The sequence below is a fragment of the Cibotium barometz genome, chromosome 21, assembly GCF_041138505.1.
Source record: "Cibotium barometz isolate CiBa-2024 chromosome 21, ASM4113850v1, whole genome shotgun sequence".
In the NCBI taxonomy this organism is placed as follows: domain Eukaryota; kingdom Viridiplantae; phylum Streptophyta; class Polypodiopsida; order Cyatheales; family Cibotiaceae; genus Cibotium; species Cibotium barometz.
In genome coordinates, this window is record NC_141066.1 from 51,792,755 (window position 1) to 51,864,843 (window position 72,089).

The following is a 72,089-nucleotide window of genomic DNA, read 5'->3' on the forward strand; positions in this document are numbered from 1 at the left end:
GACTCCTCTTTGGAAGCAGGGCAATAATTGATCAAAGTTAGCCTTTCCCTCAATTTTCATCTTGAGATTAAGTGTTTGAGCCGAGAAACATAATCTCACATGGACTCATTTTCTTTTTGCTTGATGTTGTGGAGCTGTGCCATGGGACTCCATCTATCACCACTTCAAGCAAAGCTCAGTATGAACACATTCTTAAGCCGAGTAAAATTGACTTTATCCTCAGGCTTTAGGGTTTGATACCATTGGTGGGCCTTCCCTTCTAGGGTTAGAGAAAAATCATGTATCATGGTTACATCGCTTACCGGCCCACATGTTTCACAGGGTGACTCAAAGATCACTATGTGCTGGATTGGTTCCCCATCTCCTGAGAACTTTTGCACAAGCTTCGAAATGATGTGTGGCTTCATCTGAGATGGTATGGATTCAAGGGCAGTGCCTAGTTCCCTAACCATGCCTCTACCCATTTTTGCAACCATATTCAACAGATCCATCCTTGTGACCACATTTAGATCTGTGTGGGATCCACCATTGGCCTCCGAGGAGCTACCCCCCCTACGTAGACCTTGTCCTCTCCTTGCATAGGTTCTTCTATTCAATTTGGGTTTATGGCTAGGTCCAAGCACATCCTCATCACCTCTGGCTTGGCTGCCTCAGCCCTCCTTTGTTGAATTAGGAGTTCCATGCTCTGCAAGAATGTGTGATCATTGATCATTTCATGTATATCCTCTCTCATGTAGAGCCAATCCTCTTGTCCCTGCAGATACCCTAGGTAGATTATCCACTTCTTCTTGTGTTTCGAGGACTTCCTCAGCCTTGAGTTTCTCGTTTATTGGATCTAAGGCTAGTTTTCCTCCTTCTATCATTCCCATCCACATGTTATCAGTGGCATTTCTAGATGTTTTTGGTTCTTTTTTGCCATTGACAACCCCGGATTTTGGTGCCAATTTTGGTGCATTATGGTGATGTTTGGAGGTTCTTCATCGACAAAAGTCACACTTTCATGGAATTCATGCCTAAGTTGTACTTATCTTTTGTACTCCTTTTTAATGTAAATGCTTGGCAATTTAGCGGGTCCGCATTTGTAAAGCCACAGCATGAAAACTCTCTCTTAGTATTTTGTAAGGTCCAAGCCATGTATTCACAAAATGAAGCAAGCCTAAAGTTCAAACATTATGTACTTTTGAATATTTGGAATCAAATAAAGAAAAGGGGAAAAGAAGGGTCGTGGGATGTGGGTGGTTGAGGAAGTTAGAGTCTCTCTCTTCCTTTATCAACCTCTTTCACGTTCCTTTCTAACTCTCTTGGTTTGAGCACAACTCTTGCCTCTCTCTTGTCTCTTCCTTGTTCTTGAATATTTCCTAGCTATGGAGGAAGGAGAAGAGGATGGTGAGGATGATTGTCTTGTCTATCTTCTGTGTGCTCTACACTAGGTAGCTTTTCATTGTGTGGGTATATGGCTATGGTGTTTTCCTAGAGACAGAGATGAGAGAATAGATGGTGTGTGTGAATATGGGTGTTTCTTGAGAGCTTCTTGCAGTTTTATGGCTAGGAGCAAAGCTCCATGCATATATTTTGCGTGCTTGAGCCCGAATCTGCTGTCTTTTTGTGTGCTTGGAAGGCTACATTCAGCCATGTGGTTGAAACATTTTCAAATGATCAATTTCCCTTTGTTCTGCCATCGTTCTTTGCGTATAGAGCTCTTAACTTTTTAAGCTTAGTTTTTGTAATTGTGGCTTTGCTTCAGCCATCTTCAAGTCCATTTCCACTTCCTCAGATGTTGGTGGGAAGAAGATTTGACCTATCTTGGCAGTATTTTCCTTGTCCCTCCTAACCCTAGGGTTCATTCCACTAATCCTAATTGTGTTAGTATTCCTAGGGTCAAACGTTTGGGTTGGTAAATCCTATCTTAGACCGTGTCATCCTATGCTTATTGGACAGGCCTGTCCTTCTGTGCTATGTTGGAGACCAAAAAATCCCCTGGCCATATCAAAGATTCTGTTAGACTTCGCAGGAGAAGAGGGTTTTTCTTCCTCTCCAAAGCCAGAGAATCTTAGCCTTTCTTCCATGGATTCTTCACTGGTTTCTATGGTGGTCAGATTTCTCGAAAGCTGCAACACTCAATTGAGTGCTTGCTAAGAGCCATGAACCAACACTTCTTTGGTAGGAAGAACCTAGGTGATTTGATGCACTGTCATTAGGGGCAAGGTAATCTCCAATGAGTTTCCCTGACCTCAAGTGCATGAGAATGTGTTTCAACAACTTAAATCACTACTCCAACCATTACGATTGGTTTTTTGTCAAGTTGACTCTTCTCGTCTCATGAAACAATAGATTTCCATGAAACAACAGACTACAGTTCACGTCGTGAAGTAGCAGATTGTGTCTCACGTCATGAACTAGAATGTGTTTCACGTCATGAACTAGAATGTGCTTCACATCGTGAACTATTTCGTTGCACTTTCATGAGATAAGGTTTTTCCATTTCTTTGTGTCAGATGTGTTAGGATAAGGCGCCTTAACATTAGTAAGGCAATCCTGAAGTTTCTAGCTTGCAGAAAGTGTTTCACGTTGTGAAGTAGTAGACTATGGTTCACACTGTGAATTATTTTCTACAGTTTCACGTGTTAATAGCCGAGTCAACAGAATGATGTTTAGAGTGCGATTTCCCTATCCAGAAGATCCAAAAAGGTTGTGCCAAGAAATTGGAATGCAATGCAAGTCACCAACACAACCAATGGCTCCTTGTTTTTGTAATTTTCATGATTTTTTTAAAAAACAAAACAAATCGCCTCACTAACTGCTAGCTCTCACAGTTGTGTGAAATTAGTGATGAAAATAACTGCTAGATTACGATTGCAAAATTGGTGACCAAAACAACAAAATTGAAAGAAAAACAAAGTGCAGCTTGTTGGTATACACTCAATGCCCATCTCTCAGTACGTATCTCACTTTGATGTATAATGCACATTTATTAGACTCCCATTATGAGGAGTAGGCATGGTGTATATGTCTTTAGTGGGAACCCTAGCTTAGACATCGATGGGGTCATTATTGTGACCATTGATGATGGTTAGGAGATGGTCAGGGGTACGAGCATTAGCTGGGTGCTAGCCCCATTGCCGGAGGTTCGGGGGTGAGAGCCCTTGAGGTGACGGTATGAGAAATATTCCCTCAAATACCAGGTCCATCATTAGTGGGCAGTGGTCGGTGGTCGATGGGCTGTGTTCTTGATACATGGGCGGTGACTGTGTCTATGCAGTGTAACCGCCCTTGTTGTATACACGTCTACCACACCGCTTACAATACTATATATTGACATGGTTGCCATGAGCTAAGGCATCCAATACTCTCATGAGAGTATCCACCCCCTTATACACTTAGTACATCCTCCATGAAGAGTCTGTCTAGATTTCCATCTAAGCTCTACTTGAGAGCACACAAGTGGACAACACCATCACTTGTACCTCTTTGGTATAATCAGAATTTTTAATTCTCTCCATTGTGTATCTATTCTATTGTCTATTGTGCTTTGTCTTGCTATCTCTCTTTCCCACTATGCCATATTCTTATATAGCTTTCCTCTAAGCAATACCAAGTACTCGCCCACGCTTCCAAGCACATGATTTTCCACAACTACTCTAATTTCTTCTCTTCCACACAAACCTTATCTACATAGTTTTTCACGATGCACCTTCAAATGCAAAGGTGATAGTGAATCTTACATAATAGGAGCTGGAGCTCTTAAAGCATGGAAGAAACAATGGTGTTTCCTCGGCAACAGTGCAAAAAATGTTATTGATTCATACACATTTCTTTGTGTAAGGTTGTTCTAAGCAAAAACATGATGTATGCTGCTAGGTAGCTAGCTGAACCCTAGGCCAGTGTGTATGACGCCCCCAGGTGAGTCTCTCTTCCCAATATGTGGACAAGATATTACCAGGTGAGTCTCTCTTCCCAATACGTGGACAAGATATTACCATGCCTTGGAAAGATGTGTATATAAGGGGGTCCCCACAAAAAATAACTCTACTTCCGTATCTCATCCAAGACTAGTTTGTTCCTCGACAACGGTGCCATTTATTCACGTCAAGACACTTCTTACTCTCTCTAGCAGTACCACACCTCCTAAGAGGGAACTCCACACATCCATAGTTGGAAGAAGCAATAGACAATAACTATCATTGGGTACTTACTAATGCTTCAAGCTCACATCCCTTGAGGCTCTCTAAGCTCACTTTTGGAAGCTCCACTCCTCCAATCTCCACCTCCACATTGTCACCATGGAGTCGCTCACACCACAATGCAAGGCAATCTTCCTCTCACTCTCCAATACACATGCATAGAAGAGGAACATGCACTAGAGTACACACTCTCTCTCTCACACACACACACACATAAGACAAAGCAAGAGCTCTCATAGCACAAAGCAAGAGCTCTCATAGCACAAAGGGGATTGTGTGTTTTCATTATGAGAAATTACCTTTTATACATCTGGCCCTTATTCACACTTGGGCACCCAAAACTTACTAGCTAAAGCCTTGGCTAGCCAGTATCTCATAATGTATAACCTTTGTAGTGCCTTTACATAACACTTATTAATGTCCTTAATTGGAGGAGCATCTTTGTTAATCCAAATTGGGATTAACACGGTAGCTTTGATGACGTTGCAAGACCAATAGTAGAGTAAGCTGACGATTGCGTTGTTGCAAAGAGGGAAGCATGGGGCATGCATGGAGCAAACGCTGGCAGGGCGCATGTATGCATGGAGTTGCAACTAGCGATGGCTGTTAATCCCACTTTGGATTAACAAAGATGCTTCTCCATTTAAGGACATTAATAAGTGTTATGTAATAGCACTATAAAGGTCGTACATTATGAGATACTAGCCAGCCAAGGATTTAGTTAGTACATTTTGGGCACCCAAGTGTGAATAAGGGCCAATTGTATATAAGGCAATTTCTCATAATGGAAAGACACAATCCCGAGAGAGAGAGAGAGAGAGAGAGAGAGAGAGATGTTGATATATGCAAGTGAATGGGTGTGTGTGCGGGAACAAGCCCTTAGAGCTAGAGACTATAAAAGGGAACAAGCCCTTAGAGCTTGAAATATGCAAGTGAATGGGTGTGTGTGCGGGAACAAGCCCTTAGAGCTAGAGACTATAAAAGGGAGTCCATAATTGAGTTGGTAGAAATGAAAAGGTGAGAAGAATCTACTGAATGAGATAATCAAGGGTAGCATTAGTGAATCTAGGGGTGTGGAAAGATTTTAGGAAAAGGTGTCCCCAAATGTAGGGTAGGTGGCACAAATCAAGGAGAAATCGGTGGGATTAGAGGCTTGGCACCTTGTGGATGTAAAAGCTATAAATTGAGACATTGGCCTAATGAGAATTTGTTGGTTTTTGAGTATCCATGCCTACATTATACTATTAGATTAATTGTGCACTAATCTTATATTAATCACTTTCTAATTACTTGTTGAATGATGTTGATTCTTGCATTTGATCCACCATAGCTCATCACATTACTGCAAATTTAACATGGTATCAGAGCCAAGCTTAGGATTCAGCTTATTTTTAAGCCTAATCACCCTACTAATCATAAATTAGGAGTTAATCCTTTTTAGTCTTTTCAACTAGCCTTCTGCACCCCTAGTTGGTGGAGGGGCTTGATCTCCTCCAGCCTTTAAATTAGGCAAAAATCTCTTAGCCACATTTAGGCAGCATCCCCATGCTTCAGCCTACCACATCAATTTGTCAAATCGCCGAGAGATGCTACCGTTTTTTGCTGATATTTGGAGGCACCTTTTTTCTGGAGCAAATCCTAGATCTACTCTCCCACAAGTGGAAATAATCTAATTCCTCTTAGCCCCAGGGGTTTTCAAGGGTGCTCTACACGCCTATGATCTCAGATTTTAGAAATTCATCAAGGAGAAGTGGCATCAAGCTCTGGATCAAATCTGCAAGTGACTTTGATAAAATAGAGATTAAGCATTCAATATTTGGTGAAATCTTATGTTTTTGGGCTTAATCCTCTACTATACTAATTACTATTGATGCCTTTGAAATGATTTGAGCTCATTTGAACTCTAAGGCACCAGATCTGGCCTCCCCATATAGTCTATTTTTTACACACAAAATAGGAAATTAATCTCACTAATTAGTGATTAATTAGCACTAATCACTATATTTTGGTACAATTGATGGTTCAAACTTACCAGTGGGTATTTGATACAGACCTCTATCACTTTAGATTGCAATTTGAAGTTGGTTTGATGCCCCAACCATCTAGTACAAAACCAAGTATCATTGGCTTTATGCAATTTTTGGTGTATTTATGCTTGTAAACCTATTGTAATAATCATTTAACATCAAATTGGAGTTGTGAAATGGTAGACACTTTAATCTTGAATTGGATCAAGAGGTAAGACCCCCCTTCACATCATCATGGGGAGCAATTCCATACATGGCAAATAATAACCATGTATTTGCTCATGAGGTAAGACCCCCCTTCACATGGGGAGCAATTCCATACATGGCAAACAATAACCATGTATTTGCTCATGAGGAAGAGTCTATGGGGGCTAGTTGAGGGAAGAGACGAATGTCTAGTGGAGGATGGGGAGAATGAGTGGAAGAGCAAAAATGAGAAAGCATTATGACTCATTGCACTTAGCTTAAATGATAAAATCATTCACCACATTGCAGGGATACAACAAGCTAAAGATGCATGGGATGAACTTAACAAATTATTTGGCACTCAAGAAAAGAATTCAAAGATAAATCTACTAATGCAATTCTACAAACTTGACATGAAGGAAAGTGAACCTCTAACCACACACTTGAACAAATACAAAAGCATCAAGCAACAACTTGCAGCCATTGGGAAGAAAGTAGAAGATGACAAGACACTTGCAATGCTTCTAAAGAGTGTGGACAAGGGAGAATATGAGAACATTGTGGCAACCTTAAAGATTGTACCAGATTTGAAGTTGCATGAGATAGAAGGAGCTTTACTAGAGCAACATAACAAGGTCAAAGAGAATAAAAGATTGGACCCAACAACTGGAGAGGAGAAAGAACTCTACACCTGAGGAGGCCTCGCACGAGGACGAGGAAGAGGCAGGGAAGAAGGATCACCATTGGAAAGCTTCATGGGGAATCCTAAGGTAGAGGAGTCATAATATCTTCTCTGAGAGAGGAAGAGAGAAACCCCACAACCCAATGTAACCTGCCCCAATAGAGTAAAACCACCTCTGAGCCACTGATGATGTAGGCCATGTGGTAGATGTATGTGTGAGCACTTTAGTCAAAGTTATGGGCACTTGTAGTAGCCTTGGACACATAGAGAGAGAGTTTCAAGGACTATGAGTTAGGGACTTGAGGCATTGGTCGCGGGCTATCAAGTAAGAGGGAAACTTGGTATAGGATCCAGGTGTGCTAGAATTATTCACTTGAGGGGAGGTGTTGATGAAATATGCAAGTGAATGGGTGTGTGAGGGAACAAGCCCTTAGCTAGAGACTGTAAAAGGGAGTCCGTAATTGATTGGGTAGTAGTGAAAAGGTGAGAAGAATCTATTGAATGAGAGAATCAAGGGTAGCATGAGTGAATATAGGGGTGTGGAAAGATTCTAGGAAAAGGTGCCCCAGGGGAGGTGGCATAAATCAAGGAGAAATCAGTGGGATTAGATGCTTGGCACCTTGTGGATGTAAAAGCTATAAATTGAGGCATTACCCTAATGAGAATTTGCTAGTTTTTGAGTATCCATGACTATATTATACTATTAGATTAATTATGCACTAATCTTATCTTAATCACTTTCTAATTACTTGCTAATGATGTTGATTCTTGCATTTGATCCACCATAGCTCATCACATTACTGCAAATTTAACAAGAGAGAGAGAGAGAGAGTACTCTAGTGCATGTGCCTCTTCTATGCTTGTGTGTGGGAGAGTGAGAGGACGATTTCCTTGCATTATGGTGGGTGACAAAGTGGAGGTGGAGATTGGAGGATTGGTGCTTCTACAAGCGAGCTTGGAGAGCCTCAAGGCACATGAGCTCGAAGCATTGGCTGGAGACTGGAGAATAGGCCAAGAGGAGTGTTCTTGGGTTCTCAATGTAATTTCTCTGTTAAATACATAGCCCAGTTCAATTTCTTCTCCGATAATAACTATTGAAGATGGAGCCCTAAAGTACTGTTGGGGTTCACTTGAGGAGAACCTTTGAGTTTTCTTTGTGTTTTCTTCCTATATTGGTGCCCACGTCCCAGGGCTATTGGGAAATTGTTGTTTAATCTATCTAAAGAAATCAGTAAGTTTCATTGTATGAGCTGTGTATAGATATAAAGTCTTTTGTTTTGATGTTCTAGCTATGGATAGTGTGTTGTTTGATTGAGTTCTTGGTGGTAGATCACATGTGTGTCAGTCAGATGACTGGTAAACTAGTTCTACTTCAGCTCTATGAGTTAGCTAAATATCAGAACAGACAGTTGAAGGAGTAGAGGGTTGGCTTTCGCTTGTCTGAGCTTGATGTAAGAGGCTTTGACTTAGGTCTGACAGTCAGAGAGCTCTCAGCTTCTATCAATAGTCAGTCAGAAGAGCTGTCATGTCAGTAGGTGGTGTAGGTGGTGTAGTAGTAGAGGCCATCACCTAGCCACACCACACATTATTTTTTGATTCCCTCCCAAACTCTAGCATCTTCCTCCGTGCAGCTTCATACCCGTCCACAAAATTTGAGACCTCTTCACTCTCTCCTTGGGTCAGCCTAGTTAGCTCTCTCCACATGCCCTCTAGAGTTTCATCTTCCCATACTTCCTCTTTATTTAGGGCTTCTCTAAACCCATCCTAGCTTCCTCTTTTAGCATCAGTGGTGGCCTCATACTCAAACCAATACATGGCTACATCCTCAAGCAATAGGCTCACCATCTTCAACTTATAGGAACCCTCATCTCTGTTGTTCCTCAAGGCTACCAATTCAACACTCCTCAAATCAGAAGCTGAGCAACATCTTCACCTTTTTGACCTCTAAACACTTCATATCCTAAACAAGACAATCAACAAGTGGCCTTCCAACTTGTTGACCCCAAAGCCCTAATTAAAAGCTTTCTAATCCTTAGTGGGGGCACCAAAACAATGTGTGGTGACTAGGTGATGGCCTCTACTACACCACCGATAGGCAGACAAGAAGAAGACAGAACAACATCGGAACAACTGAGGGGGGGGACACCAAAATCCTAGCTCCAAGGGCACCAATCAACCTGGCAACTGTCCTCTACCCTTTAGTTGACTCAATGGGACACCTCAACACCCCCCCAGCCTTCCTATCTTATGCAACTGCCTCCTCCAATTGTCCTCCCACACTGAGATCATCTCTCACCTCCAACACCTCTGATCTTTCACCTAAAAGCCTCTCCTGACTTCAGCTGACCAAATTAGCTCTTTACAGAATAGACTGATTCTACCTTTGAAATCCTCCACTTGTTCCCCAGTCTCAGAAACCTTTCATCCAAGCTCCTAGAATGTCCTCCACCATCAGCTGGCCTTTAACTTTGCTTCATAAGCTCTTTGTACCAGTTCGTTGCCCTCTCTGCTCTGATTGCACCATCTGAGATAGACCCAACTGTCTGAAATAAAGTAAATTGACCTTTGTGCCATACTTCCTCTCCTTTCTGTCCCGCTGAATCAGGAAACTCAATCCAAGCATACATCTAACCTCATTGACATCTATCTGACATCAGCTGACATACAGCTGATGCAGAAACCAATCGTTGCCCTCTCTGCTTGCAGAATCAGGAAACTCAATCCAAGCATACATCTAACCTCATTGACATCTATCTGACATCAGCTGACATACAGCTGATGCAGAAACCAATCGTTGCCCTCTCTGCTTGCTGACACTTATCTGACTGCACCATCTGAGATAGACCCAACTGTTTGAAATAAAGTAAATTGACCTTTGTGCCATACTTCCTCTCCTTTCTGTCCCGCTGAATCAGGAAACTCAATCCAAGCATACATCTAACCTCATTGACATCTATCTGACATCAGCTGACATATAGCTGATGCAGAAACCAATCAGACCTTGGATCCTTCTGACTACTAACTACTAATAGCCCCCAGACTATCAGACCAGACTCGCAAGCATGTCCCATCCACTCAAGGTCCCTACACCTCCAGTTGATGATTCTGATGTTCTGCTGACACAGAATTGACCTGATCACCTCTCAACAAAAGTTAATTAAAAATTGACTCAGAAACGGCTTCCCAATCATCAGGCTGACACCCTCAGGGCCTATATATCACGTTGGGAAAGGGTTAGGGATTCATCTCACAACATGAACAGGTTGAGTTCATGGATTGAAGAATTGTCAGATCAGGGGCAAGAGAGAGACATAAGTGCACTATAGTAATCTCCCCAACTCATGTTATTGTAAATCTAGCTTGAAATTGCAAGGTGTGAAACACAAGTTATTCACGATGTGAAATACATTCCCGTGAAAAAGCAGGGTAAGCATTTCACGATGTGAAATGCATTTGCGTTTCACGACGTGAGACACAGTTCACGACGTGAAACTTTAGTCCGACAAAAAATCAAGCATAACGGTTGGAGTAGTGAATTGGCCTGCTGAATTGTATTCTCATGCACTTGAGGTCAGGAAAACTTATTGGAGACAACTCTATCACACTGGCGAACAGTGCATCCAATTACCTAGGATCTTTCTACCAAAAAAGTGTTGGTTTAGGCTGCTCGGCAAGCACTCAATTGAGTGTTGCAGCTTGGAGAAATTTAACCATTGTAGAAACCAATAGCGAAGAATCCATGGAAGAAGGACTAAGGTTCTCCAGACTTGGACGACAGGAAGGGAATCCCGCTTCTCCTGTGAAGTCTAGTGGAATCTTTGATATGGCCAGGGGATTCTTTGGTCTCCAACCTGACATAGATGATGAAGCTCAGGGCGGGCAAGGTCCAACGAGCGTGGGACACGGTCCAAAACCAGATTTACCAACACCTACAGCCCTAACATATGGCCCCAGGAATACTAACACCTTGAGACTTAGTGGAATGAATCCTAGGGTTAGGCGAGACAAGGAGAATGTTATCAAATCAGGTCAAAACGTCTGCCCCACATCATCTGAGGAAGTGGAGGTTGACATTAAGATGGTTGAAGTAAAGCGTCAATTATGGCTTCTGAGCTTAAAAAGGAAAGTGCTCAATACATGTAGAATGGAGGGAAATTGATAATTTATTTCTGTTACATGGTAAGGAAATAGAAACATCTAGGGATACCACGAATAACATGGGGATGGGACTGACAAAGGAGGGATACCAACCCTAGAACCCATAAATGAGGAACCCAAGGATGAGGAAGACCTCAAAATGCAAGAAGAAGTGGATGATCTACCTGGGGCATCTACAAGAGAAGAGGATCTGCTCTACACAAGGGAGGAGATACATGAAATGATCAATAATCCCACATTCTTAAAGAGCATGGAACTCTTAATTCAACAAACGCGGGCGGAGGCCGCCAATGATGAGCTAGGTGATGAGGAATTGCCCGGACCCAGCCATAGACCCGGATTGGATAGAAGGACCTATACAGGTAGAGGACGTGGTCTAGGTAGGGGGGAGATAGCTCCTTTAAGTCTAATAGTGGATTCCCACATAGATCTAAATATGGCCACAAGGGTGGATTTGTTGAATATGGCCGCGAAAATGGGCAGAGGTATGGTTAGGGAACTGGGCATTCCCTAGAATCCAACCATCTCAGATGAAGCCACACATCATTTTGAAGCTCGTGCAAAGTTTCTCAGGAGATGGGGATCCAATCCAACACCTAGAGATCTTTGAGTCAACATGTGAAACTTGTGGGATGGTAAACTATGTGACCATGATACATTCCTTTTCTCTAACTCTAGAAGGGAAGGTCCATGAGTGGTATCAAATCTTAAAGCCTGAGGATAAAGATAATTTCACTCGGCTTAAGAATGTGTTCATACCAAGCTTCGCTCGAAGTGGTGATATGGAGTTATGTGGCTCAGCTCCATAGCATCAAGCAAAAAGAAAATGAATCCATGAGGGATTATGTTTCTTGACTCAAGCACTTAAACTCACGATGCAAATTGAGGGAAAGGCTAAGTTATGATCAGTTATTGCCCTCTTTCCAAATATGAGTACGAGATCATAAGATGCATGATTATTTGGTGCTAGCCCGTTGGTGCTAGCCCGGCTGACTACTTTGGATACTTGTTGTAAGTTGGCTATCGAGTATGAAGATAACATGCTTAAGTTGCCGCAACCAGACAATGCCAAGGAAGCTTCAGTAGTAGTAGCATCACGAGTCTCTAATCATCAAGACGCAGGACACAAGAACAAGCAAGGTGGCAACATAATAGTTGAAGAACTCAGTAATGCCATATTGGAGAAGCTAAAAACAAGGGATGGGGGGGAAGCATCAGGGAATGCCCATCTCTACCCATGGAGAGAGGCAATTCGGTGCTCAATCTGTAGACAGAATCATACGAGCACTGAATTTCCTCACCTTAGACCAAGGCAGTTACTATATTGTGATCATTCCAAAGACTAGGGAACCACAATACTATCATGTGCAGATACCCAAGGATCCAACCTTTAGTACAATTGCAAGCACCCAGAGTGCCATTAGCTTTACTAAGCCAAATGCATTCTATTTACCAAGAGGAATGTTTAGGATGTAGGATATGATGCCATTACCACCTCCTGTTCTACCACCATAGCCACCACATGCTAAGATCAACCAGGTGTTGATTGAAGAACCCTTCGAAGATGGGAAAGCTATGCGCAAAGAATTAGTGAATAACGACTACGAGGAACCTATTGAGATTACACCAAAGTATTATATCCCATAAAATAGCACGTAAGTACTAGAGTTTCAAACCATGGTACAATGGAAGGGAAAAGATATAAACTTGACTATGAGAAGGGGGACCCGTACAGTGTTTTCATTGTAATGGACCTCATTGAGTAGCGGAGTTTCCCCTGAAAAATGTAGCTAATACTAGTAAACCTCAGCCGATAGCCACGCAGACCAACACCATGCCAACTCTTTCCTGTGTTAAGTGTTGTGTTGATCATCTGATCAAGGACTTCCCTTATCACACCAATGGCACTGCTTCTACATCTAACCATGCCACCATCAGGACCATAAGTGTGCAGCCCAGAAATATCACACCAGTGAATGTCTTGACATGCGCACAAGCAAAATAGGTGGACAAAGGGAAAAACCCATGAGTTATTACAAGTTCTAAGACTGGGAGAATGAGAAGAGCAAAAATGTTGGGAAAGGGTGACACCTTGGTCGTAATTCAGGATGGATCTGAGGAAGATACCATTGACATCGGGTCCCACCCAGTCAGAGGAGAGAGGCGATCAAGTGCTGAGGCCAGATGAGCAAGCCCAAGAAACCGCAAGGGAGAGACCAACGACCCCCAAGGGTGTTGGCGAATGTGGAAGAGGAAATAAGAAAGCTTGAAAATCCTAAGGCCATTGTAGAGGAATGTCAACGTAATCATGAAGCCAAATTGAGGGCTAACAAGACTAGGCATAAATTGTATCCATGAAATGAGTTGCCAAGAGAAAGAAAGTTGGAGGTACCTACTCCAATATTCCGGAAGAGTCCAAGGAAGGGACTCATAGTGATCAGACAACAAGAATGTTTGTAGAGGTAGAGCAAGAACTACTCAACTCATTCATTCCCTAGGATGAAGTATAAGACAAATACATGGAAGGAGCCTTCACTCACCAAGGAGCCCAGAGATATAGGAAGTCTCAGAAATATTGTCGAAAACTATCAAAATGCTACTTGGACCATTGCTATGCAACCCACCACCTATCCACTCAGGGGGGGCCTTTTCGATAATTCCTAGCTCATAGTAACCGGCAATATATTCACATATCAAAAATGGAATCTCCGTTGAAGATCAGCAAGATCAGCAAGATCAACCAATGGATCCATATAAAAGAGCCATGGACTCATCTGTTGAGAACCAACAAGGTCAATCAACCAGATCTATGCCCAAATTCAGAAAACAACTCTTACTCCTTGTTCCAATCTCTTCCACAACGCACGTGTGGGTATCGTCGGTGACCCAGAGCCCGAGCACCGTATGGTCAGCACCTCTAGGATTCTTTGCAGGTGACCTAGTGCTTCACTCATAGGCCGCTTCCTTGGTCCCTCATCCACCGTACCGGAAGCTTACCATTTTAATCGAACCAAGAGTGGTCAAGACCTCGGCCGCGACCTTGCTATGCGAGACGTCCTCCAATGACTCTCCGTCAGCTATTGCAACTTTATTAGATTAGGTCTCCACGACCTCATTCACAAGATGGTCAAAATGCTACTCCAACATTCTTGACATAAAATAGTCATTTAAAAACAGTTCAAAAATACAATTTCTATAACGAACTCTCGTCTTTCCACATTGCTCCACATCAAACCACATTAATTAATAGGAAGATGATGACATGAATGTTTTTCTTGTTGAGATTCAAGATCTCAAGGAACAGTTGATTTCTGCGGATGAGATTGTTCCTGATCATTCTCTTGTGCAGACTGTTCTTGATGCTTTACCTGAGTCATATCAGACTTTTGCTTCCACGTGGAGACTTGTTTTACTGAGGACAGACTTGATGTTGTCAAGTATGATACTTTAGTCAACAAGCTCTTGCAAGAAGCGCAGTCCAGGCAAAATAGGGCTAGGCAGCATGCAGTTGATTAGGCATTTGTTGCTGCCCAACAGAGAAAAAGTGGTAAGGCAGTCCCTTCCACTATTTCTTCTCCTATTAGTAGGTCTACAATTTCTTCTCCTTCCCCACAGGTAGTAACAATAGGTCTAAGAAGGCTCTTGATAAAGGCAAGAAAAAAATGAGGTGCAACTATTGTAAGGCAACTGATCATGTCATTAAGAATTGCCCTAAGCTAAAGGCTAAAGAGGCAAAGAAGAAAGAGTCAAATGCAGCCACAATAGCGGATGCTTCTACAAATGCAGATTCTGCAAATGTTGTGCAGGATACAGAATGGGCGTTTAGCGTGTATTGCCAGTATGATCCATCTGTACATGATGCATGTTTGGCAGTTTCTGTTGACTCTCATGTATGGTATTTTGACAGTGGTGCTACAAAGCACATTACCTCGCATCGTGATATGTTCACTTGTCTTGAGGCTGTCCCTAATGGGAATACTGTCACATGTGCCAATAATGCTTCTTACCCAGTGAAGGGCATTGGTAAAACTATGCTTACTGCTGCAAATGGCAGCGCTTTCACACTTTCAGATGCTTTGTATGTGCCAGGGATAAAGAAGAATCTATTGTCTGTCTCTCCGCTTGCTAGACTTGGACTTGTAGTCAAATTTGTGGATGACAGCTGTACTGTTCATGATTTGACTTCTGGTGATACGATTATTGTATCTGGCACCTTGTTTCATGGGCTGTATAGGCTCAATTCTTATGACAAGTGTGTGGAAGATTGAGCAAATGGAGTTTCTGATGAAAAGGCAGTTTCAAATGCAAAACTATGGCATGCTCATTTTGGTCATCTGAACTTTGCTATTCTGTTGCGTTTGCAGAAATTTGATATGGTTACTTCATTGCCCCCTCTTGAGGCACCATTGAAACATGTTTGTGAAGGCTGTATTTTGGGCAAAATGCAGTGTTCTGCGTTTCCAAAGGATGGTTCTGTGCGGGCCAGTCGCAAATTGCAACTTGTACATAGTGATGTATGTGGGCCTATGCAAACTCCATCATTTGGTAAACACTTGTACTTCCTGACTTTCATTGATGATTACTCAAGGCATGCATGGGTATATCCACTGAAGGCAAAGTCCGAAGTGTTTTTGTGCTTCAAACAGCTTTTACTTATGGTTGAAAATGTATCCAATTGTACTGTGGACACCCTCCGTTCTGATCGTCGAGGGGGGGAGTACCCTCCATTCTGATTGTCGAGGGGGGGAGTACATGTCTAAAGAGTTTGATGCATTTCTGGTGGCTAGTCGTGGGATAAAACACCAATGTACAGTGCCGTATACCCCTTAGCAAAATGGTGTTACTGAGAGGAAAAATAGGTCACTTATGGAGATGGCACAATGTATGGTCAAGAGCCCCAAGCTTTGCCACATGCGTTTTGGCTTGAGGCTGTCATGTGTGCTGCATATGTACTCAACAGGTGTCCCACTAAGGCCTTGCAGTCTGTTACTTCATACGAAGCTTGGCATGGCAGGAAGCCTTCTATTGGTCACTTGCGTGTCTTTGGTTGCTTGGCCTATGCTTTAGTGCCTGTGCAACAACGTAGAAAATTGGATGATAAGGCTGTTAAATGCATTTTTGTTGGTTACAATGCTGAGAGCAAGGGTTACAGATTGTATCATCGGTAGTCAAAGCGTATCTTGATTAGTCGAGATGTTGTTTTTGTAGTGCAGCCTTTGTTATCATGTACTAAAGAGACAGGTGTGAGCTCACGGGATGTATTTGATACGTTGTTGTCTCTGTTTACAGGTGGGAATTCAAATGTAAGTCCTAATGAGGTAAATATTCAGCCTATGCAGATTTCAAACGATATCATAGATCAGCCTATTTCTGATGCAGATTTACAGGATGTAATTTATGAGGATAGGGCTGAAAATGAGCAGGCTAGAGGTATGCCTAAATAGTTGGTGCAAACCTTGCATGATAGTAAAATTGATGCACCTATGTCTAGTTGTACTTGTTCAGGTTTTCATTAGCATGCCTCTTATGCATAAGTTTGTTATGCTTTGGCTGTGTCTAGTATGTGTGAAGAGGAAGAACCTCTTTCATTTGATGAGGCACAAAAATCAAAAAATTGGTTGGCTGCAATGCAAAGTGAATATGATGCTATTAGGAAGAATGGTACATGGTCTTTGTGTGATTTGCCTATTGGAAAAAAGGTCATTGGATGTAAGTGGGTTTTTAAGTTGAAACAAAAGCCAGATGGCAGTGTTGATCGCTATAAGGCTAGACTTGTTGCAAAGGGTTATGCTCAAGAAAAGGGCATTGATTTTGATGAGACCTTTGCTCCCACTTGTCGTATGACTACCATTCGTAGCATTTGTGCATTGGCAGCTCATAATGGTTGGAATGTACATCAGTTGGACATAAAGATTGCGTTCTTGAATGGAGATTTGCATGAGGAGGTGTATGTATCGCAGCCTCGTGGTTTTGTTCAAAGAGGGCAGGAAAACAAAGTGTGCAGGTTGAAAAAGGCTTTATATGGTTTAAAGCAAGCTCCACGAGCTTGGTATGAAAAGATACATGCATATTTGACTACACATGGTTTTCAGAATAGTCCAACAGAAAGCACTTTGTATGTTAAAAACGTGTGGATGATGTACATCTAATCGTCGCTCTCTATGTCGATGACATGCTGCTCACACAGGACCAAATGAGAGTCATATTGCTGATTTTAAGGCTGATTTGAATGCCTCTTTTGAGATGTCAGATTTGGGGCATTTGCATCATTATTTGGGGATACAATTTAAGCAGTGTGATGGAGGTATTGCTTTGTGTCAGACAAAGTATGTGGCCAAAGAAATCATTGACTACAATGCAGCCTTGGAGGGCCAGGCCGTTCCCTTGTAGGTGACAACAACCATGGATGCCAAATCAGGACTAGATACCATCAGCTTCACCAAGCAGTTACCTATGGGGACAAGGGAACCAGCTATTCCTAAATCTATAATACAACCCCCCTCGTCTAGCCCAGTAGCCTTGGTCTTCAAAAACCTTTCGCCTCTCCATGATACAATTCTTCCAAATCTACCACCATCCTCTGAGAAGGGAGATCTACCACCATCCTCTGGCATAGGATCTCCTCAAGCAACTAAACACAGGCCCAAGTAAACACCCATAGCATTGCAAGAGAAGAAGAAAAGAGAAGGTACATAGAGCTCACAGTTGCTTGAGATACAAGTGAAGCTGTCATTTCCATGCTATTCAACAACAAAAACCAAAGGATACAGGAATTGGAGCAATAGCTCACTCTCAAGGAAAGGCCTCAAAGAAGTGAGCAGACAGACGAGTTACACCAACTTATCAAGTGTGCCTCAGAGATAGGCTCCTTGTTGTCAGTGACTCCTTGGGCCCCTCCTCAAACTCACTTTGTTTTTGTCTACACTAACCCTCTCACTACTTCAATATGAGATTAACCTAACAGAAGACCTCAATTTAGGCGATCTAATACTAATAAATTAAAATACGGAAGGAGATGCAGATCCCACCTTAGTAATGGGTATCCTTAGAGGAGATGTGGTACTACCTAATCCTGTTGACATTTTCTTTTTCCAACTACATCCCATAGTGCTCAATCTTCAGAATTGTTGTCGGGTGTTGCAAAATAGGCCATCCTAGATGATAGTGTCGATAAACTCAACCTGTTCATGCCAGATGACATGCCATCCACACCGGCCAACTATGAGGTTGTTGCTCGCAGCTACCAGTGGGTAATTAGCCATGGGTGGGTTGAGGTTTATGATACCCTTCAATATCTAAATCTATCTGAATCTACATTATATCATCCTTTGGGTATCATAAAACTATATAGAAAGATACATAAATATTTAGAGGCAATGCTCACTAATGTCGTTTATGATTTTGATTGTGAACATATTGAATATCCAAATATAGCCCTAGAAGAGATCACAGACCTTCATGAATTTATAAAGATTGTGAAACCTCCCCAACCTCCACCCAATTCAGGGGAAGGGCAAAAGGAAACTCCATTATCCTCAACCTTTGTAACTTACCCCGTGTTTACATCCATCTCAAGTAAGCTACTAAATCCTTATCCTAGTGTATCTCCTACTAACAAAACTAAGGTAGACTATATCTTCTATTGTTACTCTTTTCCCCCTATTGAATTTCCCACTAACACTTTCGACCCCGAGGAGTTGCCGAAAACAAACGTATCTCCACCCAAGCCACTCGATGAGGTGCATACTCTACCCTCCCAAATGACATAATGTCATTCATTGATCAAAATGTCTTGGAATCATTATCAACTGATGTGTAGAGTACAAAGACCTAATTCGAATAGGGAACCCGCTCTTGAAGCCAAAATTGATGTTCCAAGTTCTCATGCAGATCACCTCGTTTGAGGTAACACACCAAATCCTACCAGAAGCCTACTCCACAATAGGGTTGAGGCGGCAATAGAGTGTTCCTTACCCTCTCCAAGCCCTAATGCAAGACATGGAAGAATTGTTGCCGATGGGCGAGGAAGGAACCTTGTGGGAAAATGTGGCACGACACACAAAGCTAGCAAACCCACACCTAGCCGGGCGGTCTGCTGGAAATTTGGGTGGTCACATTTATGATAAGTTATTGTTTTTGCAGGTGGTGAAAGCTACATCCGGTGCATACACGGGGTGGATATTATGCAATAAAACTGATGGTGACAATCCCCGCCCTGGAAGACTTTAAAGTACAGCCTAACTGGCGCAAGGCGTACCTTTGAATACGAGAATTCAGTTGGGAATACAAAATCTCCACACCAAAAAAAAAAGAGTCCACCCACTATACATGCCTATCAAGAGAAGACTCATGCCATTCGAGCTCAAAGAAGCACAGAAGCGGGACTCCCATGTATGCTGCAACCTTCCAAAGTTTTCACCCTCACAGTTTCGAGATATATCCAGTCAAAGGAAACAAATGCTCATGGATTCTATCATGGTGAAGAATTCCACATCCAAACATAGTGGCTGCGGTTCGATTTCTAAAATTAATTGTGGTTCTCATCGACCAACCAAAAGAAAGGTATGATGGGCATAATGCAAAAAACCTTTGCTTCAACATGAACAGAGGCCCAAAGAAATGAGGGATGATGCTATACTAACATCGCGTTAGGTGTCTACCAGGATACATGCATATCACATTCAAAGATATGATAGACACCGGGTTCTAGACTTCTCACTCAGCATTCAGAAGAACCCTCAAAAAGCTTCAATCATGCCAAAACTTCTACAAACATGAGTTCGGCGACTAGGTCTTTCAACCTAGGTAAAAGGTTCTAAGGATTAACAAAGATGCTCCTCCATTTGAGGACATTAATAAGTGTTATGTAATGGCACTATAAAGGTTGTGCATTATGAGATATTGGCCAGCCAAGGCTTTAGTTAGTAGGTTTTGGACGTCCAAGTGTGAATAAGGGCTAGTTGTATATAAGGCAATTTCTCATAATGCAAAGACAAAATCCCCCTTTGTGTTATGAGAGCTCTTGTCTTGTCTTGTGAATGAGAGAGAGAGAGAGAGAGAGAGAGAGAGATTTAGTACATGTGCCTCTTATATGTTGGTAAGTGGGAGAGTGTGTACTCTAGTGCATGTGCCTCTTCTATGCTAGAGTGAGAGGACGATTGCCTTGCATTTTTTTGTGAGCATCTCCACGGTGATAGAGTGGAGGTGGAGATTAGAGGATTGGATCTTCTACAAGCGAGCTTGGAGAGCCTCAAGGGATGTGAGCTCAGAGCATTGGTGAGCACCCTACGACGATTGTGGTCTATTGCTTATTCCATTGATGAATGTGTGGAGTTCTCTTGGGAGGTGAAGTAGGCCATAACAATGGTAGAAGCTAGTTGGCGGCGAGCAGGGGATGGCAGGAGATATCTTGTATGCTTGCCGATGGGCGGGGTCCATGCACGCGTGGAGCAGTAGTTAGCGGTTGGCATAGAACCGTCCCCTGGTAGTGAGCGACTCTCTTCTCAAAGATGACTGTTTACATGTGCACATGTTTAAAATGGAATTGGTTGATTTGATTGTGATGATGCAGGGTTGTCAGCTGCATGTGTTGTCTGTGAACCCATGCTTCGTGATGGTGTAGAGGCAGTCGAGTCCAAGGGAGAGCACCGGCTTCTCTTTCGTGCAGTGCACGGTGGGAGGCTCTGGTGTTGAGATGTCAAGCTCAACATGAGCTGAGACTCACAAGGCACTTGCATGACCATTCGACATTTACATCACTGGCGGGTTTGGTAGCTGGCAACACCAACATATCTTTGCCATGGATTCTACAAGTGGACTACACAGACTAGTCCACACCTACCCACTCCACTTAGCGTACTCACATTATGGACCGCCTTTATATACTCTATTATGTGTGTTAGTCACTTTATCTTCTTTGTAGACCTCTTTTGTTGTGTGAAGAAGAAGAAAAATTTTCAGCCTCTCACCTTGTGTGTTCTCTTTGAGGGTTTGTGTGAGTGTGTGTGTGTGTGCTTGCAAGAGCCCAAGATCTCTCCTCCCCTACATCTTTTCATGGTATCAAAGCCTAGTTCATGCTAAGGACTGAGCAGCAAGCAAGAGAAGCATAGGAAGCGGTACGAGGGTGAGATCTTCATCTACTCTTCCCCCTTTGTGTTGGCTACTACAACCTTGTGGGGAGCTCTTCGGGAGGCATCAGCAAATGAACTCCGATTGAGGAGATTTCTTCGCAAGAAGAGCTACAAGGCAACTATATTGTTTCTGTTGATGATGATGATAAGGTGGAAGTGTGTCTACGTGGTCTCGGGGTGACAATACAAGAGGTTCAAGACGTCTATTCAGACTCGAGAGACCATTCCCAACTTCAGAGATTTGGTGTCAATGCTGATCATTGAAGAGAAGAACTTGGGTGAAGATCAACAGTCTTCACAAAACAAAAACAGTTCAGAGAAGCAGGCCTTCTACACAAGTGCAAGTAGAAGATGAGGTAGAGGTTGTGGAGGTGGCCAAGGTGGTGGCCGAACAGGTAATCAAAATTATGGTTAGCAGTAGCAACCATCCTAGGATTCACAACAACAACACACAAGTGAAACATGCCAGTTTAGAGGCAGGGGAGTCAAAGAGGTTGTGGTAATTGGAAAAGCGGTTGCAAAAGGTAATAGAATGGGCAGAATGTTTACATTGAATGTAAATATGCCTGAAGTGAGTGCTGCAATGTTTGTAAATGGTTCAAAAGTTGTTGCAGATACAGACATTTGGCATAAGAGAATTGGGCATGTAAATGTGCAAAGAATGAAGTCTATGCAAACTAAAGAAATTGTGACAGGGCTGCCTACTAAGTTTAAAGTTGAAGGTATGCAGAAAGTTTGTGAAGCATGCTAATTTGGAAAGCAAACAAAACATGTATTTCCACATGCCAAAAATGTGAGTAAGAATGTACTAGATGTTATGCATTCAGATGTATGGGGTCCTGCGAGAAGACTATGTCTATAGGTGGCTGTAGGTACTACATAACATTCATTGACCACACGAGGAAAGTGTGGGTTTACTTCATGGAGAAGAGTGAAGTGTTTACTCATTTTCAGAATTTCAGAGTGATGCTGAAAAACAGACAGGAAAGCATGTGAAGTGCTTAAGGTCAGATGGAGGGGGGAGAGAATACTTCTCCAATGAGTTCTCTAAATTCTTGCAAAAAAATGAAATTGAGAGACAATTTACATGTAGATACACTCCGCAGTAGCAAAATGGAGTTGTTGAGCAAAAAAACAGGCACATTGTAGAGATAGCACGAGCATTAATGGCAGAGAAGAATATGCCGCTGGGTTGAGGCTATATCTACAGCAGTTTATATCATAAACATACATGATGTAAAGCCCAGAGGAGAAGTTTACTGGCAAGAAACCTGATTTGTCTCACTTGAAAGTTTTTGGATGTATTGCGTATGTGCATGTGTCAGATGAGTTGCATACTAAGCTGGATCCAAAAGTAAAAAAATGTGTGTTTATTGGGAATTCTCTTAAGCAAAAGGGATATAGATGCTATAATATTGCTACACGTGAATTGAGGGTAAGCAGGGATGTTATATTTGATGAGATGAGTAGCTGGTATGCTACTGAAAAAGATGCGGTTTTTTTGGGACTAATGTAAGTGGAAACGTGGTTGCACAGAATGCAAGTTAAATCACAGTCATTGAGTAGACCAGGAGAGTCCTCATCTAGCGGTTCTATTGATAGACCATGGAGTGCCAAGCTACGTCATAATACTAGTCCTAAAAATATAGTTGGTACATGTTATATGTACATTATGTGTGCTATGTTATATGCACATTATGTGTGCATATACTAGGAGGCTAACCCACATTAGGCTTGTGAGCATGGGAGCATGGGAACAAGCTCTAGTGGAGCATGGGTTAGGACTAACCTTAAGGATTAAGGTTAGGGTCAGGCATCCAAGGGTCACATGGAATGCGTGTTACTTCAATTCAATGGACGAATCGACATTGCGGGGGAATTCCGTGAGTTTAATGCTATTTTTTATGGTTTAAAATAAGCATTAATGGAATTTTTACAAAAATACCACATATTTTATGGTGGATATTTTTGGTAGAATGGATTTCCTAAATTTCTAAAATTTTTAGGAATTTTTTCTTAAATTTTTCAAGAATTTTTTGAGCATTTTTGTAATTAAAAATATATTTTTAATACATTTTTAATACATTTTTCCGCGAGTTTGCGATCAAATTTCTGTCGATTTTCTACTAAAATTCAGTTAGGGGACAGCATGTTGATGCATGAAATGCTCTCCCGTGTGCGTGGGGTCCTCTCCGCCTCTCAAATCTGATTTTTTCTTCTTTTTTTCGTGAGAAATTCTCTTAAAAATAATTTTTAAAACATTAATCATAAGATTATGATTAATGTTAATTATGATTAAGTATTGTTTAATTAAAAACTTTAATCAAAGATTAAAGATAATCCCCTCTTACGAGAGAGAGAGAGAGAGAGAGAGAGAGAGAGAGAGAGAGAGAGAGGGGGAGGAAAGAGAATGGAAGGGAGAAGAAGGAGAGGAAAGAGGGGAGAAGAAGGAGAGGAGGGAGTTTTTTTTTTAACTCCCTCCCTCCTTCCTTGCGCGCAAACGGCGGGGGTGGGGGCCTGCACAGCTGGCGGAAAAAAAAACGCCCCCCCTTAAAAAAATCAAAAGGTTACAAAGCTAATTAAAGCTTATTTAATTTTTTTTAAATTTTTTTAAAAAAATAAGTTTTTTATTATTTAAAAAAAGCTTTTGAAATCTTTTTCAAAAAAAGCTTGGAAAAAAGCCAGAAAAATGTGAAATTTGAGAAAAAAAATTCTTTGGAAAATTTCTGAAAATTTTTTCTTGAAACTTTTTGGCTTTTCATCTTCCGGAAAACCATTGGCTTTTTGTTTTCTCGAAACCTTTTGGCTTTCCGAATTCCGAAAAAACTTTTGACCTTCCGTATTCCGGAAACCTTTGACCTTTCACATTCCGATTTTTTTTGTCTTTTCATTTTCCCAAAACTTTTGGCTTTCTGTATTCCGAGAAAACCGTTGGAATTCCAAAATTTTTTGACCGTTCGTATTTTAAATGCGTTCGGGGTAATTTAAAAATTTCAAAAAATTCCTAAAAATTAGTGGAAAATTAGACAAAGGTTATTTTAAATTTTGGAAAAAGGTGGGGTTGGTGTTTGGCATGTGGTGTGTCCATTCGGGCACCCGTTACCATTCAAATTCTTTTAAAAATATATTTTTTGACCCAAAAAATTAGAAAAATCCATTAAAATTGTAAATTTTCATTGGATTTGAGAACGGGCGGAATTGGAAATTTTGTGAACGATGGGATGCTCAGGAAAAATTAGGAATATTCTAGATATTATTTTTAAAAATCCTAAAAAATTATATTTTTAAAATATCAATGGTATTTTGACAAAATTAATTGCTAAAAATTTTCTGGAAAAATATAGGTTTGGAATGCCATAAGATAGGTTTGGTGGAATTCAAAATTATCATATTTTGAGGCCCTAAAAAATTAAGAAAAATTAGAAAAAAATCATGATAATTCTTTTTCTCGAGAATTTAATATTTTCAAGGGTTATTTAATGTTGAAGTACGTTTTCTCGTGCTGACATTAGATAGATACGGGTTATTCACATATTATTAGTACGATTATATCTCGTATTAATGGATATTTATGTTTGGATTAATTGTAAACGATGTATTCATAATTTTTTACCATTGTTTAGTCATTCTTTTTGGACATGTTCCTTAATGTCTTTTGATGGCTATAATTTGCATTCAAAGTGTGTTTCACCTTTTCCATTATGACTTATTTTGTACTTGTTTAAGTGTGGTTTGTGCTTAATTTCTTAAGCCTAAGATAAATTCTATCATGGGTTAGTGATCGGTTTGTTTTAGTGGATTTTTATTGGATATTTTCCAAGTTTTATATGAACTCATCAGGTTCTGCCTAGATCACTTGTGTCTAGGGGTTTTTTATTAAGTACTACACACATGTGTTTCACTTGTTTACTTTGGAGTTTTGCTTGAACAACACAATGTTCATATACTCCGGATTGATGAGTTGGCCACCAATTTTAATGCTTCTTTTGGCATGATTAATATGGTATGCATTGATTTTTATGATCAACTATGGTTTTCATGGATTTAAGGAGCTTCTATGCTTTTATCCATGGTTTTATAAGGATCTTTTAATCTTTTGAATAATTACATGTGCTTTGAAGGTAGCATTTGCCTTCGTTTTTTGCACGTAATTTTGGAGTATATTTCTTGTACTCTTGTACATATTCCAACTCGGATACCTAGTTGCTTATATATCTAAGTGAGTTATTTTTCTATCCTAACTTTATTGTGTTTTGGGTAGTTATCATTAGAAAGGCGCCAATAATTCAATTTCTTTTCTAATGATGTACTCAGAAGGAGTTATTCATTGATGTAGTCTCAAGTATATAGAGACAGGTTTAGTATGTGAAAGTCTGGATAAGGCCATCTTATTCCTTTTATACAGGATTTTATTCATATTTCCTAGACGGCATACTAGGGAGTTTCAAATTGTTAAGGTATGTATGGGTGGTATCATGGTGGTATGGGACGCTAGTGATCCCTCACATATATTATCTTATGGGATAATTTGGGCTCAAGATTGTTGCTTTGCTTACATCACTTAGCATGTTATCCTCAACATTCAAAGACAATCTCAACATGTTATCCTCAACATTCAAAGACAATCTCAACATGTTAGCATGTTATCCTCAACATTCAAAGACAATCTCATTTTCTAAATTCACTAGAAGTTATATTGTGGGAATTCTCTAGATAAATTTTTTTTATGTATAGCCTACATGTTTTGATGAGGGTAATCTCATCGGCATTTTCACTTATTGAAATCTCTTTCTTTAGAGTTCAAACAAGTTTATCTTGTTGTATTCGGATAAGGAATTCTTCCTTTGTTGGCATTTCTTTCTCTAGTTTTGTACTTTAGGTGATTTATATAGTCAACCTGATTGTTCACGGATGGACATATGTGACTCATCGAGACGCTGATGACTCTCTATGTTGATATGGGTAACTCGGGACGTCGATTATTCCATATGGAGATGTGGGTATGTCGGGGCGCCAATGAATCCCTGGTTTCTGCTGTTATAATGTCAAGTTTTCCTACTTTATTTCGAATGGTTTACAACGAGGAAGTTACTTGGAATGTGATTTGCTCTGATCATCCGCAGTCTGATGGACAAACAGAGCGTATGAATCAGATTATAGTGTATATGCTTCCTGCATATGTCTCTAGAAAATCATCATATTGAAAAAAATATCTTCCAATGATGGAATTTGCCTATAAAAGTTTTAAATTTACGGCTATTGGTTTTTAGTCCGTGTATACTTATGTATGGGTATCAACCTAGGGCACCTATTGATGTCAGTCTAAGGACATCGAGCTTGATGCATCGAGGGATTTCTTGCGTAATATGCAGGAAATGCTGACCGAAGAGCTCGGGACTCTATCAGGAGTGCTCAAGATAGGGCACGATTTTATGCTAATAGGGAACGCTCATCTCGGTCTTTTAAACCAGGAGCGTTGGTTTATTTTAATGTTCCTAAAGATTTTCAAACTTTGTCAATGGGAAAATGCTCGAGCTTATCTCCTAGATATTGTGGTCCATTTTCGAGTTATACATCGGATTGGCACGGTTGCGTTTGAACTTAAAACTACCTCCACATGTTAGAGTTCATCCAGTCTTTCATATCAATAGATTGAAAGAAAAACTAGGAGGTGAGGATAACACAGATACTCCTCAAGAACTCATTGAAGTTAAAGATTTATCCTATGTTCCATATGAACCTGATAAGGTACATGAATTCAGGGAAAGAAAACTTTGTAGTTGACTTATCCCTGAGGTTCAAATTAGGTGGAAAGATAGGGAAATAGAGGATTCGACTTGGGAGTCGGTTGAGATTGTTCAGCGCAGTTCTCCTTCTTTTCATTTTGCAAGAGTGCAATGTTTTGAGAGAGGGAAAGTATGATATATGTACATTATGTGTGCTATGTTATATGCACATTATGTGTGCATATACTAGGAGGCTTGCCCACATTAGGCTTGTGAGCATGGGAGCATGGGAACAATCTCTAGTGGAGCATGGGTTAGGACTAACCTTAAGGATTAAGGTTAGGGTCAGGCGTCCAAGGGTCACACATGGGGAATGGAAAGTCAAGAGTCACTTGAGGACCCTCCTATATAATAGGGGCATGGGGCACACTCAAGTAGACTTGGGGGCTTGGAGGATTATGCTATGGTCTCTTGTGTAGAGGTCCATATCTACTCATCTACCATTTCACACTATAGCTACATGCTATTGGATTGGAGTTATACCTCTTGTGATGGTATGGGACATCAAGGTAGAGGTATGATGTATTTCGTTTATAATTCATGTGGGCATCCCTTGGGCTCGGGGGTGGTTGGGTGGTTGAGTTTATGCCTGATTTATGCATGTTTATGCATAACAATTATCTAGAAAGATCTTAGGGTTTTAACAGTACATCACATAAACTTAAAGAGAAAGTGGTTAAGTCCCTTGGTATGCCTGATATTTATGCAAGGCATTCTCTTGTTGATGGAGATTCTAGTGGCTCGGAGATGAGCCTTGATTGAGGAGCTTGGGATTCCAGTAATGAGGACACCTAGTGTGAAGAAGGCTATGAAAGCCATGAATGCAAAGTTACGAAGATCCGGAAGAGTCAAAAACCCTGTGCAAAGGTTGACTTATGATGGTTATGTGACACATCACTATGCTTATATGGCAAAAGTTGTGCAGGTTGTAGAACCCACATGTTTTGATGAGGCTATTGGAAATGTGTGTTGGGAAAAATCTATGAATGAGGAGATGGATGCATTGTATGGAAATGAGACTTGGGATTTGGTGCCATTGCCTGAAGGCAAGAAGTCTATTGGCTATAAGTGGGTGTATAAAGTGAAACATAATAGTGATAATAGTATAAGCAGGTACAAGGCTAGATTGGTAGCCGAAGGATATGCGCAGACACATGGGATTGATTATGAGGAGACATTTACCCCAGTTGTAAAGATGCAAACTATGAGAGTTGTGATTGCGGTGTGGCTGCAACTAAAGGCTGGTTTTTACATCAGATGGATGTAAAAAATATGTTCTTGCATGGTGACTTGCAAGAAGAAGTGTATATGGATCAACTACCTGGTTTTGAGGATACAGGTCACCCAGAGTATGTATATACGCTTCGTAAGGCTTTGTATGGGCTGAAGCAAGCTCCACGAGCATGGCATGACAAGATTACTCAGTATCTTGTCACTATTGGTTTTCATATGGCAGATGCAGATCACTCTTTGTATGTGTGCAAGAGTGATAAGGGTATTGTGATCATCCCCATATATGTAGATGATCTTATTATTAGGGGTGACAACTTGGAAGAGATTGAGCATGTGAAAAGTCTTCTCAAAAGGAAGTTTGAGATGAAGGATTTGGAAGATATGCACTACTTTTTGGTAATTGAGGTCATTCGCATACCTAAGGGTATTTGGTTGTCATAGAGACAGTATGTATTGGACATATTGTCCAAGTATGGGATGGCTGGTTGTAAGCCAATCTCGGCGTCATTAGATCAAAATGGCAAAGCTAAGTGTGGATGCAGATTATGTGTTGGAGGATCCCACTATATGTACAGGAAGATTGTGGGGAGTTTGATCTATGTCGCGATCAGCAGGCCAAATTTGAGTTATGTTGTTGGCCTAGAGAGCCAGTTTATGTAGGTTCCACACAAACCACATCTTGATACTGTGTGACGCACGCTTCGGTATTTGAGAGCCATTGTCGATTATGCATTGTTTTATACAGTAGGTGTATCATTGGATGGATACACAGATGCAGATTGGGCAGGTAGCATCTCAGAGACAGGAGATCTACCAGTGGATTTATGTTTTCATTGGGGAGTGTTGCTGTAACATGGAGCAACAAGAAGTAGCCCACAATTGCCTTGTCGAGCACAGAGGCATAGTACAGAGGAGCTGTGGTGGTAGTGTGTGAGGAAGCTTGGTTATGCAAGCTACTTGTTGTTGCTGATTTGGGATTGCATGAGGAGAGAAAGGTTGTCATATATTGTGACAATCTTAGCATTATACAGTTGGCCTCCACAGGAACCCAATTTTTCATGCACGGACAAAACACATTGAGGTACATTACCACTTTATCAGGGAGAGAGTCTTGCAGGTGACATCAACTTGGCCTACGTCAGCACACAGGATCAGGTTGTGCTGACATCTTCATCACGAAGGCCTTGGGAGTTAAGAAGCTCTTAGATTTTGAGATATGCTTGGAGTTCATGAGATGGAGTTGAGCTTGAGGGGGAGTGTTGAGATGTCAAGATCAACATGAGCTGACACTCACGAAGCGCTTGTATGACCGTTCGACATTTAACATCACTGGTAGATTTGGTAGCTGGCATCGACATATCTTCGCTAGAGATTCTACACCTAGACTACACCGACTAGTCCACACCTAGCCACTTCACTTAGCATGTTCACATTATGAACCACTTGTATACTCTATTATGTGTGTTAGTCACTTTATCTTCTTTGTAGACCTCTTTTGTTGTGTTGTGAAGAAGAAGAAGAATTTTCAGCCTCTCACCTTATGTGTTCTCTTCAAGGGTTTGTGTGAGTGTGTGTGTGCGCGCTTGCAAGAGCTCAAGCTCTCTCCTCCCCTACGACGGTCGTTGTGTATTGCTTATTCCATTGATGAATGTGTGGAGTTCTCTTGGGAGGTGTAGTAGGCCATAACAATGGTAGAAGCTAGTTGGCGGCCGGGGAGCAAAGGATGGCAGGAGATATCTTGTATGCTTGCCAATGGGCGGGGTCCATGCACGCGTGGAGCAGCAGTTAGCGGTTGGCGTAGAACCGTCTCCTAGTAGTGAGCGACCCTCTTCTCAAAGATGAACGTGTTTACATGTGCGCGCATGTTTAAAATGGAATTGGTTGATTTGATTTTGATGATGCATGCGTTGTTTTGTTAACCCAGGCTCGCTGACGGCACAGAGGCGGCGGTCGAGTCCGAGGGAGAGCACTGGCTTCTCTTTCGTGCAGTGCACACGGTGGGAGGCTCTGCCCCACCACCACCACATGAAGAAGTGGGTGGGTAAAGCCAACTATATGTGGGTTTTGTTGAAGCTGGCCAAGGAAAAAGATGGAAACCACATTCACTCTTCAACATCTCCAATTGATATCTTTGGAGGGCTCAGGCCTGTTGACTGCCTGTTGACGGTTGGTGAGCAAAGTGCAGCACTAGGCACGTTGGCAAAAATTAAGGTAATATAAAGGCTATATATATATATATATATATAAACACAAGTAGGCCCTATGGGGTGTTCTATTAAATGTATTGCCTACTAACAGTGATTAGAATTAATCACTTTGGTAAGCCCCAAAAAAAAAGATTTTGCAAAGCTCAAATACCTCTTTGATGCATCCTCCAAATCATGGTCAAAACTCATAGCACACATCCAAATTGGACAATATCAACATTACAAACTTTATGACGATGTAGTTTTCAACAAACCCCCCTAGTTTGAGGCTCAAATTAGCAAGTTTATTCTCTTTTTAATTCAAAAACCAGAAATTTTCAAGAATAACTTCTTCTGCAATCCATGCACCCAAATTCAAGCATAACTTCATCTTCAATCCATGCATCCAAATTCAAGCATAACTTCATCTTCAATCCATGCATCCAAATTCAAGCACAAATGTGACAATTCATGTGCTCACAAGTGCAAATAGACTAATTGGTATGCTTGTTTGTTTCATTAAAATCCCAAGATTTTGTGCTCAATTGAGCGATTGAAGTAGCTTTTTGATATGAAAAACAAGAAATTTCAATCATGCATAACACTTTCAAACCAAGCTCCAAAATCAAGCACAAATCTTGCCAAATTGTGCGCACACATAGCCAAATAGACTAAATGGCATGCTCTGGACACGATGTGGCAATGTTTCTTTTTCCCAATTTTGACAATTTGAGAGCTAAAGGAGAATTTTGGCTCTCTCTTTTTTGCAAAAAACCAGAAATGTTTATGCATGAAAAACCCTTTGCTATGTATATCAAATTAAAGCTCGAATTTTGTCAATTCATGTGTACACACATGCAGCTAGACTAATTGGCATGCTACATATGCAATGTCGGGGTCTGTTTCATCAAAATTCCATGATTTTGTGCTCAATTAAGCAATTTGTTTTTTAATTTTCTTGAAAAAAGAGTGCACAATCAAACAAAATTTAACAAAAAAACAACAAAACACATGATTTTGGGGGATTTTTTGTTAGTTGAATCATTCCTTTTCTCATTAGTGAAACCCACTTCAAACAGGCAACTTATGCAAGATGCTTGACAAGGGATTGGTGTCTCGGCAAACAAAACCATTTATGTCGGCCAAAACTCATAGCACACATCCAGATTGGACAATATGAAAATTCCAAACTTGATGACGATGTCGTTTTCAACAAATTAGCAAGTTTGTTCTCTTTTTAATGCAAAACCTAGAAATTTTCAAGCATAACTTCCTCTTCAATCCATGCACTCGAATTCAAGCACAAATGGTGCCAATTCATGTGCTCACAAGTGCAAATAGACTAATTGGTATGCTTCAAATGCGATGGCAGTGTTTGTTTCGTCAAAATCCCATGATTTTTTGCTCAATTGAGCTATTGAAGTAGTCTTTTAATATAGAAAACCAAAAATTTCAATTATGCATAACCCTCTTCAAACCAAGCTCCAAAATCAAGCACAAATCTTGTCAAATCGTGTGCACACATAGCCAAATAGACTAACTAGCATGCTCCGAACATGATGGCGATGTTCATTTTTCCCAATTTCGACAATTTGAGAGCTAAAAGGTAGTTTTGGCTCTCTCCTTTTTACAAAAAAAACCAGAAATTTTTATGCAACAAACCCCTTTGTTACATATATCAAATTAAAGCTCAAATTTTGTCAATTCATTGTACACACATGCAAATAGACTAATTGGCATGCTACGGATGCAATGGTAGGGTTTTTTCATCAAAATCCCATGATTTCGTTCTCAATTGAGAAATTTGTTTTTCAATTTCCTTGGCAAAAGAGTGCAAAATTAAACAAAAAATAACAAAATTGACTAAACAAACTTGAAATTGCAAGGGTTAAGAGTAATAAGAAGTAATCAGAAACATGAAAAACATGGAATTGATGCAAAAAATAAAAAAACCACATGATTTTGGGGGGTTTTTGTTAATTGAATCATTCCTTTTCTTATTAGTGAAACCCAATTCAAACAAGCAAGTTATGCAAGATGCTTGACAAGAGATTGGTGTCCCGGCAATGAAACCATTTATGTCGGGCCTTTGGCCACTCAATGGGAATCTTCTCTCATGCCTTGGGGAGCCTAAACTCCAACTTGAATCCAATATGGCATGGGAAACATGAAATGCATTAGTGAGGCAACTCTCACTTACCTCTATCTTGTTTGCTTGAATTGGGGACTCCTCGTGGTAGTTATGCTATACAAGTAGCGATCGCACTTGTAAATCCATTACGAGAGAAATATCAATTCTCTAGTGCCTAGGCCAATGAATGTCAATATATGCAACCGCGGTGTCATATAAGTCTTCGATAGCATTTAACAATCATGTTCTGGTGGCAAAGAACTTGTGGGTATATGTATATGGTACTGACACCTGGCCTACTGGGCCCACATTTTTTATGTCAGCATGTCCTCTGGATCCGCTATTAGAACCAATGAATTAGGTTCTCTAGCGGTAGCATACAATCGGCACCTATTCCTCCTAAACTAGAACAACTCAGATGGGATGCCAAAAGATGCACAGGTGCGTGCATTTATTACACCGACATATCTCACAGAGAGTGAATCTATGGATGCATTTCAGATCTGTGTCAAGGATCTACAGGAGTAGCTGATCAATATTGATAAGATTATTCTGGATAGTTCTCTTGTCTCTACCATTCTCAATGGCCTACATGAATCATATCAGGGATTTGCTACCACACTTTGCCTCCTAAATGAAGAGCAATTTTGAATTGTATACTTTTGATGAGTTGGTGGCTCTCCTACTTCAGGAAGAGTAAGCTTGTTCCAATCGAAACAATATTCTTGCTTTCGATCATGCATTTGCTATCTCCCATCATGGAAAAGGCAAAGCTGGGGCTTCACCTCTCATGCTAAGCTTAAGAGCAAAGCACCATCCCAGACAGATAACCCTATGCCCAAAAAGGAGCCACCTAAGAAGAAGAAGAGATGCAATTACTTTTAGAAACCTAGTCATGTTTTAGAGGATTGTTGGAAGTGGAAGGAGAGTGAGAAGAATAAGTAGTAAGGACTACTGCCACTACAAGTGATAATGCAAAGGAAGCAAATTTTACACATGATGGCTATGCGCTGAATGTAACATGCAGTGATCTGCCTGCCTCTTATATGTCCTTGTCAGATACAGAATGGTACTTTGATTTCAGTGCCACTAAGCACATTACTTCATACAAGCAGTTTTTTTCTACCTTGAGAGATGCTTCATCAGGTGGAATAGTTTTATGTGCTAACAATGCATCCTATGCCATCAAAGGCATTGGCAATGTGGAATTGACTTCATGCTTTGGGGATCCTTATACTCTTACTGACACCTTGTATGTACCCAGAATTTGTAAGAATCTCATTTCTATCTCAACACTTGCCAAAGCTGGCTTGAAGATTTAGTTTTCTAATCATTGGGCAATGTGGAATTGACTTCATGCTCTGGAGATCCTTATACTCTTGCTAACACCTTGTATGTACCCGAAATCCGCAAGAATCTCATTTCTATCTCAACACTTGCCAAAGCTGGCTTGAAGATTCAGTTTTCTAATCATTGCCTATGCCATCAAAGGCATTGACAATGTCGAATTGACTTCATGCGCTAGGGATCCTTATACTCTTACTACTGACACCTTGTATGTACCCGGAATCTGCAAGAATCTCATTTTTATCTCAGCACTTGCTAAAGATGGCTTGAAGATTCACTTTTCTGATCGTTTTGTTGTTCCATTCACAATAGAACTAACATGTATGATGGGAGTGCTAACCCTCATGCAGATGTCTTGATTGTTTCCACGCCACAGACAGCATGACACTGAGCTTTGGCATGCTCGGTTTGGTCACTTGAATTTTCCATCTCTTATGCAGTTACATTGTCAAGCTATGGTTCATGAGTTGCCGCTATATGCAGCTCCCCCACAAGCATGTATGCGAGGGATGTATACCAGGAAAGATGCATCGTTAGTCCTTTTCGAAAGATGGCACTGTCCGTGCTACTCGCCCATTGTAGCTAGTGCATAGTGATCTCTGTGATCCTATGCGGACTCCCTCTTTCGGTGGACATCTCTACTTCATGACTTTCATTTGATAAATACACACGCTTCTACCAGGTATATGGTTTGAAAGTCAAGTCCGATGCCTTCTCAGCTTTCCGTCAGTTTCTTCCTCTTGTTGAAAATGCTTGCAATCATAAGCTGCTGACATTACGTACCGATAGAGGGGGGGGAATATTTGTTAAATGAGTTTTCTACTTTCATGATGTCCCATGGCATTTCTCATCAGTGTACTACTCCTTATACACCACATAAGAATGTAGCTGAACGACGTCAAAATCAAACACCCATGGAAATGGCCAGATGTATGCTCGAAAGTAAGGATCTAGCTTCTAGATTTTAGCTTGAAGCGGTCATGTGTGCCAATTATGTACTAAATCGTTGTCCAATTAAGTCTTTGAAATCTATGGCAGCTTATGAATCTTGGAATGGTAGAATTCTAGTCATTACTCATATGCATATATTCGGTTGTCTGGCTTATATGCATGTACCAGCATTTTGAGCCATGGATACAAAGTGCCTAAAGCACATAAAAACTTCTGACTTCTGCTTTAATGGATACACCCAGCTATATCTGGAGTAGTCATCATCAATAAAAGTGACAAAGTAGAGATATCCCCCAATAGATGGTGTAAGCTATAATTTATTAACAGCTCTCACATATCCATCCTTTGGAAATGATGCCCGATGCATTTTACCAAGAATACACCCCTCACATACATGTCTAGTAGGGGTCTCAAGAGTTGGCAACTCAGACACCATATCATGCCTTTGAAGGCATAAAAAACTACCATAATTCAGATGGCCAAATCGTGCATACCATAATTCTGCATCACTCATAGCACAAGTCAGAGAGACTGAGCAAGCATCATGCTGCAACTTCTCAAATACATCCGTCTCTTGTATAGGCCATGAAACAAGGTACTTGAGGCAATGATAGAATAGCCATCATTTCTATCCTGAACTGTACATCTGTCATCCACAATTTTCACCGTCAAGCCTGACAAGGCTAAGGCTGAAACTGACAACAAGTTCTTCTTAATGCCTGGCGCACGTAAAACTTTAGAGAGGGTAAATGCGCCCCCATTTGCAGCAGAGCACAACTTTACCAACTCCTTTGATAGGATATGAGGAACCATTTGCACATGTAACGGTTCCTGCACTTGGGACAGATTTCAGAGATGAGAACATTTTTTTTTGTAAAGTAATGTACTTACTAGCACCATTGTCAAAGTACCAAGCGTCCGATTTTGCCATTGACATGCATACATCATGAACAGAAGGGTCATAACTACAATGTACAGTCCATGCCCAATCATCTTGAGCAAAACTTGCAGATTCCTTCTTCTCTGCACTTGGTGCAGATGCATGAGCCACAACCATGCCCGATTCTTTCTTTTTCTCCTTCTCTAGCCTTTTCTTGCACTCATTTATGTAGTGCCCTGGTTTCTTGTAATAGTGACACTTGCCCTTCTTTTTAGGCTTATCACCTTCTTTCTCTGCATCCTTACCTGAGGATTCTGAGTTTGGCTTATAGCCACCATGCGAAGAAGATTTACCTTTGCCTTTTTGATTGGCAACAAAAGCTTGGTCTCACCAACTCGCATAACAGATCTGTTTTGCCTAGACTGCTCTTCTTGCAAGAGTACTAAAACCAATGTCAAGTGTAAGGGCATTTGGAATTCCTTTCATCAGGAGTCGTCTAAGGGTAGAGGCAAAACTCTGATAAGAATCATGCATTGAGAACTGTGGGCACCAATGTACTATCAGGATATATCTCATCCACACTAGCAAGCTACTCCTTAAAATCTTTGATCTTGGTCAAGAAGCTGTCCATTGAGTCTCCCTCATTCATGTGCTCAGACTCCAACTGTTTGCGCAAATATGCAACACGTGCTTCATTGCGCACCTGGTATAATGCAGCAAGTGCATCCCATGCCTGTTTTGAAGTCTTACGTGACCGAATATGAGGAATAATACTTTGCTTACAGAAAGTGCAAGCAATGCATATGCCTGTGCATCTCTTCCATCCCATCTCGTTTGAGCAGCAGTGGGAGGTACTGGTGGTGCATGTGGAGGAGCCACGTCTATATCAGATTCTACTTCAAATATACCTATAGCGCCTGGTTGCACTGGTAGTTGTGAAATAGGATAAGTTTCACTACCACTGACCACATTCCAAAGGCCTTTAGCAACCAATACATGTCTCATCATATAGGACCACAATGGGTAGTTAGTCCCATCAACTTTATCCTCAGCAGAGCAGAGCAGACAACATGTTGAATACATCAATACTGCCAAAGCCATGACTTTCTACCAAATGCAAAATCTTTCAACACACTGCAAGTACTCAGTATATTCACTGAATGCAACCCTGGATGGTTGGCAACTGTCTAAATCACACTGCAAAGTGTAGGAAAAATAACACAGAGAAGAGAATAGTGTTACTAGCGAAAGTATGATGGTCAATCTTGTTGAAGACACTGTAGATGCTACTGCACACCAAATCTTTGCCACTATAGAGCCTAAACACCCAAAATCAAGCAGAACTAATCCAAAATGACGCCTCTCTAAAACGTCCTGCAAAAACCTTGCGGTGCCCAAAATGCACCTGAATCGTGCCACGGACCCCGAAAACTCTGTATACTTTGTATACAACACACTATAGTATATACCTTCTTCTCGTAAGAGGGTATCTCAATCGGAGACAGAAAAACAAGGTCGTGAGTAGGGAGACAGAATACTAGATCAAGTGTTAAAGAATCTAGCTCTCATACCAATTGTTGGATTTACGGTTAGGGTTGCAGTAATGCCCACACACAAGATAGAGAAGCTTGAGAGCACACAAACTCACTAGATTAGAATGAACAAATGTGTGCCAAATACAAAAGATAAGTACACACCCCAAAATGAATAGATAAGAGGTTGTACATACGCACGGGGGAAAAAACCTCCTAGTGAGGGAAAAAGTACCCCGGTGGTCCTAAGTGTGTTCACACACATCACTGTCATATAATGCTACAAATTTGGGTGCAAGACCTTCTATGTAGAGAATCTAAGTGCTATAGGTGTTGGTGGATGTATGTTTATGTTCACATACACTGGCATTGTACCGTTGTTAAAGGCTATAGATTTGCTTCAAGTGTAGAAGGTTTTTTGCAAGCACTGTTTCATAAGTTGCTCTGCAAGTAAAGATATTTGATAGCTTGTCACAAATTATGACTGAGAACCTAAACAAGAAAAACTTCCAAGCGTGGAAGTTCAAGATGACCAGCTTCCTTATGGCAAAAGGATATTGGAAGCTCATCACATATGATGAAAAAGAGCTATAAATTGGTGAAGAAAATCCAACCCCTGAGAAAGGACAGGCATATAAAGCATGGCATGAAAGAGCTAGAAACGTGCTATATTAGTTGTCCTATCAGTGTGACAGAATCTATAATTGTATATATATAGGATGCACAAATGCCTAAGGAGGCTTGTGACACCTTGGTGAAGATGTACAGCATAACCAACTGAAGCCCAGAAAATACAGCTAAGGCAGGAGATGCATAATGTGACCAGAGGGAAGCTAAGTATAAATAATTACGTAGTGAAGATTAAAAGGCTTGCAGATGCCCTTGCTTCTATTAGATAACCAGAGTAGATGATGATGATATGGTTTCAATGACCTTGAATGGTCTAGGCAACAAACGTAGCCAATTTCAGACCTCCATTGGAGTTCGAGAGAACTTTCCTAATTTTTAAGAACTGATTGCTCTTCTCATCCGTGAGTGAGGAGATGAATATTGGGGGGGGGTGATTTTCACATTTTTTTGATGTAATTTTGTACACTTAACTTGGTGCTATGACATTGTTTATTGGTATTGTTGCAACATTTTAGATAATTGGCTTAGAGAGAGATGGAAACAGATGCAAAGAGATGGAGAGGGAGAGAGAGAGATTGAGTGAAAAAGAGAAAGTTTAAGTGAGAGGAAAATTGTGTTGTCGCCTTTGTATGCCGTAAGTCACGTGCATAGATATTCGATATTTTTATATGCTTTCAAAAGTTATTTTTATATTATATTTCTAAGACCTTATAAATAGAATAGAGATTGTCATGTTTTATTACTCTTATTTGAGGGATACATCCCACCCTACCCACCCCTTATTTCTTTATATTATCATAGGTTGGGCTGGGCATACACTCTATTTTCATAGGTTCAGCTTTTGCATCTTTCATGCACCTCAAAGAAAAAGAACTAAGATCGGATGCCCTTTTTGTAGCATGGACAACAATGCCTAAAGTGCAAGAGCTCAACAAGAAGCTCACAATAAAGAAGGTGGTAGACAAGAACATGCTAAAGGTGAAAGCAGTAACGGCCATTGGAATGTGGAGAGCCTTTGGCATCATTGAAGAGGCAAAAGAGGCTCCCCTTCGAGGAGAAGTTGCCACCTTCATTGCAAATTTGGAGTAGTCGAAGTAGTCAAAGATGATAGTTGAGGCCCAATAGTATTATAAGGTCCCACGTGCTTTTATGTATTGTTGCTTGTGTTCAACATCTCGTAGATACTTGTCATAATATACTGGAGTCCTGTAATTTTGCATTAGAATATAATGAAAGTTTCATCTTTCTATGGTGTCTTTGTAAAAAAGTAGCAATCAAATTGTAGTAAATTGAGACACACAGAGAGAGAGAGAGAGAGAATAGCTGAGTCCCAATAGTATTATAAGGTCTCAAATGCTTTCTTGTATTGTTGTTTGTGCTCAACATCTCGTAGTAGGTGATAGTCATAATATGCAAAAGTCTTAGAATTTTATATTGGAATAATTTGAAAGTTTCATCTTTGTATGGTGTCCTTTTAAAAAAGCATGCTATGAAATTGCAATAAATTGAGAGAAGAGAGGAAGAGAGAGAAAGAGTAGAGAGAGAAACCGTTTGTCTTAAAACCAAAAAGCGCTCACCAAAAACATACACCCAAACCTGACCATCTGAGAGTAGCAACTTATGCACCCAGAGAAGGGTGATTAATACCACACTTGATCACCTTAAATAGTATGTTGCACTAAGGGAGAGTGATGGATCTTTTGTAACTCACATCATCCACCCACCTTGCAGTAGCCTATACATCATGGCACCAAGGGGGAGTGTTGAGAAATGTGGTGCCATAGTGTAACAAGTGTAGAGCAATGGGGAGAGCATGCACATTAAAAAGGGAAAGAAGAAAGACTAAGGGTCCTAAATCAAAGGTTGATATGTATGGTCACTTGTAAACGGTGAAGTCAATGGTCAAAAAGGTAGCACATGGAAAGCACACGATGACACATGTAGCGTGAGCATTTATGGACACATGGGTGGCATAAGGGTGCACGTATCTTGTGGAATGAGCTCCATGAGAGCTATATAATGATGTATTTGGATCAAGCCTAATGCAACGAAAATTATTGAGTTTGTGCCTTGATCACTATGTCATTAGTTGATCTATAACTTAATATTGTATTAACATTATTATGGCCTTGATCACTTGCTATGAGCTTCTTTAGATCCATATTTCTTAATAAGACACTTTCCCACTAGCAATAGACATAGTGAGGTCGATTCTCCTATGCTTGACATTTTGGATGGATGAGGATGAATGTACCATATGGATTGCAGCGGCATGGCAATGCGTTTTTTCCATGTATCTAGAGATGTTATCATCCTCAGTATTGTGCATATTGATATTTGGTGGACAAAGTATTGTGCATATTGATATTTGTCTATGTCCACCACGATAGATAGCCCATGAGATAGACCTGTGACCCCAAAACCCTCTACGCGATAGCTCCAAGTCTTAGACCTGCTTTTCAGTGACACAAGGGCTCCCCCATTGGTGATGGATGATGACAAGGTACACGGTATCATTAGGAGGACAAATAATGAGCCCACACACGAGGTAGACACATAAGATTCTTTTGATGCTATCTATATCGTGCAATAAGCAGCTTTAACTATGGAAAAATTGTGGTGCCTTTCTTAACTCAGAGCAAAGCTAACTCTTTGTTTTCAATTGACAATATCTTAAGATCTACCAAACATGTGCACACATGCACATGTAAGCAATGCAGTAAGCAACTTTAAGTACAGAAAAATTGTTGTGCTCTTCTTAGCTCTGAATCAAGAAAAACTCTCTTGTTTTCAATTGACAATATTTAAGGATCTACCAGACGTGTGCACACACACATGTGCAAGTGCAGGCATGAACATGTTTAGAGTTACACCAATCAAGTCAATTGGACTACAGAAATGTTTGGAAGCAGTTTTATCACATCAGAAATAGAAACTGCCACCAAAACATTTTCTTCACACATTGACAAAAGCTCACTGCTTCACTAAAAAGTTTGCTTTAACACATCAAGAATAGTGCTTCACACTCGTCACAAAGCCACAGCTGGCTGTCCCAAATTACATCTCCCTACGCTGCAGACAAGATGAAATGACTAAACAAATGCGTCACACCATCTGCGACCTTACAAAGAGTTATATGCAACTATTTTCACATGCAAGGTAGAACCAGAACTTTAATGACTAGCCAGCAGGGGTTAAAGGGCGTACAGAGATGACCAAGGATGCTATTTCATTAAATCAACACCAACTTCTCAACTTAAAGATTCTGTTACGAGACACCGCAGATTCACATTTCAGCACCAGATGTCAGGTTTCAAGGCAGGACAGATGCGCAGACACAAGCAAGACAGTTAAACAAGGCAAAGTACACAAATTATATCACAGATTTCACATCGTACTTAATCAAAACCAAGTCAAGATACACTCAATTCACACATGAATGAGAATACCCTGGGGCAGCACAACCCAAGATAATACACTACATACAAACGAACAAGTTTACTGATGGGTTGCCATCCCTGACAAAGCCGCGGTTAAACAAAACCTTACAATACAAAATCTTACAATCATAACCCATATACAAAGACTGAAAGGCATTACCTTTCATTCCTTACTTGAACACCACTAGACACAACATGCGCTGAAGAGATGTATGTGCCTTTAAAGTTAACATGTTGCTGAGCAATCCAGCTCTACTTCAAAAGAGAAGGCAGAACATACACACATACATACAACACACAAACAACAAAATAAGTCAACATACCACTTCCAAACAAGCCACCTTCACAGTAATGCACTATGTATACATAGTTACCAGGTTGATCCAAGCAAATCAAAATTATGCCACGTGTATTACATTATTATAAATATTCGTCCAAATATTTTGGTTCATACTGGCTTACCAGGATGTAAGCAACAAGCTAAAAATTGTAAATAAAAAGACAATACCCATGCCACATAATGAAGCTCCAGCAAAATAACAAAGGGAAGGTTATAGGACATCCATCACCAAGTACTTTGTTAGATAGCATGTCACGAGGTGCTGAAGTGTTGTGCCATTCCCATAAAAACCTTATACAGATTCTACAGCATACTGGAGAAGCGGTTTTGAGTGACGACGTGATTTTTTGTTTCGTTGGTGCTCACCTGCTTATTAGCTTGAGCCACTTGCAATGATGCTCATCACCTCTCCATATTCTGTTAAAGGAAAGAAAAGCCCATTTTTCTGTACAGAAACCTAGAGAAAAGTAAGCAAACCTTCTGATACGCAGAATGAGGTTCAGATCGATTTGTTGGGCCTCACGCAAAGAGACCCTACATAATGGGGCTTGAAACGCTGAATGAGATTGAAAGCCTGAGTTCTTAAAAACTTCACACAGGCCTCAGCCTGCCTCTGAAGATACTCCTTGACACTCACAACCAGAGACTTGTTCTTGGCGGTAAAACTTGTCCAGCATCGTGCAAAGAAATGGGTTTTCGGAGTCATTTCCTTGCCTTTTGGCTGCAGATAGGCCCTGGCAGCCTGTTTCAACAATTGGTCTTTCAATTTCACCTGTGACAGGTCACACCATTCCAGCTCTTTGACCCTTGGAGAGCCTCGCTTGGTCGGAGACACCACGATCAGATCACGCAAGCTTGTGTACTGCAGTTTAAGGGAATTCAGCTCGCCGACCTCTGCCAAGTTGGATAGGGTGTCATCTGACAGACTGTTTACCCAATGAGCCTCTTTGGAGAGGCTGGGCAGTGGTTGCGGCTGTGACCGTATGTTCAACTGGATAGTCATTTCCTATACATGACAACAAACAACAGAGAGTGGACAATTGAGGGTTAGCAACTCAACAACATACACACACACACACACACACACACACACACAGAGAGAGAGAGAGAGAGAGAGAGAGAGAGAGAGGGGACTGCATGCGCATGATGACTAATGTGCTCACACGTGCAGTGAAAGCATGCCACACATGTGCATAATGTGTACACACATGCAGCACAGACTTGTGCATGCCTGTTGAGCACAATAAGAAAAAGCACAAGCGTGAGTTTGCACAAGCTCGTGGGCGTAGAGCCAACAGCAATTCGGAGAAACAATGGTAGCACTGCCTGACCAGTAAGCCTCCGCATCTGAAGACAGAGTACAGCTTACTCTCATCTGAACCACTTCATCACACATCTCCACCCATAGGATAGGTAACGCAGTGGCAAACAAAATTCTGTGATCTCGCGCATCCAAAGCATTCTCAAGCTAGCATTCTCAAGCTAGCAGTATTGGTAGACCTAGACCAAAAGTGGAAAACCTAGCCATAAAATAAAATGAAAACACTAACTCTAGGGTGAAAACTCCAACCCTACAGTGAAAAAGCTGAAATCTAAACCCTAACCCTAGATGATAAAGCTAACACCTAACTGCATCAAAGTAAACAATAGAGCTTGGCAAGCCCCCAAAAAAGCCCCACAAATCATTTGAATTGAGTTGAATTGCAGAAGAAAAAGCTACGAACACAAAGCAATACCTGGACAAAGGATCTGCGAGAGCTAAGAAAAACTTCCTTTCTTCACTGAAGCAGAGATAAGAGCTTCCGAGCGCAGACTCAAAAAAGCCATGCGGTACAGACGGACCAAGAAGAAAAACGGTGAGTCGACCTGCTTTTCAAGTAGCAACAGAAGGGGAAAGGGAATTTCTTAGAAGAGAGAATTATGGTTTACAGAGCTTGAAGGGGTTTCTCAGCAGGCTGATTGAGCTTCAAGCTGCTCTCTAAGGTTCTGGGGAAGGCGAGTTGGAATTAGGGTTTCTTGAAGGGGAAGCGTAGGGTTATTTCCCTTCTTTTTTTGAGCTGGGCTATGGCTATGGCTATGGCTATGGCCGAGAAGGAGCAGGGTACCAAAACTGGTTATTGAGTAAAGAGGGTGCCGAGGTAGAGCACAAGGTTCACATAAACAGGACCATTTTTTTCACCCCGTAAACGGTAAACTCCATTAAATAAATTTAATCGCTCTCTTTTTTCTTCACCAGTCTCCCGACAGCTCAGAGCTCACCCGCCCGCGCTGACGCGGCTGATGCTCACGGCTCATTATTAGAACATTAATCTGGAAATTAGCCCTTTGTTATATTAGCAAATTTTGCATTATCGCGAATTATTAATCCGGAGCATTGCCACGACTAAGGTTCCATTAAATAAATTTAATCGCTCTCTTTTTTCTTCACCCTTCACACCAGTCTCCCGACAGCTCAGAGCTCACCCGCCCGCGCTGACGCGGCTGATGCTACATTAATCTGGAAATTAGCCCTTTGTTATATTAGCAAATTTTGCATTATCGCGAATTATTAATCCGGAGCATTGCCACGACTAAGGTTTTAAATACTTGCTTGACTTTGCGACAACTGTCAAGTCGCCCACCGAGAGTTCCACGTCATCATTTCACATTTTCCAGAGAATATATCTGGCATCTTTCTGAACTCCATGGAGCACACGGTATCCATGGAATAAGCACATGGTATCCATGTCTATGCAAATTTTGTATTAGCCCTCCTCATCAACATCAACAGGCACTCTCCCTTGGCGTTTTGCCCCATAACCATGGACCATTATTGCACCCTAAATCCATCCCTTGCACGCAAGCTTTCCTCAATGATGTGAAATGGACCCCAAAGATGCGACACCACTTGTCGACTCTAATCGCAACCTTCATGATCATAAATTCTATTCTACATCTCACAAGCACGCTCTCTCAATCACATAAGATTTACCGACACCAATGTGGCCCTAGCACCTACTCTCTTTCTTTCATGCAAGCACGTGCCCACAGAGAGAGAGAGAGAGAGAGAGAGAGAGAGAGAGAGAGAGAGAGAGAGAGAGAGAGAGAGAGAGAGAGAGAGAGAGAACGAGTGGTGTCTACAAAGATTCTATTAGTATGTATGACCTTGGTAGAGGATGAAATTTGCCAAAACATCCACCTCCCTTTTATACACCTCATGCAACAATAACAATAATTCTCGAGTGCCTCGTGGCTTGGATGAATCTACTATTTTGACTCACTTCTGTGTGTGTGGATTTCTTGGGACCAAACATGCTCCTTCCCACAAACACACATCCAAGCTAAGTTCTGATTTTTTATGTTCACTCTGCTTTTAACCACATACATGCTCCACCAAAATGCACCAACACTTTCATGCACCTTTTAAACCATTATAGGCCTATAGAAAAGGGCATACAAGTTCCCGGAAAAAAAAAGAGCTTAGTTTTTACAAAGCTACATGTGCACCTTTCATGCATAAACTTGTCAATGGGCCAATGGGCCAACCCCTACATGCTTATCTTTTTACACAACTAGGGGGGAATTCCAAGGATATGGGTGTCGTTTGAATATGAGACTTGGAGCATGACACTCCCACAAATGTCAAAAGTCTGGTGCCTATACACATAATTTTATAAAATCGAAGAATCTTGATGTTAAGTGGGAACTAGGTATTGTACTTTATGCATCACATGACTCCTCTTCCTAAAAAGCCACTCCTTAAATAATTATTTTCACCCGGAGTAAAACAAATGGCTCAAGGGCCTTTGGGGTCACAATGTTCCATGATATAATATACTTCTTACTAAAGGAGGTTGCCTTTACACCACCATCAATGTTTAGTAACAATAAGCACTCATACTTATGCAAGAGGGCATTTATCCTCCAATTACATATAATTGCATGTAACATGCCCATGGCATAGAGGAAGGGGCTGGTAATACACTTGTGGAGTCTATTAGAAGCACTAGCAGAAAAAAGAGAGAATTAATTTTACAACTTATATTCTTAAAGTTTCTTAGATTATTTTTCTACATGTTAATTTGGCCTAAGCTTTGGTGCATTTTTTCTTTGTAGTTTATGTTACAATTTTTTTGTTAGGTTTTTGGTCACCAATAGTGGAATGAAGCTTGTAGCTTGTCATACATAGTTGTCAATGCATGAGCATGGATGTTTGTACATATAAACGGGCTCTATGACATTTTCTGATTTTGTTACATTTGAATAGGAGAGTATGCACATTGGAATAACAAGCCTAGCAGGCTTAGATTAGAGCATTCTACTTGAGTATAAAAGATTTAGGAAGATTCTTGGGATAAATCAAATTGCACATAAGATTTTTGTAGTATCTTTCACATGCATGAGTACGATCTATCCCAAACTGACCATGACCCCAACATGCAACCCCAACATTCATGTTTACGATAATCCAGGCATGTCTCTATTGTTGTACAATTAGTTAGAGAGAATGTCCTCGAAATACCCAACAACAAGCACACACAGTGTAAGCAAGAGTCCCATCTTCTCAAAAAGTTCATTATAGAAGTTTCTTCACCACAAAACCAAGTTTCAGTTCTTCTTCCATTTGGATGAGGAAGGGGGATTTTTTTTAGTGAGCATTTTCTAGCAAGCACTTTTTGGGAATCGGGCGAGCGGATTCGAAAAAGATACCCTCCCTCCCCCCCTCCATCAAGAGAGAGAGGGGAGAAGAGAGTTGGAGAGAGTTTCATGACATAATTATTTGAGAGGGAGAGGGAGAGGGCGATAGAGATCCAAAGGCAGTGAGAACAGAAAAACATGACAACATCACATCCTATACATCAAGGTTATCGCTTCAAACTGAAAATAAAACCAAGTTCATTCACGCATAACTTCCAAATACAGAAATGTGAAAACCATCATCTTTACTACTATGGGCCTCGCTTATCCTCCGGGGGGAAGGCACAAAGTAAGAAAACAGTGTTCGTATCCTTCTGCACTTCCTCTAGGAAGACACACTCAGACGATTCATCAATAAAACCATGGGCTCACCGTATTGCAATTAAGCCCACCACTTTGGCCTTCACTTGAGAAATAACATCATCATTACCAGGAAGTGGAAAGGATGTGAGACCTTTCCATGCTTATGTACCATCTATGGTCTTCTGTTTGACCTCCACATTGGTGGCCTCCCTCTAGATACGTGTAGCAACAACTTCAATGCTAATATTTGATGAGGCCATCACAAATAATACGAAGGAGGGTTTAGGGTGGTGTACTCTACTAACAAGGCTTGGTTGCAATGGTGATTAAAAAAGTTCTTTGGAGCTTACCTATATATTTATAGCAGTGGGAGTGGTGTACTCTACTTTTGCAACAAACAAAATAAAAAATATTTTTTATCTTTTTTAATGTCAATAATAAGTGCATCTTTCCTTGAATTTCTACACCACAATAATAAACGCATCTTTTGTTATTTTTTGGGAAAGAGTGAGTATGTATTGGAGCACCTTCATCCTATCTCTTCTCTCTCTAGCTTACCGTTCCCCTCTCATTTCTATAGGATTTCAAACTGATGAATGCTCGTAACGTGAACACCATTCATTATACATGACTACATTCTACAATACTAAACCTGCTTGAAAATGTACAACCCATAGCGAGAGGGGAAAGAGGGAGGGAGGGGGGAAGAAAGATATTGCACAATCGAACCCTCTACAATGAGATTGCTTCCACATAGGCTACATAGGTCCCCCCAAGGGTATGTGCATTTACCGAGCTAAAACCTCCAAGTTAAAAATGTCGAGCTATAATTTTCCATATGCATTAATTCATATATTTATCCAAGAAATTATACAACATACTAGAAAAAAAGGGTTAATGGGGATACATGTTCAATAGAATTGCTTGGCATGGCCTCCTCTACAAGCACAAATGACCTCCATATCCTCCCTATTTACTTAGTAAGTACCTAGGGAAGAGTCCCTAGCATGGCTATGTTCTCCATTACATTACCATGACCTCCTTTTCCCCTCTACTTTCCCCTTAGGGAAAGCACTGAAGGAGGAGTCCCTAAGATAACAAGATCTCCTTTGCATGCACATGAACCAAGATAACTTGGTGTGAAAGAAATCAAGCCCAGAAAATACTTGGAATATCTTGTGAAAGAAGGCAACCCCGAAGTACTTTCATTGGCGAAAGTACTTGGGACAACTTTTTAAAATTGTCATAACTCTTATATCTAATGTCCAAATATAGTCATCCAACCACTCAAAATGAAGGGAAAATTCCATTTAAGGACATTCAATGGTTAAAGCTTACAAAAAACATGATTTACTATGGAAAATTTAAAAATAAAGATCTTGATGTACAATTGGATAAGCTTAAAAGCTGTTTCTTATGCTTTTTTCAGCAACATTACTTAAGTTTATCCTACTATGTATCTAGAGATGCATTAGGAAAAAAGGGAGCTCATTTTGGGGCCTTTTACGGTTTGAAAAAATAAGCTCTCAACCAATCAATAGAGGGCCAACGTAACGTTGGAAATTCACAAAAATAAGAGAAAATAGATAAAAGAAACAATACTTTATGTAGGTACAAGCGTGCTACATTAATGTGGAGATTGGTTTTTTATTCTCACAAGATCTTTGGACATGAAGATAGAATCTAGTCTGACATTTTCTCTGACAAGGGTTCCCGCTTCCACCTTCCTTTGAACTTTGAAATGTTGTGCTGCCTTTCCTTCGGCCTTTCCTTCGAAAGGTCTACCATTCTACACCACTGCCTCATTGTGGAGCAGCCTCTTCTTTTCCAAAACTGCTCCCTTGATCTTGTTTGGCTTAGAGTAAGATGTTTCTTGTCAACTGTCTGTCTGCCCACTTTCTCTTTCTTGAAACTTCACTTTGTTATCTTGTTTACATTACTTTGCTGTTGTTACAGATTCACAAGGTCTCCATGGTGAATAAAAACTATGGCCGTTCTTGTGGAAGACGCTCTGTGGATGATAATGCTATGAAGGCAGAATTATACCACACATCCTTACCCCGTCGTCCTGCTTCTTCTATTTCTTCGGTAGAGGATTCAAGTACAGTCAAAACGGAAGGAACTTGGGAAAGGTTTAGTGTTTCGAAAGGAGCATGGGTGCTCATGCAACCTAGCAAAAGAAAGAGACCCCAGACAAAAAACATTTTCTTGGCGTCATGGAAGGGAAGAGTACAAGATTTTAAAATCACCAGAGGGAAGATATCGATGAAAGAAGTTTTGATTCAGCATGTGTACATGCATAAAGAACTTGTCTTGCGAGACTATCCAAATGATCTTCCGCAACACAGGCCTAATTGTATATTTTTCTATTGTGGTTTTGTTCTTTATGAGGTGTATGGATTTTTAAGATGAAGCTTTCTTTCTTTGCTTATTGACATTCTTGTGTTATTTTATTTCAGATTTATACCCTTCATCGTATGAGACATGGCAAAACATCGATTGTATTCTGGGATTTATAGATGTTTTGCATGGATCGATAGGAGAACAACAATACCAAGGTCGATGTGCAACAGAGCTAGCTCAATCGGGTATATTTTTTACTGATCATTTTTATCAGTTGTTGGACACTGCTAACACACATGGTGTGTTAAGAAAACAAGACCTTCCGGCATGGAATTCAGTGGATTGGCCTCTCCCACATTTTAGTGTTATAGAGGCATATAGGGCCAAGCTTTTCAAAGAAGTACAGAAAGCTCTGAGGCCCAATATTGCCACAAGGATAATAAAAATTTCTTTATGCATGCCTCTCACAGTTTTTGTAGACTTGTTTAATACCTTTCCAGTGAAGGTTTCAAAAACAATGTTCACAGTTAAAGCAACAAGTCTGGCATGCATGCCACAATTTTTGGATAAAGGTTGGGATAAGAAGACATGTAGTTCAGTGTTTTGTGAGGTTGTCCAACCTTCTATGCAACTGAAGTACATGGTTGCATCACAAATTTTTATTTTTTCTTTTTATTATAAGCGCAGTCGAATGCTAGGTACAAAACTAGTCCCAATGGATCAAGATGAAGGTTCTTTTGGTGCAGAAAATAAACTTCTTGATATTGATGTTGTTGAGAATGGTGATGTGCTAGTCAATATCTCATTAAGACAATGTTGCTCCCTAGCTCAATTGCGCAATGACATTCTGTTTGAGACAGAAGGTTCTATTTCAAAGGACTTTTTATTTATCTACAACAATAAGAAGGTACACCATCTGACTTATCCTAGTCTCATTAAGCACTGCTATTAGTTTACTTTACCCTATTGTTTCATATTGCTTTTTTGCAGGTGATCAAAAGAAGAGAGAGTTCAATAAAATGCAAAGACATTGAAAATTTGAAAATTGAGATAACACAGACTCCATAAACAAAGGTATTATATTCAATAAAGTAAAATTTTGTATAGAAGTGTTTAATTATATATGTAGAACATATTCTTGACAACCATTTTCTATTTATCTACAGGCTGATGCAGAGGCTGCTCTACATGGTCCAAGCTCACCGTATCATCTTTTTTTGGAGAATCTGTTTTCTGCTGCTCCATCCTATTGTGTACAGTCTCTTGGTGCTGCTCCATTGTCTCCTCTACTGCCCCTGGAGCATCTGTTTGCTGCTGCTCCATCTTCTCCTCAATAACATCAGCAGAGCAGAGCAGGTCCTTGTTCTTGTGGCTTCTCCTCATCAGCACTAGGTCCTTGTTCCTGTGGCACCACATCAGCATCATCTGTGTCATCAAGGTGTATGACACCTTCTCGGACTTTAGAGCTCTCACCCATCTCGACAGTATCTGGTACAATAGGTTTGGGGGAGGCATACTTCAAAAACTTCCAAATTGTATCAGCTCTGAAACTATATACATAGTTCGAGCTGAAGCTATCTTCTCTCATCTGCAATGAGATATGATGATTTAGAACACTTTGTACCAATATCAATTATTTTGAAGCTAAATGAAAATTATTTTTTCTTACAAGCTCTGGCTGTCCTATCTCAAAATAGCTTGAAAGTATATATTTGGCACTGATCAACACTCTCCAGCCCGCAGCTACTTGAATCATCTTGTTGTGGTGTCTGTACAGTTGGAAAGTTATGTTAGAAACTGTTAATATCTGAACAAAACAAAATTATTCAATAAGTTCAAAGGCATAGCATGAAATAGACATAAGTAGAGGGAATGACTTTCTACCTCTAAATCTAATGGCTCTATTGAATCCAAAAGATTGACATTAGGAGGACAGTGATCCAATGCATCTAGAAGCCTTCTAATACAACTGCAATACATATAATTCAGTTAGTGTGCATTAAATCAAAATAATGAAGTTTAAAGTTAAAAATAGCACACACACCACTTACAATTTCAGCTCTCTGTCTGTGTTTTTAAGAGAGTTGAATAAAAAGCATTGCTTCTGCTGGATGTCAATAGAAGCAAAGCTCCAGTGGTCACTGCGTAAGGAAAAAAGCATTAAGAAATCAAAGGCTACAAGAGTTCTCAATCTTGAAGAAAAATCCCAAAAGAAGCAGTCACCCACATACTTGTTATGGTATGGAAGTAGCAAAATATCGACAACATCAAAATCGCAGTGTCTGAACCAATTGGAAATATCCATGGGAGTTTCCTTTGGATCTCTTAACTTGAAGGAAATGGCAGGATCAATAATATGAACGGTATGCTGTACAGCGTGGTTAAGCCAGCTTCTCATCATGCTGCATTGGACCAAACAATAATTAGGGTAGGGTGTAAAGGAGGTACAAGAAGGATTGTTTTGCAAACAAATGTAAAATAAAAGACACTTACTAGAGCATTGCAAGAATGATAGTATCTGAGCAATACTCATTCTTATGAGCCAATGCTGCCAAGCATGGTTTTGTCAAGTCAAAATTATTCACTGAAGTTTCATCCTCAATATGGACAACTATGTTAGGGCCCAGCTCCTGCAACCTTCTCTGTATCTACAGCTCCATTTGTACAGTCTCCACATCTATAACAAATTTGGATTCTTTTATTTGCTGCTTCAGTGACTCCTCATAATCAGCTTTCCCTCATCCACCTTCAACTTTCTTGTAGGTGTGCACCATGATACAAGAAGGTGTGCAGGTGTGCTAAAGGAGATTGAAACATGGTGCAGGTGTGCTAAAGGAGATTGAAACATGGTGCAGGTGTGCTAAGGGTTACTTCAACAACCTTAACCTCATCTACCTTCAACTTTCTTGTAGGTGGAATTAATAATATGTCTCTCATTTTGATGTCCTGCCATTCCACAGGATGGACCAGCTTGTCATAGCTCCATCTCACTCTGGACAAAGTGTTGAAGTCTTTGGCCATCAGAGTTACCCTGTGAGCATGGGCTGCTACCAGCATTGCATCTTCAAAATATTTCTCCAAGTAATCCTCTGCCATTTCCTGTAAGGAAAGAATGGCAGTCCTGTTCCACCTGAAACCAAGGTGCCAACTATCACATATGTCTCTCACTAGTCTCTGAAAAGGTGCCTTGGGGATTGCAAAGCCTATAGCTTTCTGTTGCTTCCTGATCTCCTTTAGCACACCTGCACCATGTTTCAATCTCTTGGCCTTTTGCTGGAGCAGGCTCATTGGCTTCCCCTTCCTGCCATGTGCAACTCTTCCCTTTGGCTGCCCCCAGCTGCTGCTGCTGCAAGCCCTCGCCCCTTGCCAGCCCTCCTTGCAGTTGACTTGGTTCTTACCATCACTCTGACAAGCTGCATACAAAGCAATGGAAAGAGATTACAGCCATGGAGAACATGGAATGATACAAGAAGGCAATGACAGGGGTGGATGAAGCAACATTTATAAATTTGCAACAAAACGCGATTTCCACAATTTGAAATTCCTAACAGCTCACTCTCGTGTTTTCCTGCAAATACCTGAAGTAACATGCTATTACATTCCTACAGTGATTTCTCTGTCTTTACAACTAAAAACAATATGGATTGAGTTTATGCAAGGAGTGTACAGCCTTGGATAGCTTAGAAAGACACAAAATCACAATGATAGGGGTGGATGAAGCAACAATTTTATATTTGCAACAAAATGCGATTTGGGCTGTTTGAAATTCCTAAAACCTTCTCCTCGTGTTTTCCTGCAAATTCATGAGGCAGCATACTGGAACATGCCTTCAGTCATTTCACTGTGTTTGCAACTTGGTGCAAGATGGATTGAGTCTATGGAAGGCAAGAAGTGATCAATCTCTCACTCAACCAGCCCAATTCAAAAGTCTTCCTGCTTGTGGTTGCAATGGAAAAAGCTAAGGAATGCATATAATAGTTATCTTAATATCTAAGCTACATCACATCACTCAGTACCTTATCTTCATATACTATTAAACAAGAAGAAAAGGATATAGAGAGTCTTATTGACCTGGAAGCTATCTGTAGGTGTGTTGTGTTGGTGATGAGTTCCCTGTGCTGGGGATGAACCTTTGCTGTGCTGGTCAGGATGCTGATGGTGCAGAGTAGGGAGGTAGAGAGGCAAGAGAGGGGAGGGCCTAGATAGGAGAGATTAAACATGAGGAAAAAGATTAATGCAAAATACAAACAAAGCAGCTCACACGTGTGGAATGGAGTCTTCTTTCACACGTGTGGATGGGACCCAGATCTCTTGGAGTTTGAAACTTGGCACGTGTGAATGGCACTTTTTGCCTTGGAACTTGTGCCAATCATGATTTCATAATTAGATCCATAAACACTCTTCCCTCCCCGTCTTTCATCCCTGCCAGCACCCTCCCATCATCCTTTTCCTTCCCCCTCTGATCCCTTCCTACCCAACACACTCCATCCAGACTGCAACCTGCCTGAAGACTACTACCACTGCCAGATCTCCAGGCTACCTAGGCTGTAGCTCAAGTTTGGAAGAGAGCAGAAGAATCACCAGTGCAACCAACAGCATGGAAAAGGAAAAGAAAGATCAGAGATCTATATTCTTTTCAATGTTTTTTGAGATATATTTCTTCCATCCATAGAATTCTTGAATCTTACTGCCCAGGAATCTGGTACATCACCCTAGGATTTGATTGGAGATGGATATCAATAGGACCTAGAAGTTTGCAACAAAATGCGAGGAGAGTGCTTAACATTTTCCAAATGGCCCTATATCGCGTTTTCCTACAAATTCTTATAGGGCCATTTTCCAAATTGCCCTATATCGCGTTTTCCTACAAATTCTTATATTAGTTTTGGTTTTCATTTCTTCCTCATTGTTTTGCTCTCTTTGGCCCTGGGGAATTCTTCCTAGTATCATCTACTGTCCAGGACACTTTGAGATGATCCTAGCATTTGATTGGAGATGGATATCAATAGAAATGGAGAATTTACAACAAAATGCGAGGAGAGTACTTGACATTTTCCAAATGGCCCTACATCGCGTTTTCTTGCAAATTCCTGTGTCCCTTTTGGTTTTCACTTCTTCCTCATTGTTTTGCTTTCTTTGGCCCTGGGGATTTCTTCCTTGATGATGAGAAAAGTTTTTGCTTTGGAACAGTTGATTCTCAGGCCCCTCCTTTCAAGAGGAAGCTGGACTTTTCTGCTGCTATACTTAGACCACAGCAATCACCAGGTGAGTCTGCTGCTATACTTAGACCACAGCAATCACCAGGTGAGTCATGTGTGCTCATGAAGAGAGTTGTTTGGTGATATCCTATACATTCCCTGATTGCATATGTCAGCATATAGAATTCACGATATATAAATTTTTGTTCAAGCAAAAGCAAGAGACTGGAGCAGAAAGCTGAGTCTTCCCTTTCAAAACAAAAGGAACGAGAAGAGGACAAATCTCCAGATTTGCTCCTATTTGACTTTCTTCACAAGTGCAAGGCTCAGAGGAACTTCCACATATACCACAGTATTTTCAACAGGGAGTTCACTATGAGCTCTGTACTGGAGCATCATAGAGATTTTCTTTCAGACCATTGGGATACCTTCAAACAACTGACAGAGGCAGGAAGAATTGTGGAAGGTGAAAAGGTTTTTGTGCATATAAATCATATTGTCTCCATTGACACGTTGAGGTACCATGTGAATAGAAGATTTGACAGCCTGCCTGAGGAATATAAATTCAGCTGTAACTTGCACACTAGAAAGTGTAGAGTGCTTGAGGAAACCATGGCATTCCTTATGTACATTGTCTTCCATCAGCACTCTCTAGAAGAGCAAGGGCAGGAGGCTGAAGAAGAAGACACATCTAGCAGAGGAAAAAGAGGATGTTCCTGTGGCAACAGAAATGGCAAAGCAGGAAGAAGATATCAACCTCCAAGATGAGGGGCTGCAAGTGGCTGCTCTTGACCTTGTTCAACTGAGGACTGAAACTCTTAGGGCAGCACAGCCAGTTGAAGATTTTGATGTTCAGAGCAGCAACTATGCAGTGCCCATGCTTCTAGGTGTCTTGATTGGTGGTAAAGATTATGTTTTCCTCCATGATATAGAGTGTATGTTCAATTTGAGGGAGGACTATGCCATTTCCCTTATTGCCCAGGCTTCAAGGCTTGACAAGGAGGTTGGCATAGAGGATGACCATTCACTACTGGCTTTGGAAACAACTTTTGATCCTGCAAAGGCCCTTACTATTTGTTTCAAAGAGGCTGAAAAGTTCCAAGAGCCAGATGAAGCTGCCTTTCAACTCACACAGGAAGCTATGAATCTCTCAGCACTATACAAGGGAAAGCTTAAAGAAGAGGCTAGACTGGAGGGGAGAGGAATAAATCTTTGGAAAGATGAACTTCTTGTTGCTGAGAAGGTATGATCTTGTTACTTCAAATCAAATACTTTATCTTGTGTTTAAATGTTTTGTAGTTGTGTATTATTGTCTCACTCCAATCTTTTGATATGTGGCAGCTACAAATTGAGGATGACACATTCCTCCAGAGAACAAGTGGAAGCAGGCCGGCTGGGTTTGGCAAAATGTCAAGCCTAGCTCATTATATTCATGATCTAGGCAGTGCTAAGATCTTGATTTACCATAGGCAGTTGAGCAACAATGGAGAAGCCATTGTTTACTTCTTTAAATGTTTGTCTAGGGTTTTAGGTGGACATGATCTTTCATGGCAAAAGGAAAAGATCATTTTAATAGAGAGGTTGTCTGCCATAGATATATTTGGGGATTATGTGAATAAGCAGGCCTCTAGGGCCTCTTACTTTTTGTCTTACACTTCTTATGCATTAGCATGTGGTGTTAAGGAGCCCAAATGTCTGGAGGGCTATGGAAAACACAAGCTCATAAGGTTTCGAGAGCCACCCATGATTGCATCAGGCGACACAATCCAAGAAGAAGAACACGTGGAGATAGCTGAAGACAAGGATACCCCTCCCAGACAAGCAACAGAGGCAAGCATTGATAAACAGACAGTCGACGTCAAGCCAACAAGGAAGAAAAAGAGTCCAATCAAGATCAACAAGAGAGTTCCGTTTGGCAAGCCCTGGGAGTAATAGGATTTAGTCATCAAATATAGCACAAACATTATGTTAAAGTAGTTGAACTGATTTGTACAAAGTCTTTGATCCTCATCAGTTCCTTGTTCATACGGACGATCAGTACCCTTTTGCATTTGTCCCATCACCGTACGACACTTCAGTAGAGTCTTCCCACACTCAGTAGCTTCTAAAAGCGTTTGACACTCAGTACCTTATTGGTAAGGATCAATAGTGTATCTAGCATAATTAAGTCGTATTGATTGAATTTTTTGTGTATAGCTCATGGATGTATTGATGCTTGTTAATATAGATCACATGTTTCACAAAAGAAATACTTTTGATGGAGTCTCAAAACATATAGGCATAACACCAAGAGTCACTTGTTCCACAAAATAAAAATCTATTGATTGAGTTTGAAAACATGTGGACATAATAAGTTACAAACTGCTATTCACGTTTACTTGTCCATTTATGGTTTCTAAATATCTTCCAATCCCTCCATTGTCTATGTCTCTCTGCTGCCATTGAATTGTCCAAAGTTTGTCTTCGTCTTTGCTTTTGGGCTAGAATAAAAGCAAGCTTGACTTTGGAACTAGCAACTTTTCTTTTAGCATGCAGCCTTTGTAGAATGCCTCGGTAAAACCATTGGAAGACTTCCTTCAGACTATTTGCCTTTTGACTCCCTCCGTAGTGTTGTGTGTGTCTGAAAAATGCATTACGTGCCATGTAGTGAGACTTCTCCATGCCTTGGGTAGACCAAATTGCTGGGCATCCATACTTTTTGACAAAATAGGGAAGGTGGTTGTAGATGATATGCTGTTTTCACAGAGACATAAGAATGCATAGTAAGTTATAAAAAAAAAGAGGATCACTCTTAAGTAAAAGAAGAAGACAGAACTTTACCATGTAGTGAGTTATATTGCAGGCTGTCCACGCGTCTTTCATTGACTTCCCAAAATGTTTAATTGCCTCTTCAAAGTTCTTGTAATCACTCTTTGTCCATGTTACATTGTCACAGAACATAAAGAGTTGATCAAGAGACCTCCACACCTCTGCCTTCACATTTCGTGCTTCCTCATCTGCTTCATGATCTTTCACGGCATTATGGACTTGCTTCCACAATCCATAATTAATCCTTGAAACTGTTCTACCTTGCCTTACTTGCTTACTACTGCTTCCCCATCTGCTTCATGATCTTTCACGGCATTATGGACTTGCTTCCACAATCCATAATTAATCCTTGAAACTGTTCTACCTTGCCTTACTTGCTTACTACTGTGTTTGGGTCGAGACAAGAATCTTAACACCACCAATAGAGGGCTTGATTGGTACCTCCTTGCCATTGGTAGACTTTTTAAAATCCTTTGTGATATGAACATCACCTCCATGCAGACCTATATCGGATAACACTTTTTCCAATGCTTGAAGAGCATCCTTTCTATTTTTTTCGGGACAGAGTTTCCAAGCAAATCCAATATACAAAAATACCAATTTCTCAATAATTCGACATAGAGCATGCAATGTGCATATGTGAACATTACATAGTGGAATGTCAAGAATGGCCTTGAAGTCAGGGTCAACTTTGTCTCTATTAGGTACTCTCTTCCACCATTTGGAATCCATTACTTGAGCTGATTCTTTGCAGTAAAGACAAGGAGACTTTGAGTTGCCTCCTTTACTAACGTTATACATGCACTTAAGTGTTTTAAGATCCCCTGCCATGTGCCACTCTACTTGAAAATCACCTTTTCCTGCAACATGGAGATTCTCTCCTTGCACTTGTCTTTTAATTATTCTTGGTATTTCCGTGTGGTGAAACACCCAATCTAGTGTTTCATGGTCTTCTGTCTTCACCTGTGATTATAGAAAACAAAAGTCTTACTATAAAAGATTTGAAAACAATGACTAAAATCAAGTACGAAACAAAAAATGATCATACCTGGAACGAGCCTAACCACCATATGTGTTTCTCCGACTGCACACTAAAATACTTCGAACTCGCTTCAGTCAATGATGTATCAAGTGCTCCATTCATCAATGTAATAGTAATCCTTTCCATTTTCTTTTCCTTTACAACCTCACACTCATCCAGTTTGATAACAAATTTCAAAATGCCTTTGTACTCCTCAAATGTTATTCCATAAAACTCGACCATTCTTCTTCATTCTTCTTTGAAGTTGTTGTAGATCTACAAATATATTGTTCCAAGGGTCATACACAGTGGTTCCTTTACCACCATAAAATATTTCTTCAATATGGATATATTGCCCCAATAAACTCATCTATACTTTCATTCAAATGACCTCTTATCCTTGCTGGATTTGGCAGTAAAACTCATTTAATCCTTTGATCTCTCAAAGTTGAGGATATCGCATGGAAAATCGAACTATATCCCTTCCTGCGAACTCCACTAACATCAAGAGCCTCTTGGATTGTAGTGCCATCAACTTGATTATTGGATATAAAGTCCTCTACAACATTCCGTTTGATTGTTTTGTATTTTTTTTCTTCAATCAAACCTTTTGCTACACCACAAGAAAGCAATCCTTTCATTTGTTTAACAGGAAGAAGGTTGGGATCCATATTTTCTTTTGTAGGCTCCAATAGTTTCCTATAGTAACAACACAATATGACTATATTATTCAACACCTCCATTCTTGTTCTGCGTTAATGGACAAAATAGATATAGTCATTTGAGAGTCTTTTTTAGTATAAAAAATGAAAAATTTCAAACTAGCCTTGCTTCCTGAATTCTTCGCTTGCATCCACCAGTCCCAGCCTTCAAATTTGCAATGTTTTTAATCTTCCTGATTCGTTGTCTGTCTCCAAGCACGGTTCTCTTCCTTCTTGCTCTTGTCACAACTCTTTTTTACTCTTTGAATGCTCCTCAATTTCATTCTGCAAACTGCTACTCCAATTTTGCACGAATGGCTATCTCTTGCATCCTGGCCCCCTTTTCTTGTAGGTACATCGTTTTATATGTTTCTGCAAATGCAGACTACGCTGAAATATAACCAAGAAGTCTATTTTGTCCATCGCCCGCAAACCTCAGTAGTGTGGTTGGATTGACAAATGGAGGCGTAGAGTTTTTTACTAGACATTTTGGATATATGCTTCCATCGCACCATAAGTCAATATGTTGAAGCCCTTCTCTTCTCATATTTTTCCGTTGTTGAGCATTCAGTACCGTATCCTTTCGTCTTTTTTGTGCAGGAGCATATTGTTCTTCTAAGTCGATGTGAAGATGTTGTAATCGCTTCTTCTAAGATTGTGACTCACTAGTATCGGCCATTTTTTGTGCTTCTGAGGTTGCAAAGTTTGCTTGTCAATCGCATAGTCTTTTTGTAACATGAATCATGGAAGTGTGGCGGTATCCATGCAATCATTAAGTTCAGTGATGGATTCTTTATGAGAGGCCTGCACACGTCGTCAAAAGAGATGCGGAATCTTCGAGAAACAAAAAAAAAAACTAAGGAGATATTTAATGCAAAATCATGTTCATTAGACAAAAGATTATCTTATTCCTTTCTGAACTGACAATTCGGTAGTCCTTATACTGACAGCTCTAAGCCACGTTTTCGTATTTTACTATTTTTGAGGTCTTTTAGGAGAGAAATAAATCAAAAAATAGTGAATTTCTTACAGGGTCCCAAAATGAGCTCCCTTTTTCCCTAATGATCTCCTCTACAGACCCACGAACTCCGTCCTTCCTACTTTTGTTGATTAAGTGCTGAATAGAAGTCTCTTACATAGGCATGATCTCCTTTACATATGCCTACACGTGTCTTAAATCCACCAATCTCTCTCCATGTCACCCTTACATGTAACTCCTAATATTCAGTTGTGCTTGTTTTATAGCCGTCATGTAATATCAATGTTGTGAAAAATACATAATTCAATAATATATCCATATTTCTTGGATAAACATGCTGGTGGGATCATGTGATTTTTCTCAAAAAGTTAGTAATTACTCCTCTTTTGTGATACCTTAGCTCGTTAGCTCATGGGTTTTAGGTCGGTAAATGGTAGGTCCCCCTAAAATACTACAGGTCAACTAATAATCCATGCATTCAATTGTCTAAATGAGGATAGATTCTCCTAGGAGACAAGGCATTGTAAATCTCAAGGTCCGATAGGATATGTTGGTGGATGAACATATTTTCATTCTGGCTTAAACCTAGAACACGCAAATAAATGAAGTACAAGTGCTTGCATGCAAGATACAGCTTCTTCTTGGATTCTCTATCTGCAAAATCCAGACACGTACAACACGGTGGTTCATCTTTCACATGCACATCATATTCTCCCACATGTTCATCATCCCCATGTGATTCGACCTTGAAAACTTCATACTTGTGCTCCAATCTATGCACTTCTTCTACCACCATAACTTTCATTTTCAAATTTGCCTTTATTTTTTTGCCACTTCCCCTAATATCGATGTGTGGTACTTGACCCTTATGCCATTTTGCATGCATGAGCCACCAGCCTCTATGTTACTAGTGGACCCATATGGTGGTTCTTTGGAAGTTGCAGTTGTAAAGAACCTTGAAGCCCTGCCGCTACTCCTGTATTCTTGCTCTCCACGTGGTATCCACCCCACCACTACTCGGTGGGGTGGGCATAACACCTTTTGCATTCTTGCTCTCCACGTGGTATCCACCTTCCCATAATGAATATATCTCCTTGTCTGTGAGGTTAGTTCCTATAGCAACTGCCCATATCTTGGGTGGTGGATTGGACTTTGGGTCTATGTTGGTATCAACAATATAGCAATGAAACACATGGTCAAAACCACATCCATTGTCTAATGAGACCATTAGGGTGGTCACGTGGATTGGGCTTTAGGTCTATGTTGGTGTCCACAATATAGCAATATAGTATGTGGTCATAGCAGAACCACATCCATTGTCTAATCAGACCATTAGGGTGCTTGGGATAGCCTTTAAAAGATGGTGTAGGCACACCCTTTGCAGATCTAACTATGTGTTTCCCACACCTCTTACCACCACGAGGTGTTATGCTGCATGTGACCTTGCTGCCTTGCATGTCCTTTGGATTGCCCACATTGCTTCATTGACCTTATGCTCAATGACACTACAGTCTGTGACTTCCACTATTCTTTATGGATTGCTACTCGTATCATGCTCCTTAAAAATAATCTTCTGCGCCCTCCCATCATACTTTCGGTCTCGTACATGTGCGTTGTACTCTGGTCGATGCATGGCCTCGATGCATGGCCTCATCATCAATATTAACGACCACACCAGGCGGTCTCTTGTGATGTGCACTTTCTTTATCTCACCGGTGAGAGGGGTAGGCGCGTTATACATGGGTGTTCCTTGGGTTTCCTGATTAATTATTCAGACCACTTGGGCTAGGCTTGTAGACAACCATTCTTTTAGTTTTTCTGAGCTTGGTCCTCTCACTATGTGCTTACCTTGAGAGTAAGAGACTATCGTAATGCTTTGCAAAATTTCATGTGCCATATCGATAGTACATGCATCGTAAAGAGAAGGATACGAAAGCAAGATTTCTATTGGTTTGTTCTTAGGATATTTGGACCATCATTACTTCTCTCTATTGTTGTCATGAATGAACCCCAATGTGCCATGCGCACCTCCCACTAGATCAACCAAGAGTCCATTGCTAACATATTCCTATCCATCACGTGACCATTGCGCCACCATTGTCATATCAATCGAACCTCCACTGATGTAGCTTCATTCGTAGGAGACATGCGTCACTTCTCACACAATACTTTGTGCTCTCCTTGAGACGTAATGCACACATACTTTGTTGTGTGGGCAACCATGCTCTGCTCCCAATGAAATAGTCAAGACCTCTTCCTATCTGTTAGGACGCTATTTTTCCCACCATTGGACACATGTCGAACTGCATTTTAGTTAGACTGAGCCTCATCTGCCATGAAACCAAAGAAATTGGCCCTTTCACAACCATGGTTTGCCATCACTTCATTAATACATTCCCAGAACAGACATTGGGCCCCATATCCTCCTCTTTCATTTCACATGTCGCAATTGTTAGAAGATCCTGCATACTACGTGAAAACTATAGTCATTTATAATGTAACACACTTGACCATCTCTGACTACTTTAATACTCTATGTTGGTAATATCCTAATTGGGATCATACACATGACTAGCCATGGTCACCCAATCTGATGTTCATCGGGTGTGGTCGAATTGTATCCACGCATGTCACAGGTTGCCAGAGCCGGTCCGTCGCATTCAATTCACCAAATCCAATCCTGAAGCAGGTCCAATGGTGGACATCTTGAAAACAAAGCACTTCTCACCTGAGGACCCTTGTCCCAGGAATGGCGGGTTACATAAATAGCTGTAGGGGTTTCGTTGAGAAAGGGAATGTGAGATATGTTTTTTCTTCATCTTTGCCACCTTGGTATAAACAAACTCACATCAATCAATAACCTTGAATATGGATATGTTTATTTTGAATCTATATGTAACCTCAAGGCGAGAGATGAGCTTTTTACTGACTTGATTCAATGTGTTATCAATATTAAGTTTCCATCATTTGTCATTATGTTTCATCAATATGTTTTGTAAAATGAGCATTGGTTCTTTATAGTCATGGTAATTTGTAAGTGTTATTGTTAAGGCCTTATCTTTAATGATCGATCTATCTGCAATTGTATTTTTCTTGGATTCATAAACATCATTTTTTCTATCTCCGTTATTATCTTTGTCTTACTTACAAACAAATACTAAGATTGCTCACTATGATATGTTGGTATGTGCTGAACCTACAAATAAGGTGATGTCTTCCTGGGTTTTACAACATAATTAGTCATTGTAATATTCATGAACCTTGTGTGGGGAACTAAATATGCACTCTCCTTGCATGGTTAATGGGAGCTGCAAACATCGATATCCTCAGAAGTTTTCTGAGACTACTACTGTTCATGACAATGGATATGCAGCGAGCCGATGGTAGTTTCATCCAAGTAAAAAATCATAGGGTGGATGGTCAATGGGTTGTTCCATATAATCCTTTTATCTCTATGAGATACAAAGCACATATTAACATAGAAGTATGCTCTACTATTACAGTAGTGAAGTATTTGTATAAGTATGTATATAAAGGACATGATAGAGCTACTATAGAGTTGCAAGATACACATGGGGTTATTGGCGAGGTTAGTCAATATTTGGATGCACGGCACGTGTCTGTGTCTAAGGCATGCAAGTGCTTATACCAATATCATTTGCATGATGAAAAGCCTAATATACAAAGGTTGCATATTCATCTTCCAATGCAAAATAATGTGACATTCAATGACCACGATGATTTGCGTGATGTAATTAGTTGTGACAGAAACCAAAGAACTGCTCTCACCGAATGGTTCAAAGCCAATGAGTTGCGTGCAGATGCAAATAGCTTGCTGTATGTTGATTTCCCTTGCAAGTGGGTTTGGAACTCGGGGGGTTCACTATATGTAAACTCTCTATATCATATGCATTCAAGGCCTAATTTAAAAACTCCTTATTTGTAAATTTTTCATAAATAAAAAACACCCTTTTTCTATTCAATCTAAAAATACCCCCTTTAAATGGTACCCTTATGTATGTAAAAAATGTGTTAAAAAAGGATTTAAAAAACCCCTTTCGTTGAACCCATGTGCAACACTTACATATTTATGAGTGACCCTCCCACCCCCCGAGGTTTGGAATTCAGCTCTTCGATCATGAATTAAAAGGAAAAGGGAAAATGTGATTGGCCGTATGTATGATGTAAGCCTGAGTGCAGGTGAGCTATACTACCTACACATGTTACTCACAGTGTGTAAAGACTAAATCTTTTGAGGATGTACGAACTGTAAGTGGACAATTGTATCCGTGCTTTAAGGTTTCATGTGAAACCAGAGGAATGCTAGAGAGTGATGATGAATGGTGTATGTATCTTCAAGAAGCTGCATTGCAGAAAACAAGAGTCCAACTACGTCAACTATTTGTCACTATACTGGTTTTTTGTGAGCCTATATCCCCTGGACAGCTTTGGAGAAAATTCTACACATAACTTTTAGATGATTTTTTTCATGGCTTACAGAGAGAGTGTGCTGATGATGGTGTTTGTCTTTCTATAGAGCAAAGAAACAAGCTTTGTTGCACATGCAAGAGCTCTTGCACATGCAAGAGCTCTTACAACAATATGGCAAACGGCTACATGATTTTCAAGGGTTGCCTATTCCTGATAGATCGTGTTGCTATTTTCAATAATGGTTTGTTGATGGAAGAGATGATGTTTGATTCAGTTTAACAAGCCGATTTATATGTATCCATGGAAAGGAGCCTAAATAGTTGTCAATTAAGAGCATTTGATACTATCCTTGAGGCTGTTGCTTTGAACGATGGTGGTGTTTTTTTCCTTAATGGACCAGGTGGATCAGGCAAAATATATCTTTATATGTCTTGCTATCTCGATTACATGGAGAGAATCAAGTTGCTTTGGCACGTGCATCGTCCGGAATTGATGTATTGTTACTATTAAATGGTCATACAACACACTCACGTTTCAAAATCCAATTGGTTTTGAATGCTTCTAGCACATGTGGTATCAAAGGTAATAACCCATTGGCTAAGGTGTTGAAGCATTGGACAAGACATTAAAAGACATTATGCAAAGTCATATTGTGTTTGGTGGAAACATTATGCTCTTTGGTGACTTCAGACAAATCTTACCAGTTGTGGCAAAGGGATCGCGTGAGGATATTGTTGATGCAACGTTATGCTAGTCATATATTTGGAGATATGTGAATGTTTTAAAGCTCATCCAAAACATGCGGGTCAGACAAAGTGCATTTGATTGTATAGAACTAGAATTTGTCAAATGGACTTTACAAATTGGAGATGGCTCCGGGGGGCTGGCGGGCCCCGGAAGACTCCCCTCGCCCGGAAGGCACGGGCAATTCCACCAGGAAGGGGAAAAATCTTTTAACTAGGAGATTACTCTAACGAGTCAAGTCTTGACTAAATTAAACTGATCTGACCAAACCTGAAGTCACATGGTCAGATCAAGAAGAGACTTGCACTTGGTCCATGGAATCACCGCTTTTTTCCTCTTTTTCGAGGCACAGCTGATGATTCCCTCCCACAGAACAAGGTCTTCTCAGGATTTAAATTGATTAACGTAACTAATCGTATCTAGTTGTTTCTCAGGAATCCTCCGATCCAGCCTACCCCATCCGGCCCATGGGTTAGCCAACCACCCGCCGACCCCCCACTGAATTGGTGGGATTCCTTTATAAAGATTTGATTGGGTTTTTGCCCGGGTATCGAGGAAAAGAGTACCCAGGCCCCCTAGCCGGCGATTCATGCAAAAATCAAATAGGCATACCACGTACACACCCGATATGAAATTGCCATTTATAACAAATTCGACTGGCTTTAAGACAATCCTTGAATAAAATCATAATATTTCTGATCATCATTTTCTAAAATTTCAAGTCCATCATATTACAAAAATGCATCCTCTGAACTCTCTGTTGAAGACCAGCTGGCCAACCAACGAGATCCAGTATCAAATTTTTACTCCCAAAACCTTTCCTTTTTGTCCATCATCAGATATCTTCTCCTCGATGTACGCCTGGGTGTCCTAGAAACCGCGAGCCCGTGCATCACCTGGTCAGAACCCTCTAGGATCCTCCTTAGGTGTCCTAGTACTTCACTTAGGGACTGCTTCGTCGGTCCTTGCCCATCATATCAGAAGCACACCATTTTAACCGTACCGAGGCTGGTCAAGACCTCGGCAGGCTTTGCCGCGGGGCGATGTCCCTTGATGACTCCCCGCCAGCTGTTCCAACGAACCTCCTCTTAGAAAAACATAAGCCAAATGCTTCCTCCAGCATTCTGACGTAAAACAATCCTTTGAATGAAAAACAGAGTTTCCAATGCAAGTGAGATTCCACTTTGACATCAGTTCCAAAGACCTTTTTTCCATAATTCCCAGTTTCATAAAATGAGGATCCTTGATCTCTCATGAGGGTAATCTACCCGTCATTTTATCCATTTTATCCATTTATCCATTCCACTTTGACATCAGTTCCAAAGACCTTTTTTCCATAATTCCCAGTTTCATAAAATGAGGATCCTTGATCTCTCATGAGGGTAATCTACCCGTCATTTTATCCATTTATCCATTTATCCAACTAGATTCTTGGTGAGATTGGTTAGGGAAAAACTAGATTAGTTCCGGTAGTCTATTCTTTGGATTTAGTAACTGGAATTGGTCACGAAGTTTTTGTCTGATTCAGTTCGAGAGAAGGACAATTAGGTTTACTATGCGACCTCACGTAGTCTAACTAAATTCATTCTATTTAGTTCTACCAAGATTCCTTTCAACTAAACATCTAGTTTTTGGATAAATATCCAACTAAAATATCAATACCTATTTTTTTGAATAAACTTGAAATCCTTGTTTTTCTCATTTCAATGAGTGCAATCCAATTATCATGGGAATTCCTCTTTTCCATAAATTAAATCTACTAAAATTCTTCTTAAAATTACATAAAAATAATCATTAATTTCTTTAATCTAAAAAATTCCACTTTTCTCATCTAAACATTTGAATTCCAATATAGTGGAAATTCCTCTTTTATCATTTAAACTTATCTATGCAAAAAGATAAATTTAACTAGATTATTCTCTTAAAATTTAAATAAAAATCTCCATTAATTCCTTTGCACTAGGAGTTACACTTTCTTCATTTAATTAATTGGATTCCAATATGGTGGGAATTCCTCTTTCATCTCATAAAAATTTATCTATACAAAAAGATAAATTCAACTATATTTTCTCTTAAAAATTAAATAAAAATCTTCATTAATTCCTTTGCACTAGGAGTTATACTTTTCTTATTTAAATATTTGAATTTCAATATGGTGGGAATTCCTCTTTCATCATAAAAATTTATCTATACAAAAAGATAAATTTAACTAAAATCTTTCATAAAATATATATTATTTTATTATTCCAATTTTTTTTTCTCTAAATCATTGGAATACGTGGATTTCCAATGTCATGGGGATTACTCTTTTAACATAAAAATAAATTACTAGAAATTTCTCTTTTTTCTAATTTACTAATTATGCATAAACATAAAAATCAATTTCTCCATGATTACAATGAGAATCATTCAATTAATCTAGGATGATAATTCCTAGAATATGGTAGGAACAAAAGTCCACTTTTCATATTATGAATGAAAATATTTTTTCTGTTTATTTTACAGAAATTTTGCATTAGCTCCGCTACTATTGCTGATAATTCTAAATTTAATTGAAAGAATGAAGTTTAATATTATTGATATGATTAGAATGACCACTAATTGGATTATTATCCAACTATGGATTGATTCATAATTTCTCTATGAAATAAATATCATAAAAGCATTAAAAAGCTATTATTTTGGCCTCCAATTAGACAAGCATAGAAATTACTTTTGGATTAGAGAAATGCTTCATGAGAAGCTTCATTTGGATTGAGAATAGGTCATAGGAATGACCTTTCTTTGGCGGGAGAGAGAGAAATGCTTAAAAACCATTAAAATTAAGCATAAATAAAAATTTATGTGTTTCTTTATTACAATTTATAAAAGAACTTCAATAGTAATCAAAAGCCATTCAAATTAAAGCTTCTCAAGCGTGAGAGAGGTTGAGAAGAGAAGCATTTGGAGTTTTAATAAGAAAAAGATAATAATCCACACTTTACCTTCTAATTTACTTGATTCTTTGATCACAATAGAGGCCCCCAACCAATCAATTGGTTTGGTATATTGTAGGAGTCACCAAGGAAGATTGAAGAGAGAGACAAACTCCAATCTCATCAATTTTGTAGAGGTTTTTAGAGGATAATAGAAATTAAGCTTAGTTTAGAGTAATACTCGCATAGTTTAATTCACAGATAATAATACAAAGGAATGAGGGTCTATTTATAAGAGAGGGAGGCCACTAACTGAGTCCAACTGAGTTCTAGAATTTTCCAGCTTCAGTTTAGCTGAATTTGGACAAGATTTGGTTCAGTTTGGCTCCCTTTTTTATTTGGTTTGATTTAGGAGAGAGGAGAGATAAAAATATCCTATTATTTTTTAGTTTTAAACTCATCCAAGCATGTGAAATAGGCGCGTCCTTGAAGGTCTCCCTTTTCCTTACACGTGTCAAAAATGAATGATTACTCCAAAATATCTCATTTTTTTACTAATACTTCATAATTTTTAACTAATAAACCTAGTACTTGGTCAACTCTTCATCTTATGTGGGCATTTACTCATTTTTGGGTATTTTCTTTTATTCTTTAGATTTATCTTGTCCCAACACTTGGATTAATCTTATTGGTCCGTAGGAACCTTAATTGGACCACAATTAAAAAAAATCAAAAATCTGGACCCTTAGGCTAAGGTCTTCTGAATCAATTTTAATTGATTCCAATTGCACCTTGGAAAATCTATTTTTGATTTTTTGTTTCAGGGAAACATTTTTTTTATATTTGTAGAATTTATTTATCTAAAAAATTTCAATATTAATTTACCACTCTCTAGAAATTTATATCTCACTAGGCAAAACAAGAAAAAATGATATTTTCTTGTATTCAGAAACATAGAATGATTACAAGGGATTGAAGTAGAGGCTTATTTGATATTCAGGCCGAGGAGGAATCTTACATCCTCTCCCACTTGAAAAACGCGAAATGTCCTCATCTCGCAAAGTGGGGGTAATCCTTCGCCAACTCTTCTTCTTTCTCCTAGGTGGCATCTTCTAGAGGGAAGAACTTCCACTTTACTAAGAATTCTCTGAGGACTCTTCTCCTGAGAATCTTCTCCCGAGCGTCAAGGATTTCCTCAGGTTGGAGTACCATCTGGCCTTGAGTCGGAGAGATCAATTGCTCATCAGCAAGCACGTGATTCGGACTAGGTACATACTTCTTAAGCAAACTGACATGAAATACATCATGTACCTTGAGATGGGGAGACAGAAGAAGTTTGTAGGCTAGATCGCCCACTTTCTTTATGACAGCATACGGCCCACAGTATATGGGAGAGAGCTTCTTGTACTTCCCTAATGATAAGGAACTTCTTTTTGGTCGTACTCGAATGAAGACCATATCTGATTCTTCAAACTCTCTCTCTGATCTCTTTTTATCTGTATACTGCTTTTGCCTGTCTTGGACTGCCTTTATATCTTTACGGATTGATTGCATCTGCTAGACCATGTCATCAAGCATTTGTTTAGACATTTTGACTCTGGTTAATGGGTCAGACCAAGTCAACGGTGTAAGGCAATCTTGTCCATACAAAGCTTTGAAAGGACTCATCCCAATGATCCAAATGATAAGAAGCATTGTAAGCAAATTCGACCAAATGCAAATGACTTAACCACTTCTTGGGTTCCCTGCTACACAGCATGACCGAAGGATATCTTCAATTACTTGATTCACCCTTTCCGTCTGGCCATCAGTTTTGGGGTGATAGGCTGTGCTGAGATCCAAGAAAGTTCCTACTGCTTCAAAGAACACAGTCTAGAATTTCGATGTGAATTTGGGATCTCGGTCACTTGCTATCCTCCTCGGTAAACCATGCAATCTGAAGATCTCCTTAAGGAAAACTCTGGCAACATCCACTGCATAGTATGTTTCTTTCACTGGAATCAGATGGGCAACTTTGGTTAGGCTGTCAACTACCACAAAAATGGAGTTGTAACCTGATTGCACTAAAGGTAATCCAGTGACAAAGTCCATACTGATGCATTCCCACTTCATCTGTGTGGAATGTCTAAAGGCTGCAGTTTCCCTGGCATCTTGACTCTCTCTGCCTTGACTCTTTGGCACATCAAGCATTTCCTTACATGATCAAGTACATCCTTTTTTAGTCCTGGCCAAAAGAAGCTTTTCTTCACAGACATATAGGTTTTTATAAACCCTGGATGTCCAGCTATCAAGCCATCATGGGCTTTTCTCAGAATTCTTCCCTTTATTCCCGCATCATTGGGGATACATAGTCGATTATTAAAATACATGCATCCTTCATCCAGTTTGTATCCAAGAACTCAACTCATTTCCTGAGGAGTCTTGCTTTCCTGCATCAGAAGGGTAGTAATAGGGGCAAAGAATTTGTCCTGCATGATGTTCTCCTTGGCTTCATTGATCAATGGATTTGACACCACTGTAATTTTGCAAGCAAGGAGGCTTTTCTGCTGAGCGCATCTGCAACCACATTTTCTTTCCCCGACCGATACTTTATTTCAAAATCAAACTCTTGCAGGGTCTGCATCCATCTCCTTTGATGCATGTTGAGATCTCTTTGGGTGAAGATCCACTTCAGACTTTGATCTGTTATCAAGGTGAATCAAACTCTTGCAGGGTCTGCATCCATCTCCTTTGACGCATGTTGAGATCCCTTTGGGTGAAGATCCACTTCAGACTTTGATGATCTGTCACATCAAGGTGAATCTTTGTCCCAAAAGATAATGTCTCCACAACTTCAGAGCATACACTATTGAGAGTAACTCCAAGTCATAGACGGCATAATTCCTCTCATGTGTTCTGAGTTTTATGGATTCATAGGCCACTGCATGACCTTCCTACATTACAGCACCACCTAATGCAAATCCACTGGCATCAGTAACTACCTCAAAGGGTTTGGTAAAATCTGGCAATTTAAGGATAGGGTTGGTTACTAAGGCTGTCTTCAACTTGTCAAACAAAGGCACTCTGACACATTGCAGTCCACTAAAAAAGTGTACTTTTCATGAGAAGGTTAGTTAAAGGGGATGCTATCTGAGCATACCTAGGTATAAAGATCCTATACCATCCAGTTAACCCTAGGAATCCTCTGACTTCCTTTACTGACTTGGGTTCTGGCCATTCAACTCTACTGCTTGGATCTTTGCGGGGTCAGGAGAAATCCCGTCCTTTGACACTATGAATCCCAAGTATTCCACCTCTTGATAGCTGGACATCCAGGGTTTATAAAAGCCTATATGTCTGTGAAGAAAAGCTTCTTCTGGCCAGGACTCAAAAAGGATGTACTTGATCATGTAAGGAAATGTTTGATGTGCCAAAGAGTCAAGGCAGAGAGAGTCAAGATGCGAGAGAAACTGCAGCCTTTAGACATTCCACAGATGAAGTAGGAATGCATCAGTATGGACTTTGTCACTGGATTACCTTCAGTGCAATCAGGTTACAACTCCATTTTTGTGGTAGTTGACAGGCTAACCAAAGTTGCCCATCTGATTCCAGTGAGAGACATACTCTGCAGTGGATATTGCCAGATTTTTCCTTAAGGATATCTTCAAATTGCATGGTTTACTCAGGAGGATAATAAGTGACCGAGATCCCAAATTTACATCAAAGTTTTGGACTGCATTCTTTGAAGCAGTAGGAACTTTCTTGGATCTCAACAAAACTGATGGCCAGATGGAAAGGGTGAATCAAGTAATTGAAGATATCCTTCGGTCATGCTGTAGCATGCTGATGGCCAATGGTACTCCAACCTGAGGAAATCCTTGATGTTCGGGAGAAGGAGCAGAGTCCTCAGAGAATTCTTAGTAAAGTGGAAGTTCTTCCCTCTAGAAGACGCCACCTGAGGAAATCCTTGATGTTCGGGAGAAGATTCTCAGGAGCAGAGTCCTCAGAGAATTCTTAGTAAAGTGGAAGTTCTTCCCTCTAGAAGATGCCACCTGGGAGAAAGAAGAAGAGTTGGCAAAGGATTACCCCCACTTTGCGAGATGAGGACATCTCCTATTTTTCAAGTGGGAGATGATGTAAGATTCCATCTCAGCCTGAATATCAAATAAG

General features: G+C 40.2%; 1 protein-coding gene across 1 annotated transcript; it reads right to left on the reverse strand.

The window, feature by feature from the left end:
* Nucleotides 1–41,870: 41,870 nt before the first annotated feature.
* Nucleotides 41,871–44,021, reverse strand: LOC147627341 (uncharacterized). Its single transcript, XM_086815974.1, has 2 exons — nt 43,557–44,021; nt 41,871–42,826 (listed from the first exon to the last, which is right to left on the reverse strand). The coding sequence occupies exon 2, from the start codon at nt 42,821–42,823 to the stop codon at nt 42,320–42,322; it is 504 nt and encodes a 167-aa protein (XP_086672100.1). The 5' UTR covers nt 42,824–42,826; nt 43,557–44,021; the 3' UTR covers nt 41,871–42,319.
* Between the last annotated feature and the right edge of the window lie 28,068 nt (nt 44,022–72,089).

Coding starts and splice junctions, on each gene's coding strand:
- LOC147627341 (XM_086815974.1), bottom strand. CDS start 42,823: ATGACTATCCAGTTGAACATACGGTCACAGCCGCAACCACTGCCCAGC.